A 69621-nucleotide genomic window follows, 5' to 3' on the forward strand; every position below is an offset into this window, starting at 1 on the left:
AATGGCTTTACAGCTCCTTCCTGATATAAAATCAGTTATCAACAGTAACACTACATACACATTAAAAGTGCACCCACATTTGTGTTTAAATTGATAAATTAACTCTGCTTTTAGGAACCTAATTAAGGACATACAGTACTAGCCATTTAATTTTGATGCCTACATGCACACAAACCTGCTCCCACCTCGATCAGCTAGTATTAATGCGTCTAAACGCAGAAGGATAGCGTAACATGTTTGTCCCACTGTTCTCACCGTCCTTCCTCAGCCTATCAGCTACACACAACAATGCAAACCAGGAAATGATAATCAGTTGTGATGATACAAAGTTCATCAGCTTTGGAAAAGAAGACGTATGTAATAAAGAAGCAGCACACATGAGAATTTGTTCCAGATTTTAATGAGGCATATATCTTCGATTTTTTTCCTACATACGAAAGACGTAACGGGATCCTTTTTCTTACAATGCACAGGGCTAAAGTAGTATTTGGGCACTTGTCTCCAGCATCTGATTTAAGACCACAAACATGTATAAAAAGGGCAGATTGCAGTCATTCTTTTCCAGCAAGTCCTAATGATATTGTTGTGGTCCACGGCCTGAGAACAGCAATCGGCAAGGCCAAAAGAGGAGCATTTAAGGTAAAGGTGGGAGAAATTCAGAACAGAAATTCTGTTCAAAAACACTTGTAATAGGAGTGGGGGGCAAGGGAAGAGTAACACTGATCTTATAAACCATTTTCTTACGCTCCCAAAGAGCGAGCTGTACAGTATGTACAAGTACCTGAAGTTATTTCAGTCTCCATTGTACTGTATGTATGGAGTCGTCTCATCTCATGTTTTACAGATACATTACTTTATTTCAGAGTGCAAATTAGAAACTGGTGTTGACCACTATTTTCCCTTTAAAAATATAGGGGATGTATATGTTCGAATTTAGTTTTCGAATCCTCTTCTTAGGTGAAATTGTGATGTGCTTGTGATAACTGGCAACACGTGCAAGTCTCCCTTACACTTATTTTTTATTTAACAATGTTCATATTATTTCATGCCATCACACTTCGATAGTTGTCTCTGTAAAGGAAGGATCAGATGTTTTTATTACTGAATGTTTAGCAAGTCAGAGATTGGTCACGTTACCTACAGTAGTTGCTCATGCGGTACACATGACGTTGCGGTGTGTATAGTTTATATCACCACTTACAGCACTGTAGAAGTTATTCCAAGGCTACGTTAGCCCCAGCTCGCTGGTATATAGAGTATAACTAGTGTACAGAGGTTCAGCTGACCACTAAGAGGCCATCACTGTGTGTGTGCGCGTGTTCTTAGGACACCACCCCAGATGAGCTGCTCAATGCCGTGATGACAGCAGTTCTGAGGGATGTGGGCTTGACTCCGGACAAAGTGGGAGACGTCTGTGTTGGTAAGTAGAAATAGAGACACACTAACCTCATCTTCCAGGAGGAGTTAAAGGGTGTACAGTTTTATTTGAATTCCTCATCTCCTAGAATACAGTTTCTGCTTGAAATTTGTTTTTTACTTGAAATGCTTTTTAAAGTATAATTGAAGACTTCACTTATGCATTACTTTGGCAACCTGTACAAATGCATATCTGTTTCATTTTACTAGTGAATCCAGAGCAAGGGGTCACAATTTCAATCACAGTGCACAGCTGGATTAATGTGAGAGACAAATGATATACCTTGGTGATATTTTGCTTATTTTAAATGACCTGTAATATTATGAGCTTTTTGATACTATGTTGAAAGAAAGTGACTTTACAGTGTTAGGAACATTAAGCTGACATATAAAAGAAGGCCATTCGGTTGTTGCACAAAGCTAAGGTATGCGTATATGTGATCTGACAACTGGAATCAATTTCCTGTCGTTAAACTCTGTTTATTTTTTAAAGCCAGCGTACAGATTTTATTTAAATACTTTTAACACAAAGCATTTCATGAAGAAGTGCTTTCTGTTCTTTATTGTACACGCCCTTCCACATAGTTCCTTCTTGGGTCCTCTCATTTGTGTTTAACTGTTTATTCTGAAGAAATCCATTGGGTTCACTTTGAGGATTTGGAATACTTGGATCAGGTGTTTCAACAATGTGTTTTTCTTCTGAACATAGTGAACAACATTGTTTGCCATATTCTGAATGGGATTTACTAGTGATTTATATACTATGTTTTTTACTATACAGTATAACCTGCAGTATCCATATATCCATATTTATATCTATGCAATATTGATAGACGATGCTGAAGAGAGTTGAAGTGGAATAAATAATGATTAGCCCTAGACCTTGACAACAAAATTCAATTTTCTTTTTAATATATGTTAAAAACCAATATTTTGTTGGCCTTTTTAATAACTTCCTCGCACTGCCATTAATGAAAAGATGTAAATGGTGTGTCAGCATAAACACTGATCCTTTGTATCCGTAGCCTCTTCAAGAATGGCGTTTTCATTTTTGTACAGTATTGTACAGTGATACCTGCGTGTAAAATGGCACATCTCTACCTAAACGGCATCTGCCAGGTGCTTGCTGAGTTTGGAATTCATATTGCTTAGATGACGAAGGAACCATTGTGACGTTTTCAGTGCCTCTTATTTTTGTCCTGGGTCAGCTGGTTGACTTTCTCTTCGGGACCTGTACTCCTCTTATTAAGAGCCAAGCACAGAGCAGCTGAGTGCTGTGTGTGATGCTGTTTTTTACCCCTTTCTGCTCTGTGTAGGCAATGTGCTGCAGCCTGGAGCAGGGGCAGCCATGGCAAGAGTGGCTCAGTTCTTGAGGTGAGTGGTCTGTTTGGGGACTAGCTGCCTTTCAATAGCCATCTGGAATTTTGTGGCTTACCTTTATACTCTGAAGGAGCCTGAGTAGCAAATGAAAAGGTCATGTCTGAATTGTTTAGATCTAAGTAATATCCAGGTAACAGTAAAACACCCTTATATGTACCTGTTAACAATATAATGTCTTCTTAAAGTGCACTGTGCATTTCTGTTTTTAAAAGTGCATAGTAGTGGTTTCGAAATGCAATGTATTTTAGCACTACTTAATAATGCACTGTTATCAGATTAACTTGTTTTGAGTTTGATACTATGCAAGTTTCTGAATAGTCTGCAGACCTGGTTGGGATTGTCAAGACATGGGGGGGAAAAAAGTGTGCTTGTAAACTTGGATCTGCAAAAATGATTGCCATGTGTATGGCATACAGTCAAAAATGGAGTCCATCCATACTGTCACTGGACTCTAGCAGTACTATTGATGTATGGATCCAGACCCATGGAATGGTGGCTAATAGCCATAACACAATGGGTGTCAGAAAAAACCCATAAACTTGATTGCCGTCCTCAGGTGACTGAGAGCTGCCAGTATCTGACAGAGGCACCACCAGAAAAAAAAAAACTTTATGAACCATCATCACTGAACTATACAACAGCAATTTCCTTTTCAATGTCCTGCATATTCATTACAGAATGTGTTTTTTGATAAATCCTGAATTTCTTTTTGAAAAATTACATTCTTTTAGTGGATGTATAGTAATACTTGTGGGGGTCTTTCTTGTGAACGCTGGGCATCTGTTTGTTACTAATAGCACTGCAAGCATTATTTTTTTAACATAATCTTGAGACCTGTGTGCCAACTTTTGTTAGAGCAACAGTAATTCAACGTACTGTAATCTCTTTTGTCACAGTCGTATGTGATCCCACACAGAAAGAATTGCAGTGAACAAGGGGGATCTGATCTGATTTGACTGCTCTATGCAGTCTAAAGTTCTTGTGATTTTTTTAAGTTTAATGTGCGCAAATGATGCTAAGATGTTGCATCCAAAACAGAAATTACTAGTCCAAACAAACCAAACCTCATGCTCTGTTCTTTATCTTGATTCTTGGGTTGCTTTTTTAACCATTGGCATTATTGTACATACAGATTCAGTAGAATATATCTGTAACAACTATTTCAGTGGAAAGTTACATGATGCTGTTTATGTATGCTTGTGTACTGTAACCTGGAGAACAGCTCAGTGTCTGATTTTCTCTGCAGTGGATTCCCTGAGACAGTGCCAGTTTACACAGTGAACAGAATGTGCTCCTCTGGGTTGCAGGCCCTGTTCAATGTGGCAGGTCAGATTTAAGACTTTTTCATGTGGAAACGAGTTCATGAAAGCATGTTGTAAGGTTCTTCCCCATAACAAGTGAAGAAAAGTAAAAAACAAATCAGTGCATTTTCTTATGCAATAATTGTATTGTGAAACTCTTTCTGTAACTTTGATTAGAGTGTCAAAGTGTGGATGCCTTGAGCACCAGTGATCAGGATATGATTACCAGTTTCAACTAAGAAATATCTTTTTATTTAATTTATTTAGGACGAATTAAGCTATTCCAAAATAATATTTCTGTCCAATTAATTTGACTGCAGGAAAACAATGCTCTAAATCAGTGATAGTTTATTGTAATTATATTTTATTATACTTTATCTTTGGAACTTTGTTTAAGGTAATTGTTTCTTAATTTTTAATTTTTAAATATTTCATGCCAAAAGGTGTCACTGAAAATGGATACAACCCTCTTGAAATATATTAATTCCAAAAAAGAGACAATGCCACTAACAGTAAAACTAACAACAAATTAAATCACATCTCTGCCTATTTTACTTTTTTTTTCACAGTGCCACATAAATGGCAAATTATAGATAAATATTTCTAGTCCTGCATTTCTAGTCCTAAATTAGTACATATACCTCCTGCATAACAATAGTGGTAAATGTTTCTTAAATGTCTGCCATGCAAGATGCATAGATACCAATTTCTTCCATGTACAGTATATACCTAATCTCTGACCAAGTCTGTGGCACCTTTTCTCTGATTCCCGATCATCCGACAAATTTGATAAATGTGAGCAGTAATGTATTCAGACTGTTAGTGACATTCTCATTATCAGTTAAACAGAGTGTGAATTAAAACAAACTGAAATAGCGGCAAGTCTTATCTTGCAATTAGCTTTTTTTTATAAGGCCATTTCTGTTTTAATATATTTTTGTTTCAGATGATTTTAATAGAGAACTTCAGAAACAACTTCATTTGTAGAATTGGTTAAGGGGTAAAGGGTTTGATTACTTGCATAAATTAGTAACCATTTTAGTCTTGGGGGGACTTGATTAAAAGAAGCCAAATAAATCTCATTTCCCCTTCTGGTTGAATAATCTTTACATGGTTCATAGAGCAGTATGTTATTACCTTTTTAGGTGGCATCAGGAATGGTTCCTATGACATTGGCCTTGCCTGTGGGTATGTAGTTCTTCTGTTTTTCTACTGTATATGCATAGGCTGTCAGGATAGGACTTAAGTATCTCATTTGTTTTCATCTTGGATATGCAGTGCATCTCTCATCTTGTACACACAGTTATTTGCTGATTTGACTTGAGTATTGTTGGGATTAGACTGGAGAAAACTTCAAGAGTGAATCCTCCACTATAAGATTTCAATCTCTGTATGACAGAATCATCACTTACAAACATGCAACTTACATGAACATGAAATATGAAAATCTGCTCCCAAATGAACTACCTCTCCTTAACCAGAAGAGACTGTCCAGTTAAGCTATCAGGGCCTATACCTACTGCTTGGCTGTCGTTTAGAGTCAGGGACTTAATGGCAGTGCATGTTGTTTCTGTTTTGAGCTGGGGCCCGATGATATTGAGACTTCCAGACAAAAGCAGTGCGGAATTCTGGTTTGTGCTGCAGGGTGGAGAGCATGTCTTTGCGCTCGGTGGGGAACCCAGGCGATGTCAGCTCCAGGCTGGTGGAGAACGAGAAAGCCCGAGACTGCCTCATCCCCATGGGGTAAGACTCTTTCACACTGAGAAAGTCAGAAAAAAAATCTACCTTGTAGCTGGGACTTTTCTGCACAGTATTGTTTGGATTTAATGAATCCTCCCGTGGATGTTGTGTTCAACGCAGCTATTATAATGCCTTGCTTGTTTCATATTTTAGATCCAAACAAAGATGGATTGCAAGTTAACGTCATGAAAACGTTTTTTGCTTTTAAATACATTTATTTCGTAACGGAAAGTTCCGTGGCAGTAATGTATTTGTTGTTTTTGTAGAACTAAGGTTTTCGCTGAGCAGCCTGTGGAAAGAATGAGAAAATACTCAGCCCGAGTCTAGGGTTTTATATAATCTCTTACTCAGTGGGTCCTGACAGCACTTGTCAGTATACCTGCTGATCTGCAAAAGGCTGAGGAAGGCTTCTTGAAAAAGGGTCAGACAAACAGAAAAGGTTAAGTACCCACACAATGACTTTCTTGTCACACATTTTGTTATTTTGCCTGCCTTTAGTGCTGCCTTGATATATTGGACCTTCCTAGGCCTTCCTTTGTGCTGAACATCCTGCTTTTAACAATCTCTGGTATTAGCAACTATGAGACTGCACTATTCCAAACCAGTTAATATGAACATTTCACATTTCTGCGACAGAATCACTTCAGAAAACGTAGCTGAAAGGTTTGGAGTCTCCAGACAAAAGCAGGATGCCTTTGCTCTGGCTTCACAACAGAGGTAAGAGTGAATAGGGTGTCACAGTAATTTTGCAAAGCTGCGAGACTTGAGATTCTACTTGTTGACCTTAAGTACTTTTTATTGATGAGTTCCATTCATGTGTGAATTTAAAAATATTAATCTGAGGTAAAACATGTAATCCAGAGGCTCCTGCAATTAAAATGTAATGATTGAACTGTTAGGGCTGTAAAAAAGTAACAGCTGTCTTATCAAGCTCTTGCCAAGTGGTTTACAAGCCCAGATACCCCTTACAGAAGTGTTCAGCAGTATAGAAGTGTTCAGAAGTTTGCAATGCTTTTTTAAAAGGCAAATCTGAGCCACAGAGTTTCTTTAATGACTAGAGACTGTGTTTTAGAGCTGCGAGAGCTCAGAAGCAGGGGCTGTTTAACCAGGAGATCACTCCAGTGACCACCAACTTTGTGGAAGATGACGGGACACAGCGGATAATCACAGTGACCCAGGACGATGGGATTAGGCCAGGAACCACACTGGAGGGTCTGGCAAAGCTAAGGCCTGCCTTTAAGGAGGATGGTAGCACCACTGCAGGTGAGGGCCTGCACCTTTCCCTTCAAAGGGACCTGGACCTTCACTCACACTTTTATTTTTTTTCTTTTGATGAATTAATAATACAATAGGTTGATGTTTTGACCATTAGGCTGTTTTAGTTTGAAATGTTTTTTCGTCATGGAGAAATCTATCAAAACTGGGGAGAGGTGTAAATAACCCAATAAAATTGAAGTCTCACTCATCCAACAACCCACCTCACAGTCTCAATGAATTTGTATTGTCATGTACAGAGTGAAATAATACAGTAGGAGTGCTTTGCGTTGATAATGGTAATTAAGGGGATCGGGATTCAGTCAAAGTGGCATTTACACTATGTAACGGCAGTCTAAAAAATGACTGAAGATAGCCATGAACTGATTCGAGACACATTTACAGTATCTAAAGACTTGTGCTTTTCCACACCATCCCGTGGGTTTCATTAAGCACCAATGAGGAAAAGCACAGCATTCCAATGCAGTTTAGCTGGCTTCTGTTTTTTGCCCACAGGTAATGCCAGCCAGGTGAGTGACGGTGCGGCTGCTGTGCTGGTGGCCCGGCGGGCAAAGGCAGAGGAGCTGGGTCTGCCGGTGCTGGGAGTGCTGAGGGCCAGCGCTGTAGTAGGAGTGCCCCCCGATGTCATGGGCATCGGGCCGGCCTACGCCATTCCCGCAGCACTGCAGAAAGCTGGTGAGAACAGAGTCGAGGAGGGAATCAGCAGGATCATGCGAGGTCTTTAGTGTGTTTATAAAGAAGCCTTATATTGTACTTTCCTATACTTTTTAGATTTTTAAGGCAGTTTCACTGCAAGCTTGTGTTTAGCTCATTGTGAAGTTACACAAGGCTTTTGAAATGTGAGTTATAAACTCACTGTAGCCTGTGCTGCATGTCAGAGACTGGATGGCTTGCTTTAATATATACCGTACATGTTTAGGGAACAGTCTTGCCACCATTTAAACAGTCCTATTGAATGAAAGATGTTTTCTACTTGATCATTTAAAAAAATCTTTTCCCCGCAGGTCTCACTGTGAAAGACATTGATATATTTGAAATTAATGAGGCCTTTGCAAGTCAGGTGAGCTAATTTACATTTTTTTCTATCATATTCTAGCCCTATCCAAATAATTATGTCTCATTTTGTGCTTCTTACAGTGCCGAAATATGTTTCAGTTCTTATGAAAAATGCCTAATTAAGTTCAAAATAGACAATCTGTAGTTATGGCTACAAGACATCATTAGTCGTGGTGTTCTAGTCTTTAATGCAAGCCTCTATGTGTGCTGTAGGCTGTGTACTGCATAGAGAAGCTCGGCATCCCTCTGGAGAAAGTCAACCCTAATGGAGGTGCTATTGCTTTGGGACACCCACTGGGCTGTACTGGAGCCCGCCAAGTGGTCACACTGCTGAATGAGCTCAGACGAAGGGGAAAGAGGTGAGTTCACCAGCACACCTTTTCTGAGTCTTTGAGATTGGTAGTGCTGGCAATTGGTGAATTCATATCATATATCCTCTTGGCTGTATTATTTATTTGATTTCCATTGTGAGGTGCTCTTCCTACTAGATGATGGGGAATAATTTAAAAATATTTTATGAAAATACAGTGAGTCCATGTTGGCCTCTTGAAATAAAAGTATCCTGAAAACAGCATTATGAAGCAATTAATTTTGGTGCTCTGAACTGTGGTGATAAGTGGGAAAACAGCAGAATACACCAGCTACAACACCTTAGTGTGACCAGCACCTGTGTCCGTGATGCTTGTGGGTAAGGCTTGTAAGCTGCATGAAGCTAATCAGAGCCCACTGCTGTTTTCCCTGGGAACATTTTACTCTTGTCCCATATGTATGTGAACCAAATTTCATTTGCTACATGACACAGTTTTTGTGTCACAGTTGTTTGAAAAATCCTTTCTAAAAATCCTATATGCTCATTAGTTTACTGTACACTTTAACAGAAGAGTCTCTTCAAAAATTGACTTGTCCATTGTTAAGTATGATTGGTTTGCTTCAGTTACATGAGAAAATGCGTCTTGTCTTTCAGAGCATATGGTGTTGTGTCCATGTGTATTGGAACTGGAATGGGAGCAGCAGCTGTGTTTGAATACCCTGGTAGATAGTCTTCAGAGTGATGTGGTACAAGAATTGGTATTAAGGAGGAGAGTTGAATGATTTTTTAATTAACTTTTGAATTAATACTTTGAATTCTATGATTATGATTACCAAATTTCATTTTTAAGTTTATACATTTATTACTTTAGAGCATCTGGAAACTCAATTCATGAACTCCAGATCATGAAACAATTCTGCAAGTGTAGTTCATGAAAATTGCTAAACAAATGAAAACATCCAAATTTCAATCACTAAAAGTATAAGACAGTATTAGACATAATGAGATGCACAACTGATGAATGTTGTGAAATGAATAAGGAACAGGGCATTTATATACCCTGTAATGGTCATCATAATGTTGGGCTTACTGTTTTTATTAATATTATAAAGCTGTTAGTATAAAGTATAAGCTATTTCTTATCCGAATAACTAATATCAATTCTTGATTATTTGTGCAAAATGTAGTACAATTGTCATGGTTATAGATCCTAATTTGCTTTTCAAAGGTACATGTATTACATTTATAATTGCAGAGGTCAATGTTGGTTATTAATTACATGCATGTTTTTGATATAACCCTGTTACAAACAAGGGCATTTAAATGTAACCTGATATAGGTCATGCAATGTGAGAGTTACCAGGAAGACTTGCCTCTGATTGGCAAGCTGAGAGGATTTTGGAAGCAAGATATAGATGAATGTTGTAAAAGCTAAAAAATACAATTTTGTAAATTTGGCACAACTTGAATGAAAATAACATGCAATGAGATATGTTTAAGTGAATCATAAAATGTATGATAATACAAACAAAAATTGTTACACAATGAAATTAGTCTATGACCTACTAAAATGTAGGCATTTACTGAAATGAGTGTCTCACTGAAACATTTACTAGCAGTATCTCTAAACTGCATATGAAACTAATTTAAATTGTAATCTTATTAAATTAATATCATGTTACAATAACTGTCTTTTGTTTAGTTTTAACAAAGAGGTTCCAGACAATGTTCTCACACCAGCACCAAAACAAGGGTAATAATAGTTTAATGGTAAGTAGAACCCAAATTGATACAGCCAAAATGCAGTTTAGCTTACAACATAGTGATCTGTTAAGTTAGAGCATAGTTGAAGCAAACCTGCAACAGTTTGTAAACTGACAAGTCTTGAAAGTCAAATTCAGAGCATTTAAGGATATATTTGTATTCAGTTAATTTGATCTTCAAGTTGTAATTCTACAAATCAGGGAGCAAGGAATCATATTTTTCATCATAAGACCCTTTGCCTGTGACTTCCAATCTGACAGGCTGTTCCCCCAACATCCCATGAATTGTGACAGTAGCTTTGTATTCTGCGCTGTCACTGTTAAAAGAGAAAGGGAATAACTGGTTGAGTGTTATCACACTAAGCACTGTCAATAGCAAATCAAACGTGCTGTATAAAATGCATATGTGATGAAGAGAGGTTAGTTACAGTATGTACCTTACTGTGAAGCTGATCTGCAGTGCTCCCCTGCTGGTTGAGCAGGGGTAACCAAAAGCTTTGAGGACCCCGTTGCCTGGAGACACTGTGAAACCACAAGGTTTCTCAGGTGCTTCTGAGAAAAGTCACAAAGAGTATTCATTACTGATTCAAAATCAATATTTGATTACAACCACACAATAATATATACAGAAGACGTGGTTAAAGCTAGTTAACAAATGTGGGCTCAATAAATGGTATCAACAAGCATGTCAAATGCATATTTAAAGGGTACTATTTTCCATTATGTACTTTTTGTATTAATGTTTTAGGTTGTTTGTAACACAGCTCATAGTGCTAAATGAAGCATTTATTTTGTACCATGATAGCATATTGCAACAAACAATATCGGGTAAAGTCTGAAACTTACCTATCAGGGCTGTCCAATAGCTACTGGATCCCCCCCTGTTCGACAGAAACACCTCTTTTACACGAGTCTGTCCAACATAGCAGGTCCCAAAATCAAGGCTGTCGCAAGACAGCTGCAGAGTGGGCAATGAAAGGTGAGCACACAGTGGCACAATCTGCAACACAGAATGGTTTATGTGATTACTTAATTCCAGGTAATGCATGTTTTTTTATTTAAAACTGATTAGTGGGCAGTAAACATTAAGAAAAGGGGGTGAATGCTCCAACTGGCTTAAAGTAATCTTTATTAAAACCTCACCACTTCCTAATCTGTATATAATAAGTATATAGTAACTTCTACCAAGATCCCAGCTGTGAAGTTGAAGCCAAAACTCTGTTTTCTTTCACTAAGTGGCAGGATGAGTTAGCTTCTACCAACAAAATGGGGAAGATGATGATAAACCAGCCTTTCTTTTTTAATTTATTTAGCTGTTAGAAGTTTTACTGCTCTACATCTATATGTACTCTTAAAATATTTGTGACAGTTACATTTAGGTCTACATGGACTGAAGCAGACAGATGTATTTCTGTGACTGTGGCTTCAAATATAAAAACATAAACCGAAGGTTAAAAGCAATTTTTTCAAAGAGTGTAGTAATTACCTGCACAGTCTTATTGCTGTACTCGACAACAAGGTCCTGCTGAAATTTCAGTGTTCTCTCCCCTGTCTCACTGTGCACCAGCTGGACTCCTGGTGGCAGCTGACCCTCTGGCTGGCTCTGATAGGGCAGCAGTGACAGTGAATTGTGAAATGCCACCTTCACCTGAAAACCAATAGACAAACCAACAATCCAAATAGGTGCCAGGAAATATAGGAAGTAAGGAACTTGAGGTGGTGTACTGGTAATGGATTTATGCCTCAGCACTGTTACAAAGTACACTGATCATCAAAATAAATATTTATCTTTATGCATGCTTTAGTGATAACAAATTACTGAATGCTCATCATGGCAAATAACAATATCAAATGGTATTACCTTATAATGCTAAACCTGACCCAGATTTCTCACCCAGTTCTGTTGTGCTCTTTTTAATAGTTTTAATGAATTTGTATTAATTCCAACGCTTTGCTATTAAATCCAATAGAAAACTACTGAAAACTGAAATACAAGAATAAGTAACAAATTACAAGCAAATAAGTCTGCAAAGATAGGTCAGTTTAGAAATATGAACAAGTCCTATTCTTAACTACAGCAGAAAACTTATCTAGATTGTATATATAACAGATTATATATCATATTATATACTCATATTGTGTGCTCTTACGAAGACATGCTATAAAGAGCTGACAGTAGTTGAACCAACTAGCTCAGGAATCTTAGACTAAAATTCTTTAACTAAGAGTGGCTAAGGATTGGGTGAGTTTGGTTTATAGATGTATACGGGAATTGCTCATGGCATAGTTTGTACAGCTCTGTTTTGCAGTAGTACACATCCTATGTAATTAATAGCATCCTTAAGGATATACTAGCTGTATGTAAAGAAGCAGGATTCAATCTGAAGCTGACCTGCATGTTGTGCTGGGGTTTGAGGAAGAGAAGCCTGACCTCCCCTCTGTCACTGTGGGAGCTCCTGGTGCTGCTCTTGGCCTCAGTGTGGAGGACAGTGAAGGGGGGCTTGGCTAAGAGCCTAAAGTACAGTGGGGTCTCGGTGGAGTTCCTCAGATGCAAATTATGGGTCAGCACTGAATCTTTCACCATCTGAAAGCACAGAGCATGTCAGTCCAAATATTTTGTTTGTCATCTGAGAAAATATCAAATACATCAAACTACAGCAATAAGTAGATCAGTTATGATGTTATAAGAAAGAATAAAAGGTGTGAAACCAAACAGCAGTCTCTGTTCAAGATTACTCAACATAATTTCATTTTGGGGTGTCATCCTCTACTAGAAAATGATTTCTATTTAACTCTGCTTAAAAACATTTGGTCGTCTGCTCACCATTTTGTGTGGTTCTTCTGGTATTAAATCACTAGCACGAGCACAGAATACAATTTCATCCTCGTCTTCTTCCATTTCCACAGTCAATCTGAAAAAGCACAGAAAATATTCCTGATGATCTACAAGTCTACACACTTTAAAACCGCTAATTATTTGTAATGCTTTGATATTACAGATGTATCAGCTATTTTTAACTCTGTGATGTATCTAGGGTTTAAACCAGCAATCTGCAGGCTATAGAGTAACTGCTGCCTGTGACTGGTTGTATTATTTTGGTAACTTACAGAGCAGGCTTTACAAAGGCCTGTAGGTCCAATCTCAAAGGTTCCTGCTCAAAGCCCTGTGCCCGAAACACCTTCCCAGGAATACAGCAGGCAAGCTAGTGACAGACACATGAAGCAAAGAATCAGTGTACATTTTACTTTATTCCCACTAGTGTACTTCCAATGGAACACTGTGTGAAATGTGGAAGTTCTACAACAGGCAAACCCAAATCTGGGAGTATTTTTATATGTTAAAAACAAATCCTTTCTAATAAAGGTGGTTGCGAAGTTGAAATTGAAATTGTCACCCAAATTCTAATTTATACTTCATGGAGGACATTGTGATTTTCTTTCTAGAAAGAAAAAAATGTTTTTTGGGAGATTATGCAGAATATTAGTTTAAGTGGGAGTTTTACGAATGTAGAACTGCATCTGAGAAACAAGTTAGGGTAAACATTATGGGTGAGTTTATTAGTAATGCCATCCACCTCACAACTTCTGTTTAATCAGCTGCTTTATTTTTACACTCATGTCAGCTTTCTGTTTTTGTTTGAAACAATCTTTAATAATTTTTTACTATTAATGAATATGCGTATCTTAACCTGAAAACTGTTGTCTGTGAGTTGTTCTCCATCAAAATTAGGTTAAAAGTTGCTATCTTTAGCATGGGAACAAAGTTATTGAGGCAAACAGATAGGCAGACATATGCTTTACCTCGCTGTCCAGACTCATGTAACCCAGGGCGAATCCCACACACTCAGTTTTATTTACTGTCTCTGACAGAGTCAAGGGTGTGAAGGATACATGAATGGTTGCACTACCCCCTGCTGGAACAATCTGAAAATGAGAACAACATATACCTGATCAGAAAAAATGGCATATACACAGGTATATAGAAATAACTTTGGCACGAATGTTGCAAGGTTTGTGTTTTATAACATCTTTCTCCATAGGACCTTAAATACAACCACATCCAGTAACTATTCAGTCACTGACAGCTAGACTATTTAATATTTTCCTAATGATGCATTCATAAAAAACAATGTTACACTATGCATTTATTTTCAAAGCTATGTTTTAGTCTGTTAAGTGAACAAAATACAGTATACTGATGGAAAAAAGAAATGCAACATTTTCTGGAATGAGAATACTATAGTTTATGTGCTTTCACAAAAAGCTGTCAATTTGTTTTAAGCCCTCTGACCAGCAATACAGCTTGTGCAGTGAGGCACTGCAACTTGCCAATCACTCGCAAGCTTGTTAGGTGCACTTTTACCCAACAAGGCCCAGGTGGAACAATCTCTGATCAGGCCACCTTTAAAAAGGCCTTATTTCCAAGCTTAGGTCACTGCAAGAAAAAGGCCACATTTAGTCAGTTTTCTGTGCATCCCATAATGCCTTGAATGTCACCAGAAGCAAGGGAGAGGGCCATTGGCATGCTGCAGGCAGGCATGTCATGTGCCAGCATTGCCAGACACGATAAGCCGCTTCACTGTGTCCCAACTGCAGAGAAGGTTTCAGCAGACCGGCAGGACCAAGATCCAGTTGCCCTCAAGAGGCATCAGGTCCTCTTCATGGATGAGTCACTCTTCAGCCTGTTCCACGCAGACGGGAGGGCCAGAGTGTGGAGGAGGAGGTGTTGCCTTTCTTTTTTCCATAAGTATATATGTAACTGATTAAACATTAAAAAGCCAAGTAGTACAAAATGTTACTGAGGCTTATGCTGATTTCCAGATCACTACTACATGATAGCTATAAGTGGTATACAATAGTAAAACCTCTGTTGTTAACAAGCTTGGTTACTTGTTTTCCAAGAATAGTCTTCATGTGCAAAGGGAGATGTCAAAATGTCACCACTTCTGTAATGCAGTTGTTTTTTGCTTTGTGACAAAACTTCCTATGCTTTCAAAAATAATTTTTGCAGTTAGAAATATTACAATGAGAATATGAAACCAGAGATTTCAAGAAATCCTTAAAATATTTAACCAATGATTTAACATATTCAGATATTTATGAATTTATGGCAACTTAATCTACACCCTTTCTGGATGTTAGTGATAAGGAGCACAATTACAGTGCATTTTAAAGGATATAAGATGTGTTTACATTAATGTCATGAGCATAATCAAACAAATGCATTCAGCTGACAGACTTACTATCTGTTGAGGAGTAATACAGTAAGGATAGTCAGAGACAGTGCCTTCATGTTGCCTGAGGTTCACGAAGACAACCTTACGCATGGCAGCAGTCTGTTCATCAGTCTCACTCTCCTCTTCAGTATCCTCTTCCTGATAGAGAGAATTGCCAAAAAGAGTTTTACTTTGCATGTTAACTTGAAGTCCCTATTTTACAGACCAGGAGCTTGATCTGATAAAGAAAAGCAGACAACAGCTCATTCTTATTCCCTGCACATCTTGATAACTGAGTTCAAGTAGGTAGCTGAGGAAGGTAGCTGCACACCTGAAGAAGGCTCCACAGCCAAAACGTTGTCTTTTTTCTTTTCAGCATGGAATAAACCTTTACCTGTTCCTTGATAATTGAGTGCCAAGCCTTTTTCATTATGATTAATTTATTTAAACAACATGTCTATGCAAAATGACTAATGTTTGTAAAGAAATGTTGCAAAATACAGCATACAGAGTGCAGTGATCTCAATAGATAAACAGGGTGAGTTAACTTCTTTCAGGCCCTGAAAAGAGTAAGCATTATAATCAAAGATGTCCCTTAAGAGTAGAAATGTTTCCTGTAAACTAAGATGGGTAAGTAAAGTATTGTGAACCTGGTGGAGTTAATAGCTCCAAGCTTATGAAAATCTGGAGAGGCATCTGCAAAGAAGGCTATGGATTTTGCTCCACATTTTCAATGGGTTTGCTGTCATTGGACCTATTCGAAGGGAGACAGCCCAGTCTTTTGTTAGGAGAAGAAAATAAAGGATTTTACAGTCTAATTGGTTGAACTTTAAAATTAATGAAAAAATGTATTGAATTACACATTAACTTATTTTTTAATTCCCCACAGAATTCTCTGTCCCACACTTTTTATCAATACTTTTAAGTATAGATACTGCAATAAGTTATCTTATCAACCATACAAACAGTAAAAGGGAACCATTTGTAACTTACATAGCCAGTGGAAGTGGTTTCTCCAGTGCTGGGGATCCTGTCCCAGTCCCTTCTGCCCTCTCTGCTCCCACTGGGCCCCACATACCCCCCAAGGACCTCATTCCCATCAACATCCTTCAGAGGGAAGGCCTCCCCACAGGAGACCACCAAATCCACCAGTTTCACGTCTTCCTTCTCCTTGTTGAACGTCTCCCAGTCTACACGGATATCTGCCAACACAAACATTTAATACTTATTCAAGCAACATGGCATGAAGCAACACTGACAAAATATTTAACACAATTGGATAAAGAGTGAACAAATGACCTTGAGCACTCAGTAGCCTAGCTCTAGAAACTGAGAACGAATATAACCTTGCAAAAATTAAAAACAATTAAAAAAAAAGCTTTTTCATAATTTCTAAGTGGCTTTATGGCACTGAGTCCAGTTATACATGTTCCCTTTTCTCAACTGTTACTTGTCAATGGTAATAGGTTACTATAATGGAGAAATAGTAAGAAATATGTTCCTGGAATTATGCACTTTATACTTGCACTTTTGTTTTCAGGTTTATAAGATGAATGCTTATAATTTAAAGCAAGATGCATGCTAATAATGCTTTCTTGTGAATGCACAGAAATACAAAAATAGTTCCAAAATATTCAATTTAATTATCTTTCCCATATTTTAATTACATTTGGTAATAATCACTAGAGCTGTAATTAATATTGTAAGGTCTTGAAAAAAATGGAGAACAAGGTCAAACTATAAAGAAAACAATTTCTTCAAAAGGTGTCTTGGACTCTTCCATTAGTTAAAAGGGAGCAATTCAATAACAGACTGGCACTTACCATATTGACTTATATTATTGATTCGTAATGATCTTGAAACTGTGTCACCTCCAGAGATTTGAGTACCAAACCTGAAAAATTATATGAGCACACTTACATTTTTCACAGTAATAATTATTTTTTACATTTTATATATGTATATATTAAATGGGGCAGTACAGCAGCACAGTGGTCAGCACTGCTGCCTCTCAGAGCTGGGGCCCTGGGTTAAATTCCTGAGGTGCTACAGTATGTGCATGGAGTTTTTATGTTCTCCCTGTGTTTGCATTTCTCTGGGTGCTCCAGCTTCTTTCTACAGTCCAGAGACTTGCTGGTAGGTTAATTGGCTTCTAGGAATACTGGTCCTGGCATGAGTGTGTGCATGTTTGTGTCTGTGTGCACCCTGTGATGGACTGGCATCCCCTCTATCCCCCCTTGTGCCAGTTGCTTGTTTGGTTAGGTTCTGGCTCCTTCTGCAACCCTGTACTGGATAATGCAGTTTTAGAAAATGGATGGAAGTGCTACTTCCAAGTGTTACTTTTATACATTACAATTCAATTATTATTTCTCTTTATGTCTGTTTATAATGGTTTCCATTCCAGAACAGTACACTATACTACACGCTTTTGATAAACAACATGAAAAAGCTGCGAACATGACAAGGTCTTGACAATGAGGAATTGTGGACGTACAGTACTGCACCTTATTATTGGACCCTGTGTCTGATTATCTTTCTGTGGTCCCATCATCTGGAAGTAGAGAGGACACCCTCTGACGGACATCTTCACAGGGATGAACACAGGATCCAAATCCCCAGCCTAAGGCCGACAACAACCCATTTAAGACAACAACCCATGTACATTATGTATAAAACACAAAAGACAGCAACTTAGAATATTAAAAAAGAAAAAAAATAAGTCGGCAATCTCTAGCTTTAAATTTAAACATATTATTATTGGTGTTCTTTTCTTATTAAAATAATTTCTGAAAGATTTGTTTAAGATTTCTTTGAGGAGTCACACATATTTGAGAAGGTTCAGTCTATGCTGTTACAGAATACAGTTAGTACAGAAGAACAGACATTTTAAAACAATTATAAAAAGTCTTCCTTTGTGTACTCTTAAGAAAGACTGGTTAATTAAAACCAAAACAAGATCATCTAAACTGAATGATCTGATATTCTTTACTTCCCCGTCACAAGCTGATTTACAATGTAGACCTTTTTGTAGTGAAGACGGATCGTACCCTGCAGATTAAGTTGTCCTCATATTGTCCCCACATGTTTGTGAACGCAGAAATCTCTATGGTTTGAGTCTCATAAGGCCCCAGTGTTCCTGAGGATGGCTGGACAAAAAACCCTGCTCCTTTTCCATGGGAGAGCAATGCATTCACAAACTCTGCCATCAAAACATAGTGGATACATATTTGGAAAATAACCTCTGAATCCATACTGTGCTACCAATGTACGAATCAAGATACTACATTTATTCTGGGTATACAACTGCATAGATTAATTGCAAAGTATTTATTATATCTTTCAAAATGAGAAAAAAAAATAACAATTGTATAATGACCGGTTATACAGTATGTACAGTATAATGAGCAGTTATATGAACTGCTATTTCTATATTATTATGGTAAAATCTAAGGCACTGGTACTATAAAATGTCAATACATTTGTTGATGAGACCAATAATAATTAAATACAAACAAAAATTCTTCCCATTCGCTACTATTTAAAATCAGATTTGTAAATGAACTATTTAATTGTTAGCAAACAATATTTGCAGAGATTCTTATACACCATTAAGTTGAGACAGACATTCTGAACATTAATTAAAATTATCCTTCAAAGTTTTGGGAAGAGGACCCTGCATCTCTGCAGGCAATTACAACTGCACTATACCCTTATGTGCTCTGTCTTCAGCTTTGTCTGCTATGGATTTGTGCAGCGGTCTCCTAAATCCAGAGAGTCTGAAAAACAGGTTGAAAACAGAAATGTATATTAGATTTTACTCTTTAAGTGTTTAAGTTTAAGTCTAGTTTTTTCATTTACTTGAAGCTTGGTGTTGTATGCATTCAAATCATACTAAAAGATTATATTTAAATTTGCTAATGAAATGCCAAGAAATGTATGACCAGTCCCAATGTTTTGCCTCACAACAGTCTTGTCAAACCCTCATATTAATTAGTAACATTTATATGGTCTAGTATTGTCTGAAGCTCTCAAACCTGCTACTCTACAGTTTATAAATCTGAAAAATAAAAAATTTGTTGAGTGTCTGATAATTTAGTTGAATATATGTTATGACTGCTTTCCTGCAGCACCTCTCAGCCCGCAGTTGCCCTGGGAAAACCTTGTATTCTTACAATTGCTCATGGTTTTCATTTCACCCTGTTTTTCATCCCAGTTGTAGTACTCCTTCCACTCTCTCCTGATTTTTCCGATCTTGTTGACTTTAGCTCCAGTGGGCTGAGGCTTCAGCAGCTTCCCCAGGTGGTTAGGTGGCCATGGGATACCAGACCCATGAGTCCTTGTGTTTCTGGGAGCTGGGCAGCAGGAATCCACTCCTCTGGCCGAGAGAGAAACACCCCAAGAGCCGAGGTTTCCCATCCCGGTCGACAGGCTGAGCGTCCCGGGTTCTGCTCCTCTGGGCTCTTTATAAACTACCCTCGCCCTTCTCCGCTGGATCAGCCCGCCCTAATCAGCCTGCTTGCTCCGTTACTCCTCCTGTGCTGCAGCTTCAGCGTCGAGTCTTCACTTCACCCTGTACCGCACCTTCAGTTCCGGTTTCCAGTCTGCACTCCGCTCCACACTCCTGTCTGCACGGCAGCTCCTTGTCTTCGCCCCGGAACCCTGGATTCTTTTCCGTTGGCCTTCACTTCATCTGCGGTTCCGGCCTGCTTCAGGCAGCGGAATTTGTCATCCAGGACCCCAGGGCTCTTTCCGTGCCGTCATCCTTCCCTCAGCCCAGCCACCCCATCCCTGTTCCGTAGACTCCTGCCCTGCACTTTAGTCTTTTTCTGACTGCTCTCATTCCTGCTGCCTTTCTGGCTTCTTTCCAAGGCAGTCTTCTTCTCCTCACCTTTAGCATTTCTTTTTCTTTTTCTCTTACTTTCTGTTTTCCAAGCTGTCTGGGTCACCGTTTTTTCCTTTTTCACTGTTTTGTTCTTTTTCTAGCCACCTTCCAGTGCCCCAGTAGAGCCTTCTGCATTGTTTCCTAGGGAGCCAGGCTTTCTGTTCCCCTTCCGATACCTGGTGAGCATCACTCCATTAGCCTGAGCTCCCTGAGGAGTCGTTGTTCTGGGGCTCTGACTGGGACCATCCCTTGCAGCTGTGTAGACCCGGAGTTCCAGGAGTTGAGGGGGGCCTAAGGACAGGTTTCTTTGTCACCCATTACACATGTCTCCCCCAGGTGATCCAAAGGGTGCCTGGGTATTTGATTTTCATTGAAGTGAGGATCCTAGGAGACTGAGCTCACACAGCATGCCTGGCCTGGTGTTGGAGGAGACACCTCGCATTAGGACACATGTCTTGAATCACCATCTCCTGGGACCTCTTAGTGGACAACCAAGTGGGGGTCTCCTTTCTCAGTGCCATTCAGTGAGACCCATCTTCTAAGAGAAGACTTTGGGGAGAAGCACAGCTATGATCTGTTAGAATACAGTTTCTAATATTATTTATAAAAGACAACTCAGCTTCAATAGGTCTTATCATTTTAGGATTTTGTTATATTCTAAGTATGTGACGTGTTAGATTGAATTAAAAGTTAATGCACTTCCCAAAGAGTTAGTGCATCTGGTTATAGTATGCTTATTTATTAATTTAAAAAAATGTTAGGCAAGAGGTGTGGTCATTCTATGGCCAACTGTATCCATGAAGACTGACAATGTGTGTTGAACAAAAAGAATTATGCTTTTGAAAATGTCAAATGAGAAATTAGATACAGTAGGTGTCACTTTTTGCTTTTAGTAAGTCATTTAATGTTAGAAATCAGAGACAACAGTACAGTTGTCCACCAATCTCAGTTTGCTCCATTTAAATTTGTAATGCGATAGAAATAGCTTACTTTTGTGCAGACTGAGAGTTGACTGCTGGAGGTGAAGGTGGCCGTCCACTGAAGTACTCTGCCTCCAAGGAGAAAGGGGCAGAGATCGCTGTGTGGTTTATGATTAGTAGCTGCCTTTTGACAGCACTCTTCAAGAGGACATCTCCAAAGTCTAACACCAGTGCTGAAGGATCCTGAGAGTCCGGCTCAGGGCTGTAAGGCATTTGAGGCCATTTAAACACACACTATTTTATAAATCACTTACCTTATAAATTAATTTTTAAAATAATTTAAAGAAATAAAGACATTCAAGGTGTCAAAGTGGTCTTTGATGTGTTGGCACAGAACTTGGAATAACTGTCTTTTTCTAAATTCAACTTCGTCACAACTGACCACAGATAATGTATTGTGGTTCATAAAAAACACAGATTACTCCACTGTTCCACTACTTCTCCAATGTTTAAATACAGCAAACACATCTACTGTAACAATAAGTTGCTTAAATGTACCTTGAAAATTTCACATATAGAAACAACCACAATATTGCTGATGCAGTAAAAAGTCTTTAAAATCACCAAAACTAAAACAATGTTTTGAGGTAGTGAAATATTTTGTGAGGAATAAGTACAAAAGGGATTTGTAGGCCAAATGATGCTGTAAATGATTCTTCACAGCCTAATGCAATACAAATGTAGATCTACTAAAAGTAAAGCAAAGAACGTACCTGTCAGACGGTAAAGAAAATGTGACATGGAGTGGCTTTGCCTTTGCATAAAAGCCCAAGACAAGAGGCTCTTTCATATCCCTCACCAAGCACAGTGCAGCAACATCTGTTAGTTCTTTCTGTAACATAAATGTCACATAGCAGTTTTACAAATGGAAGTCTTAATTAGAATAAAATCATATTATTTCACTGTATGAAACTGTATACATCATCATATACATACATCAGTGTAGGCAGTAAATTCTACTGCAATCTCTTCTTCTGCATTAGGTCCTAGTGTGCCACTGGATGGAGAGAAGCTGACTGAGCAGAGAGATGACTGCTTGCCCTTTAGCTGTGAATGACCACATGTTAAATTTAACACTTCAGAATCTGTTAACATTTCACAGTACAGCAGAACATATACTGTATAACATTGCTCAAACAAAACTCTGAAAAATCTTTTTTATATATATATAAACGGGCACTTTAAGAAGAATTAAGAAGACTTCAAATGAACTCAGTACCACGCTTTCCAGTTCATTGAAAGCTTGAGAAAATGATAAATGAAACAAACTCACAAGTAAATGAGGTATATGCTGCACGTAAAAGAATAATAAAAATACTACCAGTATGCTTATTGTCTAGCATATGAGCATGGAGAAGCCTTCTAACACATTTAACACATGATGGAATTCTTTTGAGAACCATTACTGTTGAAAGAAAATGCTCAATTCCACTATTAGTCTTAAGTATTAAGAGAAGTATTTTTAGTTATATTTTCAGTTATCAGTTCAGCATTATTCAGAAGCTCATGTACAATTTTAGTAAAATCTATATTGAAATATATTTATTTATATATTCAGGTAACCACTGGCTATCCCTGATCCAAACTAGCAACTAGCTATCCCTGATTCTACTAGCAACAAGCCTAGAAACCTTACAATTCTGGTTCAAAAGATACATTTTTCATGGACACAGTACAGACATGAAGTAATGCGTCCTGACCTCTCCCCAGGAGAAGTGAGCTGGTAGCAGTGTTTGGTTGAAAAGCCGCACAGTACTCAGTGCTGGGATCCCGACATATAACTCCGAAAACACCAGCTCACAGCTCAGCAGACACACTTGGGGGGACTGCACATTCGCTTGCACAGACAAATGACTGCAGACACAAATAAATATGAGCATGCTGATACACTGGTCATAACCCAAAATAAAGTGTAGGTAAAAGTAAAGAATGTGATGTGATGATAATATGTTGAGCATAAATCTTTCTAAACAACATTTACACCTGCAGAATTTTGAAAGGACATTTTAATACATCTAATGTATATTCTCAATAAAACCACTGTGGAGATTTGTAAAATGTATCATTGGAGTAAAATTATTTTTAGTATTGTAGTATTTAGTATGAAACAAAATCATTCCTTTACAACAAAATAAAATGCACTTTACATTATTCTAATTCAAGAATTAGACTTTTTATTTGCTCCTTTCTGACAACCATTAACAAAGGGTTTTGTGGCTTCAGTTCTAGTGATGCCTTTCACTATAGTGAAAAAGAGCACAAGACATTAAGCATTTAATTATGTGAAAAAATGTCTCTCACCATCCAGACCCATTTTCCACTACCAGCTCTAGAACAGTCTGAAAGTGCTGACACACTAAGGGCTTGAACATCACATCCACACTGCATGTGGCCAGAGCTGGGAGCAAACCACTGCATGGCTCAATAACAATCTGGGAAACCTACAGCACATTCATGGAGAAAACAGGAAGCACTGAAAATAAGGTGTTAAGGGATTTTTGAAGCCACTGATACATTTATTACTAGTTTTGTTTCCTTAGTTATTTTTATTTCCAGAATTTAAGATATCCTGTCATTTAGAAATGCTAAATCTGATTAAGAAATATTGTAAGCTGCCGATTCCCTCCCTCCTCTGCTACTGGGGACAATATCTACACTGTAGGTACAAGGAGCAAAGATCTCCAGTCAGCTGAATTAAATCTCAAGCTAATTATAGTGTAGGAAATCAAAGGCATTAGGGTTAGAATAGGGTTAACATTAAGCCTTGAGTTAGGACTGGGGTTAAGCCTAGCTTCAGCATTATATCTAGGGTTACATTTACAGCTTTGGTTATGATTAGTCTCATAATCTACATCCATGATAAAAAATCAAAAACCTAGTGAAGGCTTACATTTCAGAGAGAGTATCAAAACTTGGTGAACTTCTAATATTTTCACTTTATCACTAAGAAGAGTAAAATCTCAGAAATATAAAACTACAAGCCTACTGAAGCCAGAAAACAAAAAACAAAGCAGCTCTAAAGCTTTTTTCTCTTGTGACTGAAAGCAACTATAGAGCACACCTTGGAAAGCACTGCTGGTCTATGACTATGAAACTGACACACAGTATTGTGCTTTACCTCTTTGTCCAGATCTTCATCACTTGCAGGAATCTCTTGCAGGATCCAGTTAGCAGCCAGTTGGCTAGTGTTGGTCATCTGGATGGTGCTCTTGGTGTGTTCTCCTAGCCTAATCAACCCCAGGTCTAGAGCAGGAATGTTTATACAGACTTTAGGGCCCTGACATAATGAAAAAGATTGGGTATTAGAAACTATATGTATTACAGGGCACAAGATTAAAAGGAAAAACTGTCCATTCTTCACTCTTATCTGTGGTTTAATCATACTTTTGCATCACTGAAAAATTAATTACAATCTCTTTGAAACACAAAATGCGGTGATAAGAAGTCTAACAATAGCTTAACATATTCTCTGAATTTTTAAGGAAAGCTGTGTACAGTAACTATATTGTATGCATATTATCTGAGAAATCAGGAAGATTATTTGAAAATGATTTTTGTGTTTCTTACATCTATATGTTTTTAATAAGTATGAACCGTAATTTCTCTGTTTACTTTAAGCAATTACACTATTTTTGCACCTATGACAGGGGTACCTTGGGAATAGTAGAGGACTGAGAATAAGGTCTTTTCTTTTTGAGTTAATGAACCTAGTAATGGGCATCACATGTACTGTTTTTAATAGTAATTTTCAATTTCACTGACATTCTTCCTTCCTGTTTCCTGTGTAGCATAGAGCTAGTTAAATTGTTTGTTAATCCCTAGTTTAGAGAGATATGTCCTCTGTGGTGCCAGTTAAGGAATACCATTCCCAAACTGCAGGTGAGAGGACGCAATGGGATGAAGTGAGACAGTATGCATTTTGATAAACAGGGTTTTTGAAGTACAATAAAAGGCATTTTAAGAATGTAAAGTGTAAAGTTTGTGCTGGTCACTGGGTGTTTGTCTTCTGGGTTTTGTGTTCTATATGTAAACAATACAGATTTTAGTAACTGCTTATTTTTAATAATTTAAGTTAATTTATTCATTGATTTATTATTTTGAATTCTGTCCGGTTACTCTGTCTCAAAATGTTATTTATCCAAATTAATAATATTACTTACTTTTAAGATAATGACAACAAGGAGGAAAAAATAGTTATATTTAAAATGTTACATTAAGGCAGCCATCCAGTGTGGGTGCTGGGTTACTTTTTCTGGGGAAGCAATTAAAAAGGCAGACAAAACTGCTTACAATTTAAATCCAGGGAGTAAAAAATTGTATAACCCTCCAGGACGGCCTACTTTCTATGTTCAATTTTGGTCACCATGTTATTGAAAACATGTTGCTGCTTTGAAATTAGTCAAACAATTCCTACAAATTCAATATCCTATAATGACAGGCCGAAGAAATACAAACTCTTTAAAAGATTGCAGGGCTACCTGATACAAGTATTAAAAATGTTCAAGGGCACTGATAAAGTCTGCCCAGAAGATTTTTTCAGACTGAACAGTGAAACATGAAACAAAGGATACAAATGGAAATTATGTGGATTAAACATCTGAGTTTGTAGTGGGAGTATATAACAATCTGCCCTGCCATGTTGTAGAAGCCAATACCTTGGGTTCTTTCAAGAAATGGAAGGATAAGATTTTTGGATCACTTAATTATTAACTACCAAATGGGCTAGATGGGCCAAACAGGTTCCTCTCATTTGTATCTTTCTTATGTTCTCATGTTTTCCTAAAGAGCAGCTTAGTGGCTGTAGCAATGCCAAGATCTAAGAAGCTGCGTACAGATTCCAAGGAGCGTTTGGCAATTGCTGCTTCATCTGTGACTCTAGCACTCTCACCTTAAATACAGCTTCCACAACAAGGGTGATGGGTTCACAGTGGTGCTCAACGTGACAGTCCAGATTGAGCACTGCGCTTCCAGGCTTCCCTCCTGTTAAGGCCAGTTCCAGGTCACAGCATTCATTTACCTCTGCAACAGCAAGAGCACCCGAGACATCACCGCAGAGCACTGCCTCTGTCACTCTATCACTCTGTAGTTTTAGACCTTTTCTTCGGTGTCTTAAAACAGTGGGAATGCTTATTAATGAAACTGACAATTAAAAAAAATTATATAATATTAATATCATAACCTACACTGTTCATTATATCTACAGGTGGACAGTAATTTTATTAACAAAACACTTCTCAACACTTCTCTATTCACTATTGCATTACATTTACCACTAAGCAAGACATTTTTTATTGGAGAGACAATTAAACAAAATGACACAGAACAGCACATTTGGATATTTGTCCAATCACCTTTGGGACTAATTGCAAATTACCCTTCTTTAATGTAATTTTTACACGTTAATTTATGTTCATCGTTTTGATCATTTATAATATGTTCAAATTTAAAAGTAAACTATTACTATTACACCTTAATGAACTAAATATGACTAAAACTATGAGTGAGGATTGATGAATTTATACCTATAATACCACTAGGGGGCTCCACTTCCATGATGTGACAGTCGCTGATCCTGTCCCAGTGGAATAAGATGTGCGATTTGCTGTTATTCCACATCTTGAAAACACAAAGAGCACAAAGAAGAGAGAACTAGGAATCTCCTGGCAAAAAAAGAAACTGAATTTCATACTAGAAAAAAAACACTGACATAATGCAGAAGGTTTTATACATTAAATCAAAAAGTCCAATCTCAGTGTCATTTATGAACTTTTGTATATAGCTATTTAAAAAATATTTTGAATCCATCCTAATGAGGATATAATTGCCTTACTATTGGCCTCTGCCTGTGCACCACTGAAGTGACTGTCACACTTATTGGCAGTGACTCTGAAGGAAAGGTATGGAAATTAAGACTAATGAACATTGTCAACGAAGTTAAAGATAAAGTGATAAAAATGCATAGATTAGGAAAAGGGCATCGAACAGTTTGGATATAATAGCACTGCTGGCTCATTAATTGCTAAGTGTAAGTTACAGACAGTGCTATAAGGTCGTTCCTCAAAACTCAAAACATCTGAAAAGCAAGAAAGCTTTGGGAAGCCACTGAGAGGCCAAAAATCACTTTGAAAGTGTTCAGCGGCTGAGAGTGGAGTGAAGGTGGATGAGTCAACTATCAAGAGCTTTGCAACACTGGCCTATATCGGGTGAATGTTCTTGACTGGCCCAAACAAAGTCCCGACCTCAACCCCATGGAGAATCTGTGACATGATTTGAAAATTGAAGTCCACAAGCGTTGACCAAGAAACCTGAATGTGAGTTAGAGAAAATCTGAACATCACTCCAAACCAGTATGCAAATCTGGTAGACACCTACCCCAAAAGACCTAAAGCTATTATTGCAGCAAATGGAGGTCTACCAAACATTAATGTGTGGGGTTTGAATACTTATGCAAGCAGCATATTTCAGTTTTTGACTTTATTTAAGATATCTGTTGATAAGTAATTTTGACGTTAAAAATTTTCTGTTTGAGCATGCGAGTTTGAAATTAAAATACTGATTAGAAAAACGTTATGTATGTGAATATGTAATATGAAATATGTAAGTTTTATTTGTAATCGAGCAACATTTGAAAACTTTTAAAGGGTATTAATGCTTTTGCAAGGCACTGTATTAAAAAAGTAGTTACCAAACGTTGTTCATTTTCTTAATTTTGTTTGCATTGGTGGTGGCTTGTTGCTTGACTGTTGTTTGTAGTATATTTAAAATTGAAATATTTTACTATAAATCTTGTCCCTTATCTTATCTGGTTTGTAATAGATTCAGGTATATTCAAAAACTGGAAACAGCAGGGTATATGTTATTTACAATACTCTAAGTTTGAAATAAAATATGCAAAATAACTACTCCATAATGCAAGATTAAAAATGTGTGGGGACTGTGAAAAAGTTATATTTTATATCCTCATTATGTTCCTAAAACAGGAAAAAATGGTATCAAATTGCATTCTATCAAAGACATCACTTTAATTTTATGCTGAGCAACATTAAAAGTTGTGTTCTTCTTTAAGAAATGTGAATGCACAAGGAGTAATTTTCTATGTTATTATGGGATGAGAATGATTTAATGTTTGTGTTTTACCTTAAAACGCCTTTTGATAGTTGTCCAGATGAAGTTTTCTCCAGGAATGTGAATGGCATAGGGTTCTAGTAAAACCTTGTAGGGCTCTGTTGATCCTTTCACCTCAATCTCCATCACAATGACATCATTCACTGTGGCTCTTCTCTCGATCTGATCTGTACTACAGATTCTTCAAGAATTGCAGCAATATCCATATAAATAAGACTATACTGTTGTTATAATGCTATTACAACATACAGAATTTAGTAGTATGAAGTCAGCCAGACACCAACCTGTTCTTAAAATAAGGTGTCCCTTGAAAAATACCATTGTCATACAGTATACTAAAGTACAAATAAAACATTCTTATCCTATTACAGTAGAAGTATAGAAGTAAACTGCAGACAAAATAAATTTGGATAACTGCAAAACAGGTTTAGGTTAGTTGCATCTTCTAAGTAAGCTGCTAATTGATGATGTGTATGAATAAGTGGTGGTGAAAACAAACTGGCTGAACAGATGCTAATGATGTGGGATGGGGGCATTTTCAAAGTTCTTTTGAATTTCTTTGCTCTGTTTTTTTTCAACTTATCTAACTCATATTTAATTGATCTTTCCAGAAATTAATATTAAAATTATCTTCAAACTTTTTTGTTTTAAGCGACCCAATGAACAGACGTCCATTTGTGGATTCTGTGCTTTGATGTGAAAGGGTCTTGTCAGATGAGTTGAAGATTTAACTGCATCTGACAATGATAGCATGCCTAAACAGCAGCTCACATTGCAGTCTTTGTTAAGATCTTTCTCTACGAGTCTTTGAAAACTTTAAAGCACGTAAAGCATTCAAGTAATTAATGGCGGGGAGGTTCCTCAGAGTTTCTTCACTGTTTAATGTTTGGGGAATATGCACTACATTGTTGAAACCCCTCCTTATTCTGTATGTATGTAGAACACAGCAGTGTTTCTGGTTTACCTACAAAGTTTACCACAAATGTAAATTTACCTTAGCTAATGTCACACTGGTAAATTTCCACTGACTACATTTAACATTCTTCTTGTGCTAAAAGATTCTGGATACATCCATCCTTTTTCTAACTGCCTCATCCAATGCAAGGTCATGGGGGAGCTGGAGCCTATCCTGGCAAGCAACGGGGTTCAAGGCAGGATACATCCTGAATGATTACGACTGTATTACCTGTTTCCCTTGCTGTCTTCTGGTGCCTCTGGTATCCTGATATCCCTCAGGACTAAGTGGCACACACTGTGGTAGTCCTTCAGCTGAAAAAAATATTAAGAGATAGAGACTAATATTTTAAAAATAAAGAAAATGAAATAAGAAATTTCTGTGTTTTTTATTCGTTTTTATTCTCCTTGAGGTTATGGAGAGTTTGGTACACTTTTATGTCCAAATTAAGAAAGGTTAAATTCAAAGTATGCATGTCTAACCCTACAGATAAATAACTTAAGATTATAAATTTTAAATTAGCCATCCACTCTGTATCATGAGACTCCACTCCCCCAGCCAAAACCTCATTATCTTTTTTTCTTTTCATTTTATATTTTAATGTGGAAATTTCATTAGGGCCTCTTTCAAAGTTTGAAGCCAGCATGTTTCCCATCCCCGATAATTGTTTGAGAAGAAACATAAAGGTTTCAAAAAGTTACCCCCTGCAGTGGTCATCAGATAAGCATCCAGTTAGAATGAAACAAGATTTTAAAGATTTCAAAACTGTAACAGTCTAAAACATCTGGCTGTATAACACTGTATTCCAACTGCTAAATGATTTGAATGTGTGTAAAAGTAAAAAATTAAAAAGGAGTTGCCTAGATATTCAATAAAAAATTAACCCATTACAATTACAAGTATGGGATGTTAATAGTTGTTACTTCTGTATTATGTTTTCAAATTCTGTACAGGGTTAATACCCGAGGTGATGTAATTGAATCTATAATATTGTCCTTGCACTCACAAAGTTGTAAATAAAAATAGATTTTTGTGGTAAAAAAAGAAAGCATACCTCATGTGGGCTGTAGCTGAGAATAAACTCATGATCTTGATGGGGTGCAAATATCCCTTGTGTGGGGTTAATCTGAAAAGCACCATCAGTCGCCAGTTGGGATTCAATCTTCATTGACTCAATCTTCTCTCCCGGCAAGAGAAATTGTAGATTGGGTTTCATGATCTGCCAGTGAAAAGGCAACTCTAAGTGTCTGAAAAGAGGAAAAATTAACCATTGTTTGCAAAGACCATGAATTGAAGAAATGAAGTCCTGCAATTTCCCTCACGGGATCAATAAAGTATCTAATTAAATGAATATTTCAATATAAAAATAAAATGCACAAGAATTGTAGAATGAAGATATGTACATTACATCAAGATTAAATAATATGTACACTTTGAAGTAACAATTAATATTTGTTATATTAGAACATAAGAAAAGAGAGATGGCCATTAAGCCCATCTAACCCATTTGATAGTTATTAATTAATCCTTAGATCTCATTCAGCTATTTCTAGAAAGAAACCAGGGTATCATCTTCAACAACATGGCTGTGTAGCTTGTTCCGTAGCACCCAAAGTCCCCTGGGGAAGAAATGCCTCCTGTTCTCAATTTAAATATACTTCCACATATTTTCCATATTTTGCAACACCTTCCTTACTGTTAATCATGGTGGTGCCTGCACTGTATCAAGACCGATCTATACTGATCTTGAATCGTCAAAAAAAAGTGCTACAGACCCAAGTCTGGGATGGAAAAAATCACCTTTCAGCAGGACAATGACCCAGAACTATGCTAGCACTACTAAAGAATAAGAAAGTGAAAGTCTTGAAACCTGTCAAATCTGTGGAAAGACTTGAAAATTGGTGTCCATAATCAATCCCCAAGCAACTTGGGAGATCCTGAACAAATCTGCCTTAGAAGAATGGGGAAAAGAATGCAAAAACTTACAGCAAGTCAGTGTCCGAGGTTGGTAGAGTTACCCAAAAGGCTGGCTGTAATAGTTGCCAATATGTGCTTCCAATACATTTGAGCTCATAGGTTTCAATACTTACACATTTAACATATTTAAACCTTTTCTCTTTAGTTTTTAGTATCTTACCCTTATAAGTCTTCAGTTTGAGCATTCAGGTTTTCTGAATGAAATATTATGTTTAAAAAATGTGTATTCATCATTTTGTAATTTTACAAAATGAGACACCACAGGAAGGGTCTGAATACTTTTGGAAGGCATAGTATGTTTTGGTAGAAGTGAAAAATGTGACTGATTTCTGTAGCACCAAGCACAGTAATTGTATAGGATTGCAAAGATAATTCTGTTAAAATATTTTTCCACTGAGCTATACCATTTGTTTTTGATAGAAAATCAAAGTTTGTTTGTGGCCTCTATTCATTTACAAACTCATGATTCTTGCATCAGAAAGCTATAAACAAACTCACGCAGAATTTCTTATGACCAACTTCTTCTGGCACAGGGAATGGGGATTTGCAGTGGCAAAGCGAATGAAGTGTTCAGCTGTCAAATCACAGAGCTCCCCCAGGGCAGGCCTGTCTTCTCCTTCACTGACAGATACAAGCTGCAGAGCAATCAGCTGCCCTGTTCCTGAGAACAAACCAGACACGCAAAGAATCTAAAGCTACAGTACAATTAAATACTTTTAAAATTCCCTGCAATTCAGAAAACCAATAATGTTATTCTTTTAATATATTAAGAGTTCATTTTCTAAACAGAATGTGAAAATATGTCTCTACCAAACATCAAAAGAGACCATTCGGTGCATGTTTGGTTTTAGAAAAACAAAGTACATTGATGTTAGATAACAGTTGAATACCTTTGACATAATTCAACTTCCTGATTAACCATGATACACCTGAGTCACTTTGGTAAGTACTAAATCCACTGTTAAAAGTCAAGCTTTGTGAAAACCACAAAACAGAGAGGTAACAACATCTTTGAGCCATTGGCATGTTGAAGAAACACTTTAGGTGGACTTGCCAGCAGCGAATCAAGATTTTGTGTAAATCACTCAGATAGGAATAAGCAGGTGTGATTATGTGACAGACCTGCAGAATGTTACTCTAATTGTTATGCAGAACAGAACCAATTGATGGAAAAGTACAAGTCTGTCTTATGCTGTGAGGATGTCTTATGCTGTGAAAGCCCTAGGAAAAGGGATGAGCTGAGTCAGGTCTAGTGTATAAGATGGCATGTAGAGCTCAGTGAACATGCCTGTCTCTACAAGTTCTCCATGAGGAAAGGGAGAGAATTCCACAAACAGATGCATAGCATGTGCTGCAGATGTACGGCTAGTATTGCTTTTAGCAGCAGTCACACATTGCTATTCTGTGACTTTCACAGAATGCTGATCAACATTGTTGATGACAAAGGTTAATCAGCATAATGAATTGTTTGTCTGCTCCATAAAAATGTCGATGCACTTATATATATATTTTGATATTTTTGGTCAGTTTTGTTATAACTATAAATCGGTGCAGTTACAAATGGTAAGTTGGTTTTGATGCTTAGTACACATTTGATCTTATCAAACTTTGAGTCAATCGCAACTTAGTTTAAGGGTTGCTATATTACACATTTTAAATGGATAACAAGCCCACTGTTAACGCATTTGTGAAATATTATAGATAGCAAAAGGTATTTTCCTTAGGATTAAGGCTTTGTTACTGACATAAAAGTAGTCTACAGTACTCTAGACATTGTCTATTATTATATTACTGTCACTGTATTAATGCTTTATTTATATGTTCTATACATCATACTTTTAAAGAAGTCATTTGCAACTCCTAATCTAAGGTGTTTCAGAATGCTTACATTATATTACATTTTCAGACATTTTTATAAGTTATATATAAAATGATATTCTTTACCTTTGGTTGTGATGTCTTTGACTTGGCAATTGTCACAAACTATACTGAAGGTTTGACTAACATTTTCAGGAGATAATGGAAAGAATGTTACCTAAAATAATAAAGATAAGTTGATGTCAGTTTTGAGATAATGGATTAGAATTTCTTTAAAAAGTAAAATAAGAATCATTGGTCTTTAAAAAATTTAACATAGTGAATTGATTAGTGACGAAGTAGGATGAAGGATGATTCAGCTCAGATATGGGGTAAAGCGACAATGTGACTAAAGTGTGGGTTAATTATTATTAAATGTGATACAGCGATACAGATGTGTTTTCAAAGTTGTTTTGTAGATTAATTATTAACTACATAGGTCAACTTATTACATAGTCTCTGTAACAAAACATGTTATAATACAATTTCCTTGTGCTTTTCCATATTTATGTATTTTGTTTGCATAAAATAATACCACAATAATCTTTTAATTTTTTAATTTTTTAATTTAGTTTCCTAATTTAACCTTTGTAAATACATAGCTCAAATGATGTGTTGAATATTTAAACGCCCTTTGAACTGATTGATTATTTAAAAAGTATACGATAAGAAACTCCTTTGATTATCTCTTCAGTTTTAAAAATTATTGACACAGCTACAAAGTATTATGACACCCTAGTTAAAGCTCTTTTATAAGAAAAATGCAGTTTTTTGCTAAAATTCCCTTTTAAGGGAACAGCAACTCTTGTTGTTACGTTAAGATATTGGAGATGCATTTAATTTTACTCTTCACACAAATGAACAGGAAATACTGGTATTCAAAAGCAAAATATCCACCCCCCCAGTCCAGAGAGATTGACAAACTGTAGCAAACTGCAGGTGGGTATTGTTATCCTCTCATCCAGTAAGTAATAAAGTAATTAAGTAAATGATCTATCAGAGTGCCAGCTTCCTTATATAGACAGTCACATAATTACCCCAGTGTATTGCAAGCAGCTGGAAAGCTACTTTTAATGGCACAAAGAGCCCCAAATGCAGCCCAAATGAGACCAGTTCAGTTCTCCTGCACCTTTGTAGGGGGCTAAATGATGTCAAACCCCCCCAAAAAAGAAGATGTTATATATCAGGAATGAAAGCAGCACAAATGCTAATTTCAATGGCACAAAACACCACAAACTGACCACTAACAAATGAGGTGGGTTTAATTGTTTGTGCTGTTTGTAGGGGGCCCAACTTCACAGAGCTTGCAAAAAGCCTGTCTTGGAGGATATATGTGCTGTGTTTTTCTTTGGTCACATGTTGGTGAGACAGTAACATGGATTCTTTTATAATTAGACTTTAATATTGGTATTATAAAGATGAGGAAAAGGTTGGCAATTCTAAATTAAATCTAAAAAGACTTCTCAAGTCTTCTTCACACTTGAGGCTTTTAATAGGAGTATAATTAAGGTTTCTAATATTATACATCAGGTTATAAACAAAATGTTGATGAACATTTACTTTTTATTCACAAAGCGTGTCTAAGAGAAATAAACACACCTCTACAACTGTTGCCTGTCCAGGGTGCAATTCAAAGAGTGATGGACTGATTCCAAAAGGAAGCTGCTCAACAAAGCTAGCTGTGGAAACAGACTAAAAATATAATTCATAAGTAAGCAAGTGCAGGTCAAATCACTCTATATCAGTACATTACAGCAAAAGGTTTTTCTTCCTTAGAAAGGAGTATAACAATTTTACCCTAAAATTTGCTGCTGGCCACATTGTCTTCGGCATAATACAAAACTTCCCAGAGCTTAGTCCTTCATTCTGGCAAAGAAACTCCACAATCTTCACCCCACCGACCATGCAGTAACCACAGTCCAAGACACTGGGCACTAATAGTTCAGGAAGGAAAAGAATGCAACAATATCGGTGTCACTACACGCAAACAATATTAGAAAATCACTGTTTAGAAAATGCTAATGACATCGGCTTGTAAATGTGTAACAGCTCTTTTGTTTGTTTTTGTTTACATATTACTACACAAACAGTTTCAGGCACATGGGGTTCTCAAATCAATACAAAATGATCTTAATAGATTAGGGATAGGTTAAAATCAAATAATTCAAAGAGTCTACATCACTACTTTATAGTGAATTACATTACCTCTGTTGTAATATTTATCTAATATCACAGAGAATTTGGTGGATTAAAGTGGCTTCTGATTTTTATTTAGGATGGGAGAACATTATTAAAATTCCATTTGGCTGCTGCCAACTACATGTATCTCACAGTAATCCCAAGAGCGCTTAAAGTACTTTAAAGTAATGCTAATGGATATATTGAATAAACCTATGACATGTTTCATGCTTGCGCACTTTTCATTATCACCAGTTTTCATACAAAAATGCATTTGGTTGCAGCATATACAAGGCATGAATAAAAAAAAATCACCTGGATGATGTTGTAATGGTCAGGTATCACTGGTGAGAGTGCTATGATTCTATAAACCAAGAACTGCAAGGTCCTTCAAGTATTCCTACCAGGGGGCAGCTTTTACACAAAGGACTAATAGCAAATGATGTGTAGGACACAGAAATAAATTGTGCTAGTGAGCCGCCATGACTTTCTATGGTAGTAGGGAGTCATTCATAGCATTCATAGAGTATGGGATGTGTCTTCTAACTTTGACTGCTTTTGAACTATGATTACCTTTTATTGTTCAGTAAAATAAAGAGCACACAGTGTACTTTGGAATGCAGCTTCTGCCTTAAGAGTTTTGATCTTACCCTTCTAATGCTAGCCAGCCCCATGGCTATGTGTTGTTGTTAACAAATTTGTTATATTTGTCAAACAATTTCTTTTGGGTGCAGCATATACAGTGTAGCGGCGAGGCTTAATAATAAGGCAGAATTAAGTGTTTCTGAGCTTCCCAAATGAGGCCCCATTTCTCTGTTCATCTCTGTGGTGCAGCCACAGAGAAACTATTCATGCAAGATGATTTAAGGTTTCCTAGGACAGCTCCCAAAGGGGGATGCACTTAGCTAAGTCTGGCTATCATGATCAATGGTCATCCACTGGCGCCTATCAGTCTAGGGAGTGCCGGATGGACATCTGGACTGCATTACTAAGTGTCAGGACTAAGTGACTCATATCTCACCTTGATCAACCAATCAGGGACTGGTAGGGCTGAGTAACCCACGTGGGACTCTGATGCCCATGGAACTTTCAGCCAATCAACGAGCTGAAGTTCCTCCAGGTAAAAACAGGCAACACAGAGAGCCTGAAAGATTCAACAAGATTCAGATTCGGGAGATTCAGTAAGATTCTGGAGAGGATTCTGTGGACTGTTCTAAAGGGAATTCAAAGGAGAATTCCAGGGCAGGACGGCCCAGGAGCAGAAGGCTCCCAAGGGCAGGACATTCTCGCAGCGCGCCTCCTGACCATCCCGAGACTCAGCCCGGACAACCACGGAACGGCCAGTGTGTCCGAGTGCCAGAACTTTCCTTTGTTCTAAGAGTCTAGAGTGGAGGTTGCCAGAGAGTAACCAGCAGCAGGCCTCGTGGACAGGTCAGAACTGTGGACAGCTGAATCACTATTCAGAACTAGCTCTTCATCAGGAACGAACCGGTCCTCTTCCTGACTTGCTGGGATCCACAGTCATCTTTTCTCCTGTGCACAAACTTTGCTAGTTAAAGCCAACACTAACTAGCCGGTCAGTGAGCATCAGCAGCGCACCGTCGCAAGCCGCACAGCACAGCCTGGCACGGAGCCAGAGAGCGCGGATTGGACAGCAACAAGCCTGCAGCTGATTGTTTGTGCCTGCAGGAGATCTGAATCCCCAGAAATTGGATGAGTATTCAACTTCAATGCATTACAGCTCGAGAATTCAATTGTTATCCCAACCAGTTGATATCAATTTAATTCCTAAGAGTTATGTACTTGTTTTGAGTATCTAATGTAGAAGTTGTAACCAAGTTCACTTTACGAAACGGTCTTAATGAATGATATACTGAACGTATGTCCTCTTGATATGTGTAACACTTCGTAACTGATTGAATATATATCTTTTGTATTCTGATAACCCTCTCGATAAGTTCTGTTAGGTTTAAGGCATACTCTATGTATTAATAAATGTATCCTCGTGTATTAGTACCTGTGTGTGTGCGTTGTTTGAGTTATATCGCATGGTTGGATTCTAAAGCCATCAAAAGAATCAACTTTGTGATTTACTGCTACAATTGAAAATTGTCTCAGTAAATGCCCAAACCCTACAGAACTGGTGCCTTCAGAGAGCCACTATGATTACATATTTGGCGTCCCTGAACGGCTATGAAACACTACAACAGTGCTGTAAATACTGTAAAAGGTATGAATATGATTAAAATCAGAATCCAATCTAGGTAAGCTGTGCATTCCAAAATACTGTATATATAATATTTTAATATATTGAAAGGTGCTGGATTGCTAGCTCTAGCAGCACTACTTACAGTTTAAGCACAGTAGAAAACTGTCCAGTAAGTATAACTACAAAAAACAACTGAAGAAGGCTCCACGGCCGAAACAGCATGGAATAAACCTATTACTCGGCGCAGCGGTGGTTCTGTGGCTAAGGATCTGCACCTGTGGCTGGAAGGTTGCCAGTTCGTATCCAGCGGCCAGCAGAGGAATCCTACTCTGTCGGGCCCCTGAGCGAGGCCCTTAATCCCAGCTGCTCCAGGGGTGCTGTATAAATGGCTGAACCTGTGTTTTGACCCCAAGCTTCTCTCTCCCCGCCTGTGTGCCTGTGTGTCTCATGGAGAGCAAACTGGGGTATGAAAAAAGACAAATTCCTAATGCAAGAAATTGTATATGGCTGATAAAGTGATCGTATCTTATTACTTGTTCCTTAACTACAAAAATGTTGCCAGCAGAGGGTGCTCTCCTCCCTCCCATATTTCCTCATCCACACTTTGGAAAGACCACATAGACCCACCGTCTCCAAGTTCAAGCTTCCTGACCTCCTTTTTGGAAATGAAAGGGACAATTTTTATGAGGGCTGCAAACTGTGAGTTTGGAGCTACTACCTTTCGTAACTTAGCCATAGTTTAGTCTACTCAAGAAGTGTTAAAACGTCTTTTAACATACTCAAAATGTTAAAATTCCAAAACTCACAAGTTAAAATGGGAGGTGGTCTTCTAGCTTCAATGGGCACCACCAGTGGGTAGGGGGCCTGTGTCTCCACTAAGACAAAGTCCTCAAAGTCTGCCAATGAGTCAGGAGCAAATCGCACCGTGTAGTGGCAGCTCATTCCAGGAGCCACAATCCCACCTTCTCCAGGAAATTTTCCTAAAACAATTAAATATATGTATTAAAAAGAGTACATTCAACAAACTTAAAATTCAGAAATACACTAACTCACGTTACAAAAAAGCAAACACAGAATTAATAAGATTATATTATCCATTCTAGAGCCACCTATCTCCTTAAGGATGAATAAACAGTATTTCAAAGCCGTCTCTCTCATTTGGGACAAGTTAGCTCCATGATTTGTTGCATTACCAACATAAACTAAACATAAACTTCAAAAAACTTCTTTTTTTAATTTTTAAAAATTAGTCAAGCGCTTATTAACAATAACTTTACTTGCTAGTTATAGGCAGAGTAATACAAGCAGAAGAGTAACAATAAAACTGGTAACAATGATCTGTTTCAAGAACAGAACATTGTTTCAGCAAATACTCTCTGATCCTAGTTCATTATTTTAACCATAAACAATAGATTCAACTGTAAACCTAAAGATAACAGAAGTCCTCCCTCATCACCTGATTTCCTGAAACAGAGAGTAATACAGGGGTACATTCAATAAATCAGCAACTTGTACTTCAATCCACATGTCAAAAACCAACTGTAAACCCAATATTTGATGGAAGTCTTTTAATTTGCAACAGTCCGCCTTGTTCTATAGGAAAAAAACTTAATCTAAAGGAACTCTGTCATCAAACAATGAATTTATAAACCGTGACTATCAATGCTTTTGAAGTTTTCATTTGGTCCAGGTCCCAGCTGAACAGTTGGAGCACAGAAGTTGTTAAAAATAAGGGAAATTACACTATATTGCATTATATCATTTGCCATATAAACAATAAAGTATATCAACTGGCTCTAGAGGTCAGTTCAGATCAGTTACAGAGCTATGTGTAACAGTCATTTAAACCAAAATGAACAATTCTCAAAAAGAAAAATGTATACAGTAAAATGAACCCAAACTGCATCAAGAAACTAACAAAATCCAGTGTTTAACTTTTGCCATTAACAAGACTGTGCTGAAATGCATATTAATTGACATACTATATGTTTTAAAACAGACTATAGATCACCAGATTATTTATCACAAACAAATGATATCAGTGCGATTTCTTTGTATTAGCTGTGGCACAAAAACACAAGCAGGCTCTTTAACCAGGCTTCTTCCAGGACAGCTTCCAATATTTTTAATTTAACAAGATTTACTTTTGGCTCCACAAACCTCTTTTTAATAAATTATTTTATATTTTAATATGGTATATATTTCTTCCACAAATCAGCTTGTTACAAAACTGCTCTTGACAATAGTGGACTTTGTCATGAGAAGTAACAAAGTTAAATTAAGATGTTTCAAATTCTGATCTTTATCACAGTACTGTGTAATATTTTAACGTTATAAGACTTAAGATTTAATATTTTATTAAATATTATTATTATATTTTAGCAGTATTCATCTCATATCTCATGGTAAATAATAAAGATCATATACTTAGTCAAATTCCTCATATGATGTGCACATGAAAATGTGTAATGTTAATGCATAATTAATTAGGATATCTAACATATTCTTTACTGTAGAAAAACTACAGGTCTTAGAAACTAAACAATAAACATTGTTAAATATGGTAGGCTGAAATATTTTTCAAGTATTATGCAAACACAGAGTTCTGCTGTAGTCCAGTCCAGATAGCAAGACAAGACCCTTAACCAGCAGCTTTTCCCAGAAACAGCAAAAAAGATTTAGTATTACTACATGTGTAGGAAAGACAGGGAACAAGGATGATACCTTGCAACATGAGAGAGGAAAACACATAGAAGGTAATTAATTCATTCTTTATCCTAGGTATATGAAATAAACCACCAAAGAGCTATTTTCCAGAAAAGTTAACTTTCTGATATAAAAATATGGAAGTTCTTTAGAAATGAAGGTCTCAAATGTTTGAGGGCAAAAAGGAAATTTCTTGCTAGATTAACTCACCGAGCCCAATGGAAAAATATGGCGTGGAGGGCGGGATGACACGGACATGCCTACTGGTAGAAGTCAGATTCCGCAGTTCCAGAGTGGTCTATGATCGGGAGAAGAAGATTTGTGTACACAGTATCTGTGCATTTGCACAGGGTAAAATAAAACAATTATCTTCTCGGCCAATAAAGAAGTTTCCTCTTTCAGTCAAGCAAGCACAAATCTCTGAACTCCTGCATACTGCCTGACCTCCTCCAAGAGGAAGGGTAAAACTGTGATTTGATATGAACTTTTTGCAGAGTGTTCACAAACACGGACATTTCTTTAGGTTAGTACTTAATTATGTTAAATATACAGTTAAACATATTAAGTAATAAAAACATAATTTAACAATAAGTCATATTAACTTCAGAATGATTCCAATAATGATTCGTTTGAATAAATGCATTAAAGTATACATTGTAGAGAGGTGACCCAGAATAAATTAAAATACTATCCATTACTTGCAAATTATAAACCTAGTACTTAGTAGCAGACTTCTACTAGGCAGAAGAAAACACCCTCAGGTAAGATTAGTATTTGAATTTCAGAGGTGTACAAAGTATAAATTTGACCAGAGTGAGTTCTGCTATTGACGTCTTTATCAAAAGAATGATTAATGGAGGCATTCTATGTGATGATTTAATTTGGGCAAATGCCTGAAATAGGTTGGTTTTTAACTACACAATAAGGCAGTTGAGTGAAAGAACAAAGATGTATTATCAGTCTGTTGTACACAAGTCAGCAATTATATTTCAAAAATCTGGATCTAAAAAAAGATCTGGAGGTATTTACTGACTTAAAAAAACTCCCAGAACTACCTCATAAATCTGTCCCACTCTGTAGTCAGTGAAGAACACAATAGGCGGATTAGCAAGAAAAACTGGAATGGGTTCATGTGGATCACTGTGGACAAATGGGAGAAAAATATTAATAAATTATATAACATTTCAGGGTTTGCAAAGAGGACAGGGAACAAAATAGTTTGCATAACAACACTGCATCTTTAGTAATAATAATCAATAATAATAATAAACTTTATTTTATACAGTATCTTTAAAGGTACTGTATGACTTCAAAAATGTAATAATAAAAGAGTGGGCAAATTTCCTAAGGTGCATATACATATGTGTAAAATGAGTGAGGCCTTGGCTTAGACAAACTAGGCAACTGCCTGGGGCCCCGAGACCACCAGTGGGCCCCCTCAATGTGCAACACAACATATTTTTATTTAATCGGCACATTCAATTGTGAGCCAAAAATTCACTCCAGTGGCTTGGTCTGTTGCTGCTGTGCTAATCTAGGCTGTTAACATTTGCTAATTATAAATTATAGTGTTATTAGTTGTGAATGTAAGTGTAGCAGTTTATTTCACTATTGATGTAGTAAACGACTTCACCGTAAGATGACAGTATCAGTGCAATTTAAGCTGCTGCTACACCGAATTCTGTTTAATTTCTGAAAGTAGTAAGTAGTATGCAATTGTTCGAAATAGTATATAAGTTTGGGGTGGGAGCTGATAATCGTAAGGTATACACAAATTGTGATTTGAAGGGGCCCATTTCCAAGATCTTGTATAGGGTCTTGCATAAAAAGGTTGCCTAGGGCACGCTCTGAAAATGAGTCCATCCATAAAATTATTACTTCTACTCCAAAGGCAGATATTGTAAGAAGTCTCAGGCAATCTGGAGTCATGCACAAGGGCAAGCCGGAACACCACACAATCAAAGGTGTTGTTCTACCCTTATGATAGGCTATGGCTCGGTGATAAGTGCAAATAACATTCTCTTTCTGTTTTTCTCTCATCACTAAATTACCCTTTTTATACACAAAATTAAATCTTTGTTCTACTTTGATCTTGATAACTTGTAGTAACTAGATTCAGTAAGTACATTATGGGGATATCATTTATCACCAATGAATAATGCCCATTAGTAATAGTTTTATAGAAAACCATTGCTGATTATATAGTGAAAGTCATATGCACAAAATGATCAATTATCATGGTTGTCAGCTGACACTGCACTTGGTCTTATGATTGCCTTGGCTTCAGAGAACCTAAATGCCCTTGTGCCTTACTTATAATTAATGTGCCAATAATGCAAGATTGTCAGTAAGCACATTCTTAAATACAGGAACACAGAAAGAACTAGTGCACAAAGCCACATAGAAAATGATTTTGAAAAAGGGCAAAACTGTCATTCATTTTTTAGACATGTAGTAGGAACTACAAAACTGAACCAAAGACTGAGTGTGCCAAATAGAGTGCAACAACGACATACACACAATGTAATGTAGATCTTGAATATTACACAGAAATGAAAGGAGCATTCAGCGAGATTGCATTCAGACTCACTACATTCAATGAAAAGTTGCATTATAAAAAAGAACCATTTAAAGACCACTCTCACCCATCTTACCAACACAGACACAAGTTCAATCTCCTTTTCCATTCACAAAATTCTGTATGAATCCTGCAGTGTGTATTAACACAGCCTGAACTTGCCATGGGAAATTTCATCTGACAGCATTTACAATAAATTAGGAACCAATAACACCTTTAGTCACTGAGGGATTATGTGCTGAATTCAGTTAGATGGAATATCAGAATATAAGAACAATATTGTTTTTTCTTCTATGCTCTTTATATCCTCTTTTCCTCACTCTGGAATTAAACACGAGAACCACCCCTTACCTTTCCTCCACGAGGATCCTTCGGCCAGCCACCATCTTCTCTACCTTCTTTACAGGGAAGATCAGGGACTTCCCACCATGATGGGCATTGGGAGGCAGGAAGCGAGGGTTTCGGAGAAAATTGTGACGCTCCTCCAATTTCAGAAGAGCAGCTGTCTCCTCAGGCCAGCTGCTTCCACTCTCCTCTTTCTTCACTGTCTTTCTAGCTTGGCTGGATTTCTGGAACAGAGATGTTTTAACCTTTCTAACGAATGAAAACGTTCTACAATCTGCCATTTCCTGATCAGTTCTTACAGGGATCACTGTACTCCATTGTGAGTCACAGAAAACTAAAAGTTTGCATTTTCATGTAATTCTATCATGCAATACCTGCAATCTCTCCAAAAAGTGTTTGTACCCTTGGTAAAATGCTATTCAAAAATGTATACCTTAACTCTAATGTTATGCATGCTAAAGCTTAATGCTGCTCTTTCACATTTTAAAGAGCCAAAGCAAATATCCAACATCTTGCAATAAATTTGTAAAGAATACAGTATATCCACTTTACCTGGAATCTACAGTGGTGTGTGAAAAGGTTTGTCTTTTTTTACATTTTTGGACAAAAGGATATCTTATCATCATTTCAACAATACTGATAGATAAATGTGATCTAATTTAAAAAAATAACTTTGAAATTCACATTTCACACTCATTTGTGCTATTTAAATCAACAGAAATGCAATTTCCTTGTGAGGAAGAAGTAAGTACACCCTTACCTTTATCATTGCATCAAATGTCTAAAATTAGAATCAGGTGCACCAAAACAGGTGCAAATGAATAGAACATCATTAAAGAGTAACTTGGAGGGCACTGCCTACTATAAACATCAGAAACCTGTGGTCTGGTTTGGTCTTAGCAATTGAGGTGTGTGGCTACATCATGCCAAAATCAAAAGAGCTCTCTGAGGCCCTTAGAAGAAGGATTGTTGATGACTATGAGTCTAGGAAGGGTACTAAAACCATTTCCAAGCAATTTGTAGTCAATCACTCCACTGTCCAAAAGATCATCTACAAATGGAGAAAATGTCAAACCACTGGCAATCTGTCCAGGCCAGGTCGTCCCACCAAATTCAGCCCAGGAGCTGACCTAGGTGAAGATCAGGACTATTGGAACAATGTGCTCAGGACAGATGAGACAAAGTTAGAGCTGTTTGGCCACAAAACCAGACGTCATGTTTGGCAAAAACCAAAAACTGCCTTTGACCAAAAGAGCCTCATACCAACTGTAAAGCATGGTGGTGGAAGCATTATGGTTTGGGGCTGCCTCTGGGCCTGGCCAGCTTGCCATCAGAGTCAACCATGAATTCCACATTGTACCAGAGAGTACTTGAGGAGAATGTGAGGCCATCCGTCAAAAAGCTGAAGCTGAACCGTTAGTGGACCTTGCAACAAGACAATGACCCAAAACACTCAAGCAAATACACAAAAGAATGGCTCAAAAAGAAGAAATGGAGGGTTATAGAATGGCCAAGTCAAAGCCCAGATCTTAAGCCCATAGAAATGCTGTGGGTGGACTTGTAGAGGGCAGTACATGCAAGAAAGCCCTCAAACATCACACAGTTGAAGGAGTTCAGTAAGGAGGAGTGGGCAAAAATTTATCCAAGATGATGTAAGAGACTGATAGACAATTACAAGAAATGCCTACAAGAGGTAATTTCTGCCAAAAGGGGTAACTCCAGCTATTGAAGCTAGGGAGTGTACTTATTTTTTCCACAGCAGACAATTGCATTTCTGACTTTTTTGTTGGATAAATGATTGCAAAGAATAATTTTTATTGAACTTGTGAAATTAGATCACCTTAATCTACCAATATTGTTGAAATGAAGATCAAATATCCATACATGTAAATATGTTGAAAAACACACACCTTTTCATGGGGTGTACTTACTTTTTCACAGCACTGTATTTCTCTTAGGTAGTGCAATACTTTCATACATATGACAAAAGAGACACATAAATTGATATACTACATAAAATGAAACATTCTACTTTTATGTAGAGACTTTTTTCCACTGTTACGTAGAAACCTGGTATATATGTCATTATATGGAATTCCATGGCTGTCATGATGTTCTATACAACAACAAAGGTGTGTTCTGATATATAACCAATGGCTCGGGGAATTGGGCTGCCAGGTATGTTAAAAGTCAGGAACATGAATATCGAAATACGAGGAGCTGAACTAAACTCTACAACACTACAAAAACACACTGACAAGCTTATGTGCCACCTGCAGTATGTTTGGAAGTACAAGATTCACAAATCAAGCAAAGAAGAGTTTTTTTTTTCTAGTAAGTGTACTCACTATTAAAGGAGAGTGTCTTTAAGGTTAAAGATACGTTAAATACATTTATTTTGTATTTTCCCCTGGAGGATTCTATGCATTCCATCAGGATCGTGTCTAGGCAACTTCCATGAATCAGTTTTCAATGAGCATACATCAGTGAGAAACAATCTATTAAAGACTAGCTGTTTTGACTAGTCAGAGGTAATTAATATTCACATTCCTGCAATTCAAAAACAACACAACTCTTATAGGCATTTCTTGTAAAATGCATGCTGTATGAAAACCTGTTTCACTGGTCAAAGTTCACTGAAGTTGTGATGACAAGACCTTATTAGAATGATTCAAATGGGTGATGTGGTAATTCAAAGAATTTTTTGCTTGCTCTTAACATAACACTGAAACAACATATCGTTCCTTGAACGATACATAATATGCTTCAAGAAATTTTAAATAATTTAAATGTTGTATTGTTTAAATATTTGTAAAGCCATAATTACCAATTCTTTTTTGTATTCTTCCATTTGAGAATTGCCAGTTGTCACTAAGGCAGATCAATATGCCACATGCGTCTCTTCATGAACCCCATATCAGCTTAAGGACATCAAACATAGCCCTAAAGTGGTTCACACTAACTACAAACTCACAGGTGCACAAAACACTGAGATCATCACTCTGTTGACAATTAGCCAGATCTGACAAAGCTCATTATCTCTTGCAGTACTTGCACTTGCAACCCAGAACTGCAGGATTAAACCTACGCTCTGAATTAGTTATAGTGGTTAAACCAATAAGGGTTTTTCAACATGGATCTAGAAGGTCAAGTATCTTAAACTGTGCAATATGTCAATATGTAAAATTTGCTTCCAATTAATTTTACATGAAAAAAACACCCTGTAGATTTATTTATGATCCTCTAAAAAATGGTGGAAATCAGGTAGTAAGCTGGGTGAGTCTGAAAACTCACTTTGATAGGAGATTTTGTAACTGTGATGTTGCTGTCTGGAGTTGAAGGCAGAGTGAGGGACCCTTCTGACTCCTCTAATAGGCTCTCGGCTGTTGCATGAGGAGGTGGGATTTCTGTGTAGCCATCATCCTGAGGAAGGCGAGAAATGTGCTTACTGAAGCTGAGCGTTGGGTTGATAAAGCCTGGAGTAGATTTACCTAAGGAAATATACAATACAAAGTAGGGTACAGCTTTAGTCAACTTTTATCTGGCAAAGTCAGGCAGTCCTGGCATTAATCTACAGTACTTACAAGATATGTCAAAATGAATCCTTTGCCACTTTTTTGAGAAGAGCAGAATGATTTATTTGCCTATGTTAAAAATACATCAATAAAGATGAGGTTAAAAGGTACAAGCCTTTCTTTGTATTGAAATTGCAGATGCTTAAGATTGAAAAAGATACATTTTTATGAAAATTATTTTGTTTTCTTTTTTGAATGGATATAGCAACAACTTTAAAGTATGTATATATTTTCCTAAGTTAAACTCTTTTTGGTGTGTTGGCTGCTTCTCTGGACCTTTTTGTTTTTATTCTGAAAGTACCTCTGGGTGCTTTTGTCATCAGATGTTGCTCGGTGATATAGTCCTCTGGACAAATCAAATTGTGTTGTTTTAGAAGACTGTTGTCCACGCACCACCTAAACTTCACTGAGGAAAAAAAATAAAAATTTTATGTTACAGTCTAAGAGAAACTTAGCAAAGAATATAAGCAATCCTCTTACACTACACATCACATCCTTATTTCATTAATAATGACACAAAGGTCAAGTTTCAGTTCAAGCACTGACATACACATATACAGTGCCTAGTAAAAGTATTCAGACCCTGCACAGTTTTCAGATTTTGTTGGTATAAAGTTTGCTGTTTGAGGAAGTAATTCATATATGTTATACACACAACCTACTCCACACATTCAATGCAAAAAAAAAAACAAAATAGAAGAAATAAATTGATGATAAGAATGAAATAAAAAGTCATAGCTGCAATCATTTTGTTATGGCAAACCTAAATTAATTTTGGTGCACAATATTGCCCTAACAATTCACACAATTAGTTGAGCATCATCGTCTAAAGACTCAGCCTTGAAGACTAAGGAGCTTTCCAAGCCAATCAGGGATATTAAAGTAATTTAAAATCACAGAGCTGGAAACAGAGTAGAAAAATATCAAAGCCGTAAAAACATCCTACTCAACCATAATAAACAGAAGGCGCTTCATACCACCAACAACCAGACACTTTCTAGATTAGACTGCCTCCACACTAACCAGCAGGGCAAGGAGAAAACTAGTGAGGGATGCCACTGTGAGACCAACGACAACTTTGAAAGAGCTACAGAGTTCAAAGGCAGAAAAAAATGTGCATCAATCAATAATCTTCCTATGTCTCCATAACCCTGGCCAGGCTGTATGGCACAGAGGTCACACACAGGGACCTACCTACCTATCATATACACCATATGAAGTGTATGAATACTTTTGCAAGGCACTGTATAAACTGTTACATTCGTGTGCATAACAGATTTAGCAGAATATAAAACTTAATTCCTTTAACTTTGCATTGATACTTGACAAGGAGTGAGCATGACCTAGTAATGACAGTACCAAACATCAAAACACCACAAGTGGCAAACCCATCGTTTACCAGGAGGAAGGCCCAGACTGTAGTAAAGGTCTCCTGCTTCTTCGACAGTCCTGCTCAGAGCCCTCTCTTCGGCTGCTGTGGCACGAGCCCGACTTTGGATGATGTGTTGCTCCAGCATGTCAGCTTCTGCCAGTCGCCTGTTGTACTCTGCATGGACCTTAGCAAGGAGAGCAGTCCAGGAACAATCAAACTACTGCTCGATGTCACAGGAAAGATGAACTGGGCATCGTTTAAGTGAAATATTTGCTCTATTTCAAGTTCCAAATAAAACTCAGCACAATTTCCACATCTATGTTCCTCCTATGAGGAACTTAGAAAATGTATTACAAACAATCTAATTATGTGAGAGTTCTTTAATTACTTGGAATTAATGATGATGATCTGGAATTTGTTTCATGAAAACATACAACTGATGAAACATAGTACTTACTGGATAGCTTACTTCTATTAAAGAATACTTTAATGGTTCATTCTGTTACTTCATTTGTCCACTTTTATTAATCCTAACAGAAGGAGATCTTGACTACATATTGATAGTTATCTGATACTGATATGTTCATCTGCATAAAATTAAACATATTCATAATATTTAAATGTTATGACAGTTTTTAATCTGTATTGATTATGGTCACAAACACCAGATGAAACCTTAGCACTAGCAGTTTACAGTACTTGACCACTTTTGTTATTATTGCTAATAGAAAGTGTTTTCAGTTGCAGCCAGATAACCACTGTGTCTACATTAACCACTGTGACATAGGGAAATGTCTAACGCTGTGCTTTCACTGTGATTGGGCGTAATGGTTCTGTGGCTAAGGCTCTGAGCCTGTGGCTGAAAGGGTGCTGGTTCAAATCCTGTGGCCAGCAGAGGAATCTTACTCTGTTGGGCCCCTGAGTGAGGCCCTTAACCCCAACTGCTTCAGGGGTGCTGTATAAATGGCTGACCCTGTGCTCTGACCCCAAGCTACTCTCTCCCCATCTGTGTGTCTCATGGAGAGCAAGTTGGGGTATGTGAAAAGAAAAATTCCTAATTCAAGAAATTGTATATGGCTAATAAAGTGATCTCTTTCATGCATCTTTAAATAAACAACCATTATCTTAAAGTAATTAGGGACATGCAATGTTTTGAATTGTGATGATTAAGTCCTTTGGATACCTTTTGAAGTTCTTCCACATACTTCTCATGGTAACTATTTCCTCCACCCCGGGATTTCTCTAGATTGGCAATCTTGTCTTTTCCTATGATCTCTGATGTGTAGAGCTGTTTGAAAATGCTAGCCAACAAATGAGAAATATCCTGGCAGAAAAGACAAAACAATAAACTAATAACTTTAATGAACATTTTGAAGACTGCTTTGGCCTTAAAGACACTAGTACAAACAATAATAAAGAATTCTCAATGTGCAGACACATATGAATCTAATTATATACATTTATTTGGAATGTCTATTATTAAGATTCTGTTAATTAATGCATGGTGGACAACATCAGACACCAAGACAACATCAGACACACTCAGTACATGTACAGTATAAACAAGATGATATATCTGGACATCAAGTAAATTATGCGTGCATGTCTATGTACGTTTTGATCATTATTTTTCTATAACATAAAGGATTTAAAGATGCTGATAAATTCTTAAAAATTCACAAAGCAGCTACTTGTAACCAACATTTTTCATCTATTCACCAGATATCACAATTTTAGTATTATACAGTATGTCAGTATCCACTTTATCTTTAGAAGGTGGCAGTGAGCCAGGCCGACACAGGCATAAGACTACAGCCTGAATGGGATGTCTGTCCATTGCAGGGCACAGACACTCACTCATGAAAAGAGCAAGTTAATGACACCACTGAATCTAGTTGCAAAGGAACAGGTAAAAGTTAATTCCATGCCAAAATGAAAAGAAGAAACGTTGTCTTTTCTTTTCCGTTCAGCATGGAATAAACCTTTATCTTTCCCTTTGCAGCCTATGCATGCTGATGGAGCTATTGTACCAACTCAAATGGCTTCAACAAATCTGGGTGCCGTGTCTTCGGACTGTGGTTGAAAAATGGAACGCCCAGGAGGAAACCTACATGGACAAAAGAAGAACACACAAACTCCACACTTTTGGAGTTCACGTCCAGAATCAAAATGAGGACCCAAGATCTGAGAGGCAGCAGCACTAACTGCCTCCCACTGTGCCAGCCCAGGAACTGACATTATAAGGAGGAAATGGGTGCCCTTCTATGTTTGTTCTTTTTCTTTGGGCTGAAAAGAGTTATACAAATTTTATTTATTATTATTAACATACTAGCATGCACATTTATATGCTCATTTGCCCTCCATGATGTTTTACACTGTAGAACGATAATCAGAACAGGTGCATATGCAATACTATGCCTATTTTTACTATGTATTTTTTATTTGAATTTTATCCTTATTTCCAAATATTATTTTAATAGCTCTTTCAAATTAGCCTGATCCATAAAGGCAGACAATGTTGGCTCTATTTACAAAACTTAAACGAATATTCAGAATTGTTGATCTTATTACGTATGTTATGTGTATGATATACAATTCTGAATAATCTAATAAGTATGTAAATGTTTTATGGATCATCCAATGGACAGCCTCTGAACCCTGACACTATGCAGGAGCACTGATCTGAAAATTCTGGTCTAGGTGGAAGAGCCTCTTTGCCCAGTAATACAATATACTTCTTGATTTGTACATGTTTCAAAATGTAACACATACTAGACATTTATAACTTACAAAGTAAATATAACTTGCTTTGCAGTAATTAACATATAATGCATGACTTACAATGTACATCTTTAGAGTTACTGTAAATGTACATTGTAAATTATGTTACAGAAACAGCATGAACTATAAAGCCTTAAAAACAGTTGCATGGCATAACACTACATTCATACAGACAAAAATAAATACCGGATTATCGGTATATCTGTGCTTTTTAAATAACGGGGCATTTCTCAAATTGCACGCTGCATTATTATGCTTTCATAAATCTCCTATGCTTCCTTACGGCGACGTTAATATAAAATATTGAATCTCGTTCTCTAAATTCTAAATAGAATTATCATTCAACATATAAGGAATAAACCAGTCCATCTGTGAAAATAAAACCTAAGGCTACCCATTACATTGGTTATGAATATCATAGTTACAGAAAATCTGGAATTGCATTCTCTTAGAATGGATTGTTCTTTATGATGATGGCTAAATTGCAAAAATAAAATATGAGCATCCTTGATACATTTCGTGTTCTGATACCATTTTATCAGGCAGGTGTTAAAATAAAACAACGGAACATATCGATTCAGGTAAAACCGTGAGTTATTTTAGGCGTACCCCAGCGTTGTGCACTACTGTTATATCTCACCTGCGTTTTCTCCGAGGCTGGTCTGTGTCTGTTCATAGGCGGCTCGGAATCGCAAGACGTATTAAGTGATAGTTCCTGCAGCATGATCACACTTGCAGAAAACCCCAAAAGGCAACGCACGTTTCCAGAAATGTACAGAAATAACGCAATACCTAGCACACTCAGATAAACCCGACTATATGGTTATTTATAAGTAACGTGACAGAATTATGTTGTTTAACGGGAAAAGGTGGACGTCGCATTACTTTTTGTAAGACATAAGAAGGCAGTCATAAATTTCGTAGATTTTACAACACGATGAAACCACACTTCCAACCACCATCCATCTTTGTTTACAAACTGTAACCATAGGAACAGCTTTAAAGGAAGGTTCCTCCCTTAAAGGCTCCTGCTTCTCGTCTGATTTCCGTAGGAAGAGAGAGAACACAGTACTCTAATACAGATTTTCAATTAGCTCCTTCAAGCAATACAAAAACATGCATCAGTTCAGTATGAGAGAGCTGTTAAAAAAACATAGATAATAATGAAGGAATAAAAATATTATTTTATTTTTATGCATGGATGGATGGGTGGGTTTAAACAATTCTTCTGGAAACACCTCTTCTGTTGACAGTAACTTATCAGAATAGCGTATACAGAAAGTCCAACGTTAGAGTACATAAAATAGCTGAAAAGGCAGCATACTTCCATTCTCCAAAAAAGATGAAGTTCTAATTTATTCTGTATACCGCCCTTTGTGACAAAAAAAATACTTTCCACAATTACACTGTTCTTTAACAGGGTGAGCAATCCTGGTGTCCATGACAAAGAATTTTGCAAAAAAAGAGGAAACTTACAAGTGTACAGCCTAGTGTCTATTCACTATTAATGTAATATAATACATTTCAATATAAAACATTCGATAAACACAATAATGAACTTAGACAAACAAGACTGAGCATAGCTCAAATATGCAGGAAAAATAGACTTACTTTAGACGAGGAGTACTTTGCTGAGTAGAGAGTGAGCACAGAATAATATGTAACATTAACACAGGCTCACCGCAATAAAACCCAAACCAATCAAATAAAAAATCACTTGCTTCTGGATACTAACAGTACTCAACTTAGGTTACGCAAAAGTAGCTTGTCCTAAGGAAAGAAAACATAATACAGATATATAAAAGCCTATCTGTTTTCCAACTTTTTAATGTAAATGAAACACAAAGATAATCCGTTAATGAATGTAATGCTATCATATACAGTACAGTATATACATAGCTGTGTATTATCGACATTGCCGTGGAAATCAATATAATCTATACAGATAACATTACCTAAAGAGAGCAGGAACAGTGGGAAATGTTAGGAAAGTATTAGTTATATGAAGCATATGGAAATCAGTCATTTGTAGCTCTTCATTTAATAGTTCGGAAGGGGTTGCTTTTGGGCATACAGTGTAGGTATTTTTATTTCACACATAGACCAGTTATTGCATAACTGGTAAGTTATGCATGTAAGTTTACTATGAAAAAAGATTCAAAGTTATGTAGTGACTCAGTAGTACCTAGGAAAGTTTTAGGAAGTGGTGTTTGAGGAAATGGATTCTTAGATTTGAACACATTCAAATGTAATCATTTTGTTGAAAAGGTAGAAGGGATTTTAGTTTGTAAGTTTTGCAACTGTATTAAAAAAGAAGTAGTGTTTAGACTAATGTGAATCTATTAATAGTAAATTAACTGAACTCTGCCTGAAATGTAGAGTAAATACAGGTAGCTGCAGCTTGAAGTGAGAGTTTAGGTGTGTGAATTATGAATTATGTTAATTTTAATTGTTTCCAGCACAAAAGGTTTCTCAATTATTAACAAAGTCATTTTTTATCACACCATGGTATTTCCTTTTCAGTACCTGAGGCAGATAATTTTTGTAGTATTATTCTTTGAATGACGCAAAGATTGTAAAACTACCATGGAGTAAAAGTAATTTTCAAGCTTATAGTCAGCTTTCTTCAGCAAAGTGCAGAGCTTTCTCCTGTTTAAAACTATAAAATGTCTCTCTAGTCTAGCTCAGGCAGCTGAAAACTTGTTTTAGGTGTCAATTTCTCAAAAGCTAGATACTGGTTTTGTGACTAAACAGTTTTGCATCCAGGGGTGGTGACAAAAGTCATAAAAAAACTGCACAGGAAGCCAAAATGAAATGCAAAACAAGGGGACGTTTACTTGCGTTCCGCAGTGCAGAAATATATTTGCAAAAGAAAGAGAAAATAAACAAAAAAAGGTCGCCCAAAACTGTAGCAATGGGAAAAACTCTTTATGAAATGGCTTTTATGAAATTCCGGGCCCAAGCTGTGAACAAGTAAGCATACAGACGAGGATTACAGGGTCTGTAATCTAACACATAATGGTGGAATAGGCAGGAGAGAAAAACACTGAAATTCAAATTATTATGGTTCTCAAACAACAACAGGTAACATACAGTAGAAGAAACAAAAAACACAAAACGTCGGTAACAAAAAAGCAATGTTCAATTTAAACATAAGAATAAGATCAATTTAGATAAGTGGACACTGGAGATTGATTATGTCAATGATACTGAACAGCTGAGTAGAGTGTAGGTCATGTGATGAAAGCATGAAACAACCCTTCACCACATGTACTGTATAATTAGTAAATAGTGTAGTTTACTTTACTGACAATACCAAAACAAGGGGATTTATAAATGCTGTAAAAGTAGCAAATACAATTTAAAAGATTTAGATAAATTTCAAGGCTAGGTAAACACATGGACAGATTTAGTAATTTTTTACATCATATACCTGTAGGAGAAATAATAGGAGATTTAATCGCAAGTCTGAAGTCTTTCGCCTTAGAAATATTGCCCGCATAAGGCATTTCTTAACAATGTTCGATGTTCTATTTTCAGCAAGTTTCAATATGTTCAAAACTCTGCAGCTAGATTACTGACACCAGACCCTGGCAGCATATGACTCCTACATTGTTTCTACACTGGTTGACTATAAAGTCACGTATTCAATACAAGATCTTGTTACTGAATTTCAAGGCTCTAAATCTGGCTCCATCAAACATCTCTGAACTTCTCAATGTTAACACTCCCCCAGTAGGCTCTCTTCAGTTGAGGCTAGTCCTCTACTCACTGTCCCCAAGACTAAATCATGGACTTTAGGTGACTGTGCCTTCCCTGTCACTGCTCCAGTTTTGTGGAATTACCTCTCTCAGACTATACGAGAGACAACTTCTTTAACTCTCTTCATATCTCAACTTAAAACTTACCTTTTTACCAAGGTCTACATCTGATTGCCTACAGTTTATCTGTAGAAACATGTGTGCTTTTTATTATTTATTCTTTCTTTATATGATGTACAGCATCCTAAAGTTTGGAAAGGTGCTTTATAAATACAAGCTATTATTATTGAAACGATTTTTGAATATAAAATGTTTCAAAACAACATTAAATGCTCATCCAAATCAATAAAACCTTAGAATAACTATGTATGTATAGTTACATACATATAGTATGTATGTAATACTATATACATGTATTTATACTAGTTCTACAATTCAGTTATGTAACAATTACATATAAATGATAGAATACATACCCGCTACATTCAACAAATTACTGGAAGTAAATTACAGGAAACTAAAATAATATTTGTTTTGTATGTATCTGATGCTTTCGCCCAAACCAACTTAGTTTTGTACCTATTTATACACCTGGGCATTTTTCTGAAGTAATTTGAAGTGAAATACCTGGCTTAAGGGCAAACCCACAGTGCTGATTTGAGCCCATGACATTCTAAGTATGAGGATACAGACTCTTAATCAGTGCTTGCTGTTAGATTTATATTAAAATAGTGTATGTTCTACAAAATTTGGTGAAGTCATATAAAGACTACATGTATAAACCTGCTATTCTAAAAATTAACAGACTCTATCACTAGTTTAAATGGAAACTGGTTAAACAGAAAAAAAAAACTTGGATACCCTCCAAGGTTTTGGTTTGGTTGCTGTTTTCAGCAGTAACCAGTGACCAAACAGGTATTCAGAGCATGACTGAACATGTTACTCTGCACCTGCCTCCAAGTAACAACCCACCAAACAAGAAAAATGGAATTCCTTTTCTTTGACGGACCTCAACATGTGGCTGGTACATTTTTTAAAGGTACAGTCACAGTGTAACTATTGTCCCAGTGTAATTTGGAACTTTGTTTTAAAAAGTGGTTTCATTCGGATTGCAGCATCAAAAAATAATTTACCTTGTATTACCTCTTACAATTTAGGCTGGTCTGTTTACATGTGTAATGTTTGTTTTTTATAAATGGTAAACATGTCTTTTCATGTCCCATTTTCTTTATCTTTGAACAGCTTGTGTATTCACACCCATAGCCTTTGAATGATTCTATCAGAGTGTATCTTTCCATTACTTGACTTTTCCTAACCATAACCCAGACCAAATGTTAAAAATGTTTATTTCAATTCTATGACTTCTGTTTCACTGAGCATTTTAAACTCAGAGTTTTTTTTCTGAGTATCCAAATTTACCTCTACAGTGAAAAAAATAGTAAAACATTTGTTTCAGCATTACCTATCAAGCAGAAGGTGTAGCCTTGTATATGATACTATTTTGCTGCATGCAGTTCTGTGTTCTGTGCTATGTATTTTGATGGTGTGGTATCACCTTCCAGACCATTGAGGTGAGAACAGTTTGTGTCCTGGGTGGTTATAATCCAGTAATATGCCACAGGTTGAACTGTGGCAATTTTGGTTGACATAGATCTCATCAACTGAGAGTAAGTCAGATCCTGTGAGCTTTTTTTCAGATGCCACAACCCTCTGTATGGCCTCCATATCCTATGTGGTTGTGCAATACTATACAGTCATGCCACCAGTCAAGATGCTCTCTATGGTACAGTAATAAAAGCTCAAGAATACACTTGTGCTTTTCTCAGAATGAGTTTGGTATTGTGAGTTCATGCCAGGTCTTTGGAGATCTACAACTGTAGGAATCAGAAACAACTATCAATTTCCATTGATGCTCAATCATTGCTAATCAGAGTGTGACACTCTTTATGTCTCCTGAAGTCTACCATGACGTTGTGAATGTCCACATTCTGTCCTGAATGATACAATAATAGAATGAGGGATCACAAACTGCTTCAGTTTTCTCTTTGTTATGCATGTATAATATAAACTATATGTTTATATGATATACTGTATATATTTATATTATATTTATATATACTTATATATAATATAAAGTATATGCATGCACACACACAGAATATATCTAATCTTTATCACTTTTCATTGTTTCTCTCATTTTCTTACTCTTTACAAGCCTGAACATTCTCACCTAAGTGTGTAATTTTCCTCTTCTCAGTGTTAATGGTGCAGTCACCACCACCATGTGGCGTACATTTCAAGTAGCAGGGTTTTTTCGCCTGCTAAAGGTAAGCTTCTTCCTTACAGATCTGTTTCTTCACATTAATGTCTTAATTTTGCATATCCTCCATTTTACTCCCACCACAATAGCTGGAACACATTATGTCTATTATAACTAGCTTCATTTGGACATGTAGAGGCCATGAGCTCAGTTGACAACCTTATACTGTAGCTCTCCAAAGCTTTTGGTGGACTGGCTGTACCTAATTCTAATTATTAGTAGTGGGTTTTTCATTTGAGGGTGTTTAATACGTGGTTGTATCAGGAGGCATCAGCCTCTAATTTACCATCAGAGGAAACTTTAATCAAGCCAGTCACACTCCTGGATATTTTATTTTCTGCAACCCAAGGATGGAGTGTCTCACTTTGAATGAGTACAAATATTGCAAAGTCAGTGGAAATTTGGAAGAAAGTCAAACCCTTTCTTGCCAAGCCCTAGTCTTGAAGATTTCACCTATCTGAAATGATGTCCTCTTACTTAACGGTTACTTACTTTGCCTACCCATTCTGCAAGAAGTGTACACAACACCTTACCAATGATACCAGGTGACATTTGCTCCCAGTCCCCCCTGTTCAAGGAGTGTCCAGTGACTGAGCTTGTGGCTGTATGAGACTAATGTGCACCCAGATGCGACTGATTCTGCTCACTGATAATTCCTAAATCACCACTGGCCTCCAGGAACGACATCTTTTCTTCATGGGTATAACTGCAGCCACAATAATTACTCTGTAAGGCTGAGTGGAAACCAGCTTATCCTTGAGCAACTTTTGATTGAATTCATCAGCAGAAATTCTTCTTATGGAAGGAAGGACCACTAAAATACATTTTGCTAGTGCAAAAATCCTTAATAATTGTTAGATTACTTCTCACGCCTTCAAAGCATCCATTATTTTGTTTGCTTTGGAGTTTTCTATTAAGTGGATTTTATTGTTTGCCTATTTAAAAAAGTATAGAGTATAAAAGCACAGAGAACTATCTGAAATAATGATGTGAAATCTCACAATGTAGTGGTTTGGTTGAGAGATTTGAGTACCATGACATGCATAGAGCCTCAATATCCACTGGCCCATAGGTGACGGGTTTGTCTATTTACAGTCTGCTAGAGAGTGTCAGATCACAGCACTTTAAAGAGTTTGTAATTCTGCACATGCAAAAACGATTAATGTAAACTCTAACCAACCCCCCTGGACTTTGATGGTCCAACATCCCATGAAAGTATGCCATGTACCCTAAAGGTTCTGTTTCAGTGTGACTCACAGGAGAACTAGAGCAGTGGAATGCTTAAAAATGTTTGTTTGGCATGATACTTGACAAGCCCTACACACCCTGTGTTCAAAAGATGTGGAGTCCTCACCTATTCCTTGCGCAACCACCACTTTCATTTTGACAGGCATGCGTTGCCAACCTGATCTGAGACAGGTAAAAACCCCTTAAGTCTCCTCAGAATTATAATGAATCAGCGTCTTTGCTTACCAAAGTCTCCTAAGGGCAATTCTTACCTGCCTGGCAGTAACATTTTATAAGACATTTTGAGCATGTGGAGCCATAAGTGGGTAAATGTGTCAATGTACAGGAAGGTATACATTTTTGCAATCAGAACAACAGAAAAAATAATCTGTTGTGGTTTGTGAAGAAGAGTGAGAAATACAGCCACTCGGTGGCATTGTGCTTATCCATCTATGATATTTAATTTCAGAATGCAATTGCATTTTGGATTGGATTTACCCACTTATGGCTCCTCATGATAAAATGTGTCTCATAAAATGTTACTGCCAGGCAAGTAAGAATGCTGCCTTACTCATAGGTGACTTCTGTAAGCAAAGACGCCTATATCTGAATCATTATAATTCTGAAGAGACTTTAGGAGTTTATTTTCCATTTCCTTTGGCTGCGTGCTTTCCTAGATTTCTCTGGGAACCCGTAGCCTCTCTCCGGAGACAAGCTACCCTCTGACCTCCTTGTACAGGGCCCTGTGGTTGTTGCAGAGCTCTGTCCTGATGTTTCTGGCTCCCCTCGATGGTGTGAGTGTAGAGTCCCAATCATTTTTCAAGTCTTTGGTCCAGTATGTGACCATTGGCTCATGTGCTTCATCGGTATTAAGAACCACAGCTTGACAAAGTATTGGAGCTTGTGTCTGTTAGGGTTCTGTAGCTCCTGGCAGAGATGGCAGAAGAAGATGTGATCCAGCTTCAGGGAGAAGTTGGGTAAGTCTCTCCCTCTGCTTCTACCACCTGACACATCCGGCTGCTGGTGATGATATCCGTACCTCCTGCCCCAGATGAAGTTGAGCACCATTCCCTGTAGCGCTCGTCTGAGTGTGGGCAGTAAGTAATTTCTTGCATTTACTGTATATACTGCTTTTCATCTCAGAGTATCTTAAAATGCTTTACATATAGGAAGGGACCCACGTTATCCACTGTGCACTATTTCTAGTAGCCACACTACCCAGATATCTAAAGAAGTGAGGATCTACTTCAACAATTGATTTTAAGGGGGTGTGAGATGGCAGTGACTTCAGAAAAGTTGGAGATTCATGCCTGGACCATATTCCCCAGAATGCGATATGGAATGAGCAGCTGCCCTATCTGAGACCTGACTGGTTGGTGCACAACAATTAGGTGACAGTTTAAAAAGCAGGAACCTGAGATTTTCTGTGTCAGTCACTATCTGCCATCTGAGGACAGAGGGCAGATACTCTGCTAACTGCACCAGAGGGATTAAAGTAAGGATGCCACAGACTGACCGAGTGAGTGGAACTAAGAACTGAGAAGCTGCCCAGTTTGATAGGGATTGAAGAAGTCAGTCAGGAAGTTGGGTTTTATTTTGTTTTTGGTGGCTGTTTTGTTTCCTGCACTCCAAATAAAACTGAACTTGGTTTGTACCTTATGGCTACCGTGTGTTTTACCCTGACCCTTCTGTTTAAATCCCTATTTTAAGACACCTTAGACTAAGGAGTATTATGGGGGGAATTTAGATCAGCCACATTGAACAAACCCAAACTGGAATTTTAGTTGTAACACCAGGGTTATTACCCCTGTTCTTATGAACAGTAACACAGAATCTTTGATGACCAAGCAGTCAAGACCCAGGTTTAATATTTCACTAGAGGACGGTACCTTTTACTAGTCACCAGTACTGATCAGGCCCAGCCTTGCTTAGCCTCTAAGATCTGACAAACTCAAATTACAAGGTGATTGTGAATCTGCCTATGCTATAATATAATCCTACTATTCCAGGAAAGTGTCACATTTTCAAAAATATATATATATTTTTGGCATACTATATTCCTGAGTCATACGTTTGGTCTGCTGGAGTAAAGATGAATTGTGCTACAAACAGAACACACCTGCCTTGTGAAAGGGAACAAACCATTGATAATATAAACTATCAATGAACTCCAAAAAGAAAATGTTTCATGTACTATTTCTGTATACATGGAGGCCTTTCAAAATATACAGTAATTTTGTCTTGGTTCACAGTATAATGCATATATTTCAGTTTTCTTAATATTATAAGTTGATTTCAAGATTTTACTTTTTCTAACCACATGTGGCCAAAACGAAAAGGCCTCTTTCTAGAAAGCATTGTGAAGTTGAGTAAAATGGGTTAAATTCAATCCTGACTGCTTACAGAATAAGCCTGATCTGAATGGAAATGCTGAGTAATGCAAGGAACATGGCGACATGTGCTTTGGCAATCCACTGTTTGATTAGATGGAGTCCTAAAAGAACAGGCAAGATCCACCCAAGCTTTCTGTCACACCATGTGTTGATCCAGAAAAGTTTTTATCTAGCTGGCAGCACTGATATACTGAAGATGTGAGTGATGGTTAATAGGGGGGGAAAGATTTTTATTCACCGTTACCCCCAAGAATTTAAACAAAGATGTTCCCCCTTGTATCCTAAAAAAAAGTAGGAATTTTACTTTTTAAAATCAATAACATATTTCCAGTATGACACTGACAGGAGGGGTTAGGATCAATGAATTCTATATGTAGGCTAAGTTTAAGGTTACAATCTTATTTTTGGCATTTTTGTATGCTGAAGTGCTTTGCCAATCACGTAGTTGAGGTTTTTAAATGAAAGGATTTTTTTAAAAAAAGGATTAAAACCTAAACGGTTTATAATACTTTCAAAGAATTTAATATCCTGAAATCCATTATACATATTGTGGAAATAGACTCAGTTTCTCTCACAAATAAGAACAGGACAGGGTGAGATGAACTAGCTCACTTCCTCATCCAATCAGTCAAAGCAGACAGAGTTTGCATAGCAGGCATTATTTTCCCACATAGATTGTAAACCATGTTGTGAATGTCTTTCACACCTGGCACATTCTGAACATAAATGCACAAGTACTTTTACATGCAGTGCCTTGCAAACATACAGTACTCATCCACTTCCAATGATGTTCCATTTTATTAAATAGCAAATGATGTACTGTATCCACGTTTTCATCTAAACTTGAATTCTCTTCAGCTTTTTAAGGCTGAAAGAAGTTAAATTAACTACAAGGAACAATCATCTAAAATATACTGTATTGATTGCATTGATTCCTCCCTCTGAATGAATTTATGGCACCACTGGTATGGCAAATACAGCTTGGAGTCTTTGTGGATATGACTCTATCACCTCAAGAATTTAACAAGGCCTCTCAAGGGCTCCCACTTTCTTTCTCATTAGCCACTGCAGGGTTGATATTGCCTCATGCTTTGGATTATTGCCCAGCTGAAAAGTGAAATTTCATTCCAGCTTTAGGTCTTGGACAGACTGAAGCAGGTTGTCCTCTATTATTTGTATGCATTTTGTACCCCTTATTTTTTCCTCAGTCTTGACTAAGTTCCCAGTCCTTGCTGATGTCCTATAATGCGTTTTACAATAGGTTTGGTGTTGGCAGGGTGATGTGTTGGGCTTGTGCCAGATATGATACTTTTGAATTAGATCAAAATACGTCTTTTTCATTCAGCAGTTCCTGTTTTGTCCTGTCCAAACAAAAAAACATATTCCACATGTTTACAGTATCATTTAAATGTTTTGTTTCCATTTCTTTTTGTATTATGGCTTCCATCTTGCCATACAGGACAGCTTTCAAGTTTCAACTTTATTGCCAAACGTACCTTAGTACAATGAAATGCTTACTTCCATGCTACCACACACAACAAGTAACAACACAAATTGCTAGAGATGAGAACACAAGACCATAGTACTGTATGTGTTCCAGCAACATAGTGTAAAGTACCAGTGAAAATACAAGTAGCAGCAGTATGCCTAAATTTAGGATTAGCAGCAATATACATGAGATTAGTGTAGAATACAATACCAGCAGTATTACAAGTATTGTAATCTTCTGCAGCATTCAAATAGAAGAAATATGCAAAGACTAAGTAATGACAGTATTGTGAGTTCAGTGCAAAAGCAGTGGGCATAGCAGAATGAAAGAGGTGGTGTTCAAAAGTCTAATGGCTCTGGGAAAGAAGCTTTTTTTAAAACCAGAGGTTCAGGCTTTACACTCCTAAATATTCTGCCAGAAGGAAGAAGAGAAAAAAGTGCACGCCAAGGGCGGTTTTGATCCTTAATTATATCATCTGCCATTTGAAAGCAGTATGTAGTGAAAATGGTCTTAACAGGGGGCAGGTCTGCACCTTTGATAGCCTGGACTGTCTCCACCAACCTTCTGTAGTTTGTTACAGTCACGTATACAGGATTTCTTTATAAAGTACCAACTTTCATATATGTTACAAGCATACAGTATTAGTTACATATGTTTATATAGTAACAGCATCCACTTTATTCCACCTTATCTTGACCAGTGCCATATGTTCTATCTGTCCTTACTAAAATTTGGAATGTAACTGTTTAGCTTCTAGAATGTCTATTATTGAGGACATAATGACAGCTGCTGAAGTCCCCGAGGAATGTAAGCAAGCAGGAATTACATCAGTTTTATTCTTCGAGAAAAGAAAGACAAGAAAAGAAATATGTGAAGAATTTGACAATGTGGAGCAGTGGTTTGGACTATGAATTGGAAGGTCATGAGTTTTATTCCTAGAACAGACACTGCTGTTGTACCATTGAACAGGGTACTTTCTTCAATTACAGCTAATGGGCTGCGGCATCCAGAGACATGTAAACATATTTACCCCCTTCTAATGATTTCCCTTTTGTTGAATTACAAATGATAAACATTTTTTAAAGTGAATATTTGTGATCAAAATTTGATTGCTAAAAATGAACAATTAAAGATTAAGAAAATTAAATATAATCCAACTGCATTGCAAAATATGTTAATGACATTAGTATTCACCCCCTTGCTACACAAACATATATAAAAAATAGCTCAGCTACTCAAAATAAGTCTGACAAGTCACAGAAGTTCAATGGCTACCGTCTGTGTGCGGTAACAGTGGTTCATATTTTTTCAAAATAAATATATCTGTCTCTGTAAGGTCCTTTAGCCAGTATTGAATTTCAAACAAAGATTCATCCAAGCTTTCAAAACAGCTCAGGGATAAAGGTGTTGTAAGGCACAGTTCAGGATAGGTATATGGATATGTATGCAGGAACTTAATATTAAATACTCAACATTCCATTGAGAAAGGTAAAGTCAAACATTAAGAAGAGGAAGGTGTATTGTGCCAAACAGACACTGCATAGTTCAGGCTGTCCCTCCTGACAGAGCAACCACGCAAGGAGGAAACTGATTATGGATGCCACTACGTGGACAATAGTGAACTTGAAATAGCTATGGAATTCAATGGTTGAAATAGGAGAAAATATCCTAGGTTATCTGTCAGAGTCAATGCTGGCTTGTTTGGTAGAGTAACAGGCACATGGTGTTTAAAAGTGATACTGCAAATAATGTAGCTTCATGCTTAGAGATGAAAAAAATATCTTTTGGGTCTGAATGCAAAGCATGTCATCTGGTGCAAACCCCACACAGCACATCATGCAGTCAGCAAAGTCCCGACAGTCAAGCAAGGTGTTGACAGTATTAAGTGTGTTTAACTACTGTCAGTAAACTGTTCCACTTGTGATGGACTGGTGTCCTGAGTCTTGAATCGGGTTAGGCCTGCAGTTAGCATTATTGTAAATCAGTTGTCTTGAAAACCTTTTTCAGTTGGATTTCTTTGTACATTTCCACATAAAGTAGGAAAATATACTTGAAATATTTAATAAGAAAAAATAAAGGATATAATATTTTTGAACATAAAATGCTGAACAAGATACTTGTGCAACAGTGGCAGGGAGTGTACAGTCAGTGTGTGTAAAATACGTTTACAGTCAGTCCCGGTTGTACTCCAGCCTTTGTGCAGTGAGATTAACAATAGTACTCCAAAATGAATACAAAACACAGAATATGAAACAGCTAAAGTTTCTGTTACATTATTATCTCTGCAGTTGGCTTGGCATTCTTAGCATTGCAGACTTGGTTGGTATTTAGCCCAAGGCTCTTTCATTGAGAAATTGCAGTTTCAGATGGTTATAACATACACAAGGGCTTAAAACAAAGCATACCTTCATCAACCTTTCTTTTACTACTAAATAAATTTATTTTGACATGGGGGGCAGAGCAGCACAGTGGTTAGCATTGCTGCATACAGCACTGGGGTCCTGAGTTCAATTCCTGGGATGCTATCAGTGTGGAGTTGCTATGTCCTGCCTGTATTTGTGTTTATTTTCTCCAGGTGATCTGGTTTCCTCCCACAATGCAAAGATCTATGGAGAGGTGAATTGAAATTGGCCCTTGTGTGAGTGTGTGCGCTCTTGTCTCTTACCTTGCATCTGTTGCTTGCTGAGATAAGCACCCCTACAACCCTGTAATGGAGAAAGAGGTCAGAAAATGGATGGATGTAGTAACATAACAAGAGAATCTATATTTGATTGTTTTTCCTCTATTGTTTCTTTCTGAAAGGTCCTCAGCAGCTAACAGTGTAATTAATCTGTTTTCCTAATATAGAATAGTACACTTAACTGCGGTGACTGAAAGAATTACATAGAATTAGGTGAACATCTGATTTTTTTCAACATTTTAAAATATTTTTCAAGATATAGATAACAAGAAGTATGTGAGACTTTTATTTGTGACAGTGATATTCACTTCTGGTCCTGAATTGTTGCAGTTCTTCTGTATTTAGAAATAATATCAAGTTCCTAATGGTAAATTACATAAAAAAAAACAGTTCAGACTAAACCAAACAAGTGGTTCATACGTGTCATTGAGAGCTAAAGGGGAGTGAAAACTGTGGCACTGTGACCTTGAGCAAGTACTGTACCTCTAAAAAGTTCTTTACCTTTTCAGCACATTGTAACTGGTCTTCCTTGATCACCACTGAAAATGCCTTTCTTCAGTTTCTATACAACAGGTTAACTGCTCGGATCTTACATAATCAAAGAACATTCAAGCATTATTTATATTCAGTGACTCGCCCTACACCACCTCACAAGAATAATGCTTTGGGAGGGTCTCCTTAAATTATTTCAGGCAAAGTACTAATTAACTGTTGGGTTGACACCTTCAAATGCATACTGTAACAGCTCTAACTGTAGACAAACAGCCTTTTACAACAATTTAGGTTGCCTGGCTAATTAAAAGCCAAAAAATCCTATTTTGTATAAATTGGTCTTATAAATACAGTGGGTGGTGGCCAGACATATTTGCTACAATATTAAATCACACAGCGCAACTATTTTGATGCATAACAGTCACTATGTTTGTTGCACTCTATTGTCAGAGTTATTATCATATTGCAATCCTCAGATTTCAAACTTATAGAAATCTCCTCTGTCTGGGTTTCCTTTAGTATACCATTTCTGCGCTGTCTACATTAGATTGTCAGGTAGGATGCTTGAAATTTTCCTTCCAAGGTCTAATCTTGTTTTCATCTTCACACACTAAAAAGTAATCTAACAATTAAATATTAACATAAGATTGGAAACAATAGTGCTTTCCCATTAGTTAGTGCTATCACTAAAAACGAGCTAACAAAGAAATTGATCACAGGGCCAGCACTGAGACAGGGATCTAAAGACATAAATGGAAACTGAGAAAAATCGGGACTCTGATATAAAATGTGTTTCCCTGTTTCAAGTTTAGTTTAGTTAATCAGGTGGGTAGCTGCGTCAGCATGTGTAGGCTGCAAAGGAATAAGTAATAGGTTTATTCCATGCTGAAAAGAGAAGAAAGAAAACACAACGTTGTTTCGGCCGTGGAGCCTTCTTAATATTGTCAATCTAGTAAGAAACTATATAGTCATAGAAAGGTAAATATTAAGAATAAAATGAATATTAATTTCATTCAAACATGATTGATTTGTTTGAATTTACTATAACTAGTGAAGTATACTATATATAGCACTTAAAACTTGAAAGTCATCTTATTACTTAAATGTTTAGAATAAAGAAATTGAGAAGCTTGTATGGTACTCGTGAATATTTGCTCAGCAGGATGAAATCAAGTAGCCTTGTCCATCTATTCTGTCATGAGATTCCGTTTTCTACCTGGAAGCTAGTGACCACAAGGGCTTGACATGGGTAAAAAAAAAAAAACTGGATCAACAGGAGAAGCAAACATTTCAGGGGTAAACCTAAGCCTGTCAGCTCTATTGCTGTTGGCTGGTCCATGACTCAAGAAATCGTCCAGCTTCAACATCTGCAGCAGTCAAGAAGACTGCTGTTTCTTCAAAACCGCTTTAAAGATACCAGGTCTTGTTTTCTCCTGGCAAATATATTATTCACGAACCATTCAAATTTGACATTCGCTTTCCAAATCACAGAACAAAGGCAACGGGTTCCGTTTCTTATCTTTAACATCAACCACGGCGGGTTGTTTTTTCATATTGGAGTTTGTGGACATTTTGATTTGATAGATACATCTCCTGACCCCTACTGCTGTACCACATGATGTATTATTCAGCAGACTAAAAACGTTTGGTTAAGATGTAATCCTTAAATTCAACCACAATGAAGAAATGTTGGAAATCTAATTGACAATTTTCCAGTTTTCCACATCCAGTTTGCTATTGGGTCAGATGGAGTTTAAATTGATTTGTTTCACATTATCGTGATAATTTTTTTCAAGCTACCTTATTATAAATGATGTTCACAGAAACATTATAAAAGCTGATCTATTAGTCATCAGTAAAAGAGTGAAACGTAAATCTGAATAAAGATCTCTTAGGAAGGGCTCATGAGTTTCACCTGGAGTCTTTTCAGCTCCAAACAAGTCTTACCAGTTGAGCATGTTTTTCAATGACATTTTCATTTACACGTACTGTGATATGTGATGCACCTACAAACAAAAACATAAAAGACACCTCTCATTTTTCTCTTTTTCATTGCTGCCGTTCTTGCAATTGCAAATGCATATGTTTAATATTTTAAACCCACTAGAATGGTCAAGAGCCCACAAAACAGACACGCATGAAGACAGATTGTTTAAATGTTTATTTAAATTTGGGATAGATTTGATGAGCATGTGGGAGGAATTACAGTATCTGCTCGACCCCTTCCAAGATAAAATAATAGGAAAACGCAGATACAGAATACAGCTTTTCACTAGAATATACACTTGAGTCCCTTTGAAAAATAACTGAGCCTTTAGGAATACTTGATTCTTTCATTGGTTCAGCAAAGTGAGAAATTACATAAAAAAGTCACACCTCCAAAAACTCACAAACTCGTGTAAATCATGCAAACAAGAGTGTTTGTATGAAATAATACCATGACATGTACAGTAGTACTGAATTTACTTTAAAGGTTCAATAAAATTTATTTTTGCAAAAAATAAGAAAAAGTCACAGTTCTGAAGATCTTGAGGATCTGTAGGAAACTTGAAATAAATTTTGTTGTATATATTAGAAATTTCATAAGGTACAGTATGTTTAGATCTCTTAGCATTCCATTTGGATTTCCTGACTGTAATAGCATACAGCATGTATTATATACACAAAAAATTAGAAATTACACAAAAATAAATCAATACTTCCCAAGACTCAAAAATGTCATTCCAATCACTAGAGAAGGGGGTGGTCACTAATTGTAAACTTGTTTAACCGGATCAAAATTCAAGCTTTTAGTTTAACACATTAAAATCTAAGAATATAAACTTCCCTCTCAGTTTCATCCTGCTTTATGTTTTATAAAGTTATATATGATATATAAATATGAAGAGAAGCAGAGATTGTTTACTGAATAGCACTGTTCTGAATAATTTGAACCTTCATATGCAGTTTATAAGAAGCTACTCTGGCAAGTCTACACAGTACTACAATCATAGTACTCTCGCACCTGAAGAAGGCTCCACGGCCGAAACGTTGTGTTTTCTTTCTTCTCAGCACGGAATAAACCTATTACTTGTTCCTCTACAATCGTAGGATTGATATCACATTGTGACAGGGGACCATAAAGGAAGTATGGATCCTATGCAGGACTCAGGGGAGAGAGAAAGAGAAAGAGAGAATTATAATCCAAATCACAAGGCAAAAACGTATTCCAGGAAACAAGCAAGAAGGTCTGATAACGATTGAGACAGCAGGAGAGCAACAATCCGAATCACAAGACTTAAATCGAAAACGAGGAAGCAGGCAAGAAGGTCTGAAACCGATTAAAAAGCAAGAGTGAAAAAACGCGCACTTGAAAGCTCGAAGAGAATCCGCAATAGTGAGCGGGGAAGTGAGGGAAAAGGGGAACAGAAATAGTGACGGGAATGAACGGTGATACAGTAGGTACATTACTTGCGGCGTGAGCGTTTGTTAAACACCGCCCGTGGGAATGCGAGATGGCTCAGAGACGCGTGCGGAATGCGTAACACATGAAAACAACACTGACATGATATTTAGTCTTGCAGCTTGTCATATAACCTATTAAAATTCAAAGACATCCCAATTTGTACAATCACAAAGAAGTCACTGTTCAGATAGATAATCTTTTGAATAGCAGTGGAACAGCTGTAGCTTTGAGTCTATTATTGAGACCATTGAAAGGTCTGAAAACAGAATGGCATGTAATTTAAAGAACCCTGAGAATAAATGAAATTCCGAGCTATTTTGATCTGCTAACACAAAATACTTTTTAAGAACAGTTTGACTAAAAATGATAACTGGGGTACTTGTTTTGCATGGATAAAAACATATTGCCAGGAGTCATTGAAGAACTGAAATCATTAAAGTGGCTGATATTTGGAATATAATGATATAATGGAAATGAGCTCCTAGGCTTTTTTTATGGAAAGCAACTTCCTGATATTTAGTGTGAAAGGATTGTTATCATTGTACATTATATACTATAACCCTATCACTATATACTGTATATTCCTTGCATTTTATCGCTGTTTCTACAAATTCATTAGGTAAGAATATTAATGATTAAGGTATAGTTGAGTTTTAAAAGGATGGAAAGAATGAACACAACATAGGTAGTTAAATTTACATTTTTAGCGTGTACTGTATATACACTACTGTAAAATAATCTGAATATTCATAAGCAAGCTCACATTACAAAAAGTATGATTTGTTGAAGATTATGACTCATCTGAAAAAAAATGAGATCAAGAACAAATATAACAAT

General features: G+C 37.0%; 2 protein-coding genes across 2 annotated transcripts; one reads left to right on the forward strand and one right to left on the reverse strand.

The window, feature by feature from the left end:
- The first annotated feature begins 297 nt into the window (after window positions 1-297).
- On the forward strand, window positions 298-10161 carry acaa1 (acetyl-CoA acyltransferase 1). The gene is made up of 12 exons (XM_088918472.1): window positions 298-639; window positions 1327-1420; window positions 2733-2790; window positions 4043-4122; window positions 5243-5285; window positions 5742-5840; window positions 6474-6554; window positions 6910-7100; window positions 7608-7787; window positions 8117-8172; window positions 8382-8527; window positions 9133-10161. Exons 1-12 carry the CDS (start codon window positions 466-468, stop codon window positions 9206-9208), a joined length of 1278 nt encoding a protein of 425 aa, XP_088774598.1. The 5' UTR covers window positions 298-465; the 3' UTR covers window positions 9209-10161.
- A 197-nt stretch (window positions 10162-10358) lies between these two features.
- dlec1 (DLEC1 cilia and flagella associated protein) lies at window positions 10359-51701 on the reverse strand. The gene is made up of 38 exons (XM_088918473.1): window positions 51618-51701; window positions 49380-49520; window positions 48213-48380; window positions 47126-47225; window positions 46544-46740; window positions 43256-43473; window positions 41382-41466; window positions 40537-40624; window positions 38427-38600; window positions 35031-35167; window positions 34833-34925; window positions 33321-33411; window positions 31875-32037; window positions 30454-30646; window positions 29631-29713; window positions 28457-28625; window positions 26842-26935; window positions 26208-26338; window positions 24438-24596; window positions 23621-23760; window positions 23020-23173; window positions 22256-22366; window positions 22033-22151; window positions 21330-21521; window positions 19166-19233; window positions 18505-18656; window positions 17962-18077; window positions 17281-17351; window positions 16451-16659; window positions 15485-15616; window positions 14043-14165; window positions 13350-13444; window positions 13066-13153; window positions 12634-12825; window positions 11728-11889; window positions 11088-11241; window positions 10679-10793; window positions 10359-10558 (listed from the first exon to the last, which is right to left on the reverse strand). The coding sequence occupies exons 1-38, from the start codon at window positions 51699-51701 to the stop codon at window positions 10432-10434; spliced, it is 5088 nt and encodes a 1695-aa protein (XP_088774599.1). The 3' UTR covers window positions 10359-10431.
- Between the last annotated feature and the right edge of the window lie 17920 nt (window positions 51702-69621).

Source organism: Atractosteus spatula, chromosome 6 (genome assembly GCF_055471065.1).
Source record: "Atractosteus spatula isolate fAtrSpa1 chromosome 6, fAtrSpa1.hap1, whole genome shotgun sequence".
NCBI lineage: Eukaryota > Metazoa > Chordata > Actinopteri > Semionotiformes > Lepisosteidae > Atractosteus > Atractosteus spatula.

Bases quoted from the DNA above. Each gene is read 5' to 3' on its own strand.
- dlec1 (XM_088918473.1), bottom strand. From the start codon at position 51,701: ATGCTGCAGGAACTATCACTTAATACGTCTTGCGATTCCGAGCCGCCT. The intron at 38,601-40,536 runs GTGAGTTAATCT...TAATTGTTTTAG, and splicing joins ATATTTTTCCATTGGGCTCG to GAAAATTTCCTGGAGAAGGT. The intron at 14,166-15,484 runs GTAAGTCTGTCA...TCTCATTTTCAG, and splicing joins GTATTACTCCTCAACAGATA to ATTGTTCCAGCAGGGGGTAG.
- acaa1 (XM_088918472.1), top strand. From the start codon at position 466: ATGCACAGGGCTAAAGTAGTATTTGGGCACTTGTCTCCAGCATCTGAT. The intron at 1,421-2,732 runs GTAAGTAGAAAT...TGCTCTGTGTAG, and splicing joins AGTGGGAGACGTCTGTGTTG to GCAATGTGCTGCAGCCTGGA. The intron at 8,173-8,381 runs GTGAGCTAATTT...TGTGTGCTGTAG, and splicing joins ATGAGGCCTTTGCAAGTCAG to GCTGTGTACTGCATAGAGAA.